The sequence below is a fragment of the Oxyura jamaicensis genome, chromosome 1, assembly GCF_011077185.1.
Source record: "Oxyura jamaicensis isolate SHBP4307 breed ruddy duck chromosome 1, BPBGC_Ojam_1.0, whole genome shotgun sequence".
Lineage (NCBI taxonomy): Eukaryota > Metazoa > Chordata > Aves > Anseriformes > Anatidae > Oxyura > Oxyura jamaicensis.
This window is the reverse complement of record NC_048893.1, coordinates 30,836,981-30,909,069: the sequence shown is the minus strand read 5'-3', so window position 1 is coordinate 30,909,069 and position 72,089 is coordinate 30,836,981. Positions and strand designations below refer to the sequence as shown.

Genomic DNA, 72,089 nt, shown 5'->3' with positions numbered 1-72,089 from the left:
TTTTTTCTTAGAAACATGTTTCCTTATGCTTTGACTGAAGATGCTTCATGGGGAACCCCTGACTTTGCTTTCAGAGTTCCTACTACCCTCATCAGAACCGTGACAGGTTTTCTAGGCTTAATCCATAGTGCAGAACCATACCCGTGTTTATAATGCAGATTTTGGAACAAACTCCAAGATTTTCCCAAGAAAATTTAAGAAAGCTGTGTGTGTGTAGTGTTTGTAAATGCCAAAGCATTTTTCTGTACTGATCCTGTTCTGTTACCAATCAGCTTCACAAGAGTTTGACCGAAGATGACCTGTCAAAGTGGATTAGTTACTGCTTGTAAGGCCTTTTGGCAATAGTCATTTTGATAATTAATTCTTAAAAACCCTGGAGAGTGAAATTCAGGGCACTGATTGACTAGATTACTGGTTTCCAAACCACTTCTGCCATGCCTTGCTGGTGGGAGAGAACAGATTGCAGACCTGTGAAAGAAAATGATCAAAAACATGCCGGGCTTGTTACTTGAGTCCTGTGCAGCAAGGGCCTTAAGGGTGGCCTGTGAACAAGGAGTAGATGATTTGGAAATTGTCTTTAACTTGGGAGCCTTTATCCAGTCCTCTTGAATCACCTGAAAGGAAATATTTTGAAGAATAATGTGGATTTTTAATTTTTGAGGACAGGATTCTCTGACCAAGGGCAAAGCAAAATCAGTAAGGATTCTGTTCCAGATATTTCTAACCTCTCTTTCTTGAGGGATGAATCTGCTGTCTTGAACAAAAGGTCAGTGTCTCCCTGCAGGGAAGAGAAGTTTAGATAAATGGTGCTGCTTAGGGACTGGGGGTACCTTTAAATAAAACCTCTTTAAGTCTTTGAAATCTCTTTTTTTTTCTTCTTTTTAAGAAAGAAAGCTCTTTTACAGCAGAGGAAATAAAAAAATTCATGCACAAAGTTAAAATTATGGAAAGTGTGGAATACCATATAAAGATTCCACATTAAAAACAGATGAGAGTGTTGAAGAAATTACACAGGCTTTGTTTTGCTCAGGAGCAAAACATGTTTTAGGAATAAATGTGTGTTTGGAGATAAGGTATAACCCTGACAACTCAAACCGATGAATAAATGATTCCTGCTGTATAGTAGTTAACTGTTCTGTTTGACAGTATGAATATACCTCCTGTCCACGAACCAAATACAGTTTGATACTGCAGTATTGGTGGTTGGTAGGGCAATTACAACATAACACCCTTCTTTAGGAACAGCGCTTCACAGGCAACTTCTTCCTGCTACCTAGGATGGGGCAAGATGTCTATCACTTTATAGAAAACCGGGGAGTAAGAAGAATTTGAAAACAAAATCGTTTCAGCTCATTGACAGGGCAGGTAAATAAAACTGTTGCAGAATACTGCTGTAGTTATTGGAGAAAAATGTGGCAAGTAAACTGGCCAGGGCTCAATAGCAGGCTTAAAAGTCCGGCTTAACATGTGGTATTCTAAAAGCCTTTAGGTATGTTGCACACATGGAGCTTGCTTTACAAAACAGGTAATTTTCCATGTGGGGCAGGATGAGGCTCCAGCAAGGGCTTTTTGTCTGAATTGAAGCCAGGAGGTAGATGGATTTGAAAAGAGGAAAGGGAAGGAACGGGTCATATTAGAATGGATTGAGGTCATCTGTTGAACACCATCTTTCTGCTTGATTGAGAGCTGAGGTTGGCAGCATTTCCTCGGTTTGGAGCCATTTTGTTAAGACTGGAGAGTAGTAATACCTTTGTAGTGGTAAAAGATACAAAGCACAGGACATTTAGCTTCAGGAAAGAGCGTGCCTTTGAATACTATGTCCTATATGATAGATTCTTCAGAATATATGGACTGTGTAAACTGAGTATTATATATGACAGTACGTTTTTCCCACAGCAAGTTTAAAAGGTATCTGTGTTCAGCACTGAGAATTAATTATACCATCTAGCTTCTCCAGGTGGGAGAGCCTAAGTTCTGAGATCTGTGATATTGGGAGGATAGAGTACTGGTTCTGCATGGGCCAGTTCAAGTCCAATGTGGCTCTGAATCAAAGCGAAGGTGTTGGCTGCTCTAAGGTAGGGCTGTTGATGTCTCCACACTCTGCTGCTTGGCCATTTGATTTGGTGGGCTTGGTTAGTTCAGGATATCAGGCACCAAATGGGTGAGTCCTCACTGAACCCTGCACACAGGGGAGCATCATGCTGACGTGAGTCTCCAATGAGTCCCACACAGCCCTAGGTAGATTTGGGACTGGTTCCTGGAAAACCTGTCACGGTCTGTCCACATCGTGCTCTTTGTTTCCAGACTGTAGTAAATTGGCCTTAGAGCTATTGTGCCATTAACGTAGCTCAGGGCTGTCAGAATTTGAGTTCATATGCATAGTAGTGCAGAAGTGCTTTATGGACTCACCATGGCTGTTGAACAGCACCGTGCAGATGTAGCTGTGGCCCATCTCAAATAAATTCAGCCAGGCCCCAAGAAGCTTCAGCATTAAGCCAGTGTTGTTGTCCCACTGCATGCATGGTGCACAGCCCAGGTGACTGAGAGTTTGCTGTACTTGTGCTGCCTATGCTGGTTATTCTATTGTACTTTGCTATTTTTCAGCTTGCTTTCAAATCTGACTTGCTTTCTTGTAATGAGACCAAGTTACCTGCTATTTCAAACGGGTCAAAATTTTATTTATGTAGATTATTGATGACTGCCAGGTGTGGGATGTTATGAAGTTGTCCCAAATGACTTATGAGCCGCAGGGTATTGTGTTGAGCTCTGGGAAAGGGAAATGGCTTGGGGCATAAGTTCCAGATTTCATTTGTGTCTAGTGCACTGCTTATATTCTTGAATTGGAAAATATGTTTATTTATTTTAAGAATACCATCAACAAGAACTAGCCCATCCTTCCCAGTATTAAATATCTGCTGCCTTTGGGAGCATCAGTGTTAAATGCATTTCTGAATACAAATTGTAAATAGACAGTCCTCTGCAGCCTCTGCAAATACATTTTCTAAAACAGCAGCAAGATCAAATCCTGTAAAATTAAATGTAGTCACATCCTGCAACAAGAATAGAGTTAAAATAATGACATCCTTGTCAGTTGGAATTAAGGGGATTGTTGGGAAGAAAAAAGAAAGAAGTGTATTTGAAAGTTTGCATTTTATCTACTGGGGTTTTAAAAATCAATATATATATATTATTTTTTTTAAGGAGATTATAAAGTGTGTGAGTATTTATATGCAACACCTTCAAAGTAACATTGGAATGAGATAATAAAACCATGATAGCTGGGATTAGAGCATCTTCAAAAGTATGGTAACTTGTGATGGTAATTTAGAAAGGTGACACTGGCTGAAAAGGAAAACTTAGGGTTGGAGTAAGAGATGCAGAGTATTTGAAGCTGTGATGTTTAGCAGCTTCTTGGAAGCTCAGTAAATCAGTTTTTGTTCCAGTGTTCAGCACATAAACCTTAAAGTTCTTTCCCTGTTGGAAAGAACTGATTGCATTTTGTATGCTTCTTTTGTATGGTGCTCCTGTTAAAACCACTGAAGTGAAATCGTTAAATAAAAATGCAAAGTTTTGAGCGGCCGACCATGTATGTGAACAGGTGATGCATATTGTATTTATAACATTTCTGCCTGGAGCTCTGGCTCGTTCTGTTGTAAAGCCACTCCTAGTGGGAGGCACAACCATTGTAATCATAATGCAGAAGTTTACAGAGCTGCTTTACCTGTTAGCTCAGGTGCTCTTGCATATGCTCAAAAAGCAAACTACCAGAAGTATATTGATAGTTTAATAGGCAACGTTAATGTTATCTGTATCTATTTACTCTGTAGCAGCCTGTTACAAGGACTCTTAACAGTTTTTGAAATCCAGCAATTTAAATAGGCATATTTTGGCAAATTATCAAAACCAATTTCCTGTTACAGGAATAGTTTTTCTTATATTTATCTTTCTGTGAGAAACCCTTTCTCTGTATAAGTTCCGTCTTGTTTGAATGACATGATCCAGCTACTGCTAAATCACAAACAATTCCATTGGTTTCAAACTTTGTGAGTGGTGAAGTTATCTTCTCAAGCCCGTGTGCCTTGCCAGCTGTTGGCTTGCAGTTCAGTAGCCCCTTTTCGAGTCCCTAAGGGGAAAAAAAGGAACATGTGAATGACTAAATCAGTGCTGAGAGATGTGAATTTGATTTTTTTAGTTTTTATTTTTTTAAACAAAAATGTTGAACACCTTATTTAAGAAATCTGGAAGTGACAAAGTAGTTAACAAATTATAGAACATAGACTTAACGGGTACACAGCTTCAGAGATAACTGACACCAAATTAAATGAACGTTTGACAGATGAGGAACTTTAACATTCTTAGGGCAAAGTAATACCCTCAATATGGATGTGCTTCTGCGAGAGAGAGATGCAAAGAGTTGGGCCAAAACAATGTCTCAAGTAAACAGAGTGAAGATGGATGTTTAATCAGGATGAGTATAATAACTCAGTGGAATTCGTTGTCACAGCATAACTGCATAGAACCCTTTGATTTATTTTTAGTGCATCTTTACAAACATTATTCTCCAGACTTTTTTTTTTTTTTTTTTTTTGTGGTCTTTGTCTTAACCAACTTCTGTTCCTTGTGGTGAAGATCCTTTTTATTTTTTTTCCTTTTTTTTTTTTCTCCTTTCATTTTATGGTATTAGACACTAGATAAACAATGTTCTAAACCTAGGACTTAGTTCTAAGCCTAATTTCCCAGCTGTGTTCTAACAAAAAATATTCTAATTTGCCCTCTGGAACTGAAATTGTTGCAAAGTGAGAATTTGTAAATAAAAATTTGTAATTTTAAGTTTTTTTTCCACCTCTTTACTAAATTTCCGTGATTGTGGTGTTGTCCACAGCCCAGGGCAATAATTAATTCTGTGTGCGGAAATTCACTACTGTCTTACTTCACAAGCAATACATCAGATAATTCTCTCAGGTCACTGTGTAGCAATGGTGGGATTGTCACCTGGCTGTCACTAGAAATATTAACTCACATAGCCTTCTCTCCTGGAGCAGTCCTCCATTCGAGATAGGTGATGAGTTTTGTTTATATATCACAACTGTTTTCCACCCAAAATGATAAGTTCGTGCAGCAATTACACCTTGGTTTCTTCCTGTCTTGTTATGAACTGCGATGACAAGCACTTGAAACAATTCTGGGGCAAGTTTTCTAAACAACGTTCTGTGTACTCTGTTCATGTAAACAATTTTTATTGAATCATCTCAGTGATATTGGACTCAATATTTTGTGCGTTTTCCGAGGTACTACTTGCCGTGCTCACCCGAAAAGCATTTGCTAGCTGATACAAACTGGGTAGTTTTCACTAATCCATTACTGATCTGTGAGATAGCGAGGGCTCAGTTCATGAGTGGGTATTTGGTAGCTTAGTCCTTACCCCAAAGTTCTTTTGTGTTTATATTTTTCTTAGGTTTTATTTTAGCTTTGGTTCATTAAGAACTTGCTGTGAAGACTCATGAAATCATGAAATCTCAGCTGTCTTGTATCGACTGCCTTTCCTGCACTTTGTGGACTCTTGTAGCTTGGTTTTCTCTAACTGAAACTACTGCAGTCATTACTGAAAATATAACTTGCTATTGGCAGATCCCTTGATTTTTTTGCTTTTGCTATTTCACTCAGTACTTCACCAAAGCAAGAAGTGCCAGTAAGGTGATCTTGTGGGTTGGGGTCAATAGATGTGCGTAACAGCTAATAGCTTCCGGAGATGTAGTAACTGCTTTGTATTTTTAGAATATGACAGTGCATATATTTTGTGCTTTTTCTATTAAAAATAAACAAAGCCACAACACAACTAACAAAACCCAAGAGCTTTGCAGAGTAAATATTTGTTTTGGAGTAGAAATTTGCATCTTTAAAATCTTTATAGAATTACAGAACCTTTGTTTTTGTGTGTCATGACTGGAAATTTCTTAATTACAAAACCTCAAAATAAAGAAATACGTTAGTATTGGAAAAAGTGTTTCATTTCATGTTAGAGTTCTCATATTCTATTAGAAAATACAGTAAAAATGAGGGAATTTCAGAATTACTTGCAGCATTATGATGCTTCCAGGAGCATCATACTGCTGCTCCTTTTCTCCCTTAGTTTTTGGTTTACATCAAAATTTGGAAAAGAATCCTGTGCTGTGCATTGTGATGGAATGTGGTTGGAAGTTTCTGTTGCCAGCTTTTATTTATGTTCTGACAGCTACATCTTACTGCTGTTAACTGACGTATATATACTTTTTTTTTTTTTTTTTGGTGAAGAACTTGATAAAAACAATATACAACTTAACAAGATTTGTCATTGACTTCCGTGAATTTGTTTGAGCTGAAACACTCAAGTTTTACTCTGTAATACCAACAGTGGCTTTAGCTCTCATACCTGAAAGGTCATCTTGTTCACAGTATGCTCGAAACAGACCCCTTCATCACTCAAGGGGACTGGGAGAGGATGATAAAATATTCCCTCTGAAAGCTTCACGCTTCGGAATCTCTGTCTGGATATAACAGTAAGGAGAAGAGGGCATGCTGCAAAGTCTTGTCTCTTAAATACATTAAAATAATCATCTCCTTTACCAACAACACAAATAAGTGAATCAAAAGGCTATAATGGGTTTAATTTTGATGTGCTATGTCAAAGAAGTTTAGCAGCTACGTACGTTTTAGCAGTATTTCTTTTTATAGTGAATATGACTGTTAATAACTGCAGCGTAGAAGGTTTGAGACAGTTGTTGTAAATTCCAAGCATTATGTTTATATACATTTATATATATGTGCACACAGGAAACCTCGGCCTGTCTCTCAGCTGGTTGCACAACAGGTTCCTCAGCAATTCATGCCCCCTGCGCAATCAAAGAAAGAGAAGAAAGACAAAGTAGAAAAGGAAAAAAGTGAAAAGGAAACAACTAGCAAAAAGAACAGTCATAAGAAAACCAGGTAAATAAGAAACTTTTTGCAGTATTGGTAAAACATAAATAAAAAAGAAAATACAAAGATGTTCTGTGATTTTACTGCTTTGTATGTGCTGTGGCAACCTCTTTGGAACAATAAGACTAAATATTTACATTGAGGTTTCATTGTTTTAGGATGCCTATTAAACGCAAAGAAAACTTGCAGTTTGTAATTTTAACCAGAAGATGGAGATCAGTTGAATATAGAGAGAAAGAGTTGGGTATTAAGTGTTTCAGGTGTCTTTTTCACGCGATACAAAACTAGGTATGCAAAACATGATCCTAGGATCTGGAGAAAAAGAGGGGACTAGAGTGACTAGATTTCATGCATAAAAATTGGGGGGAAGGGGGAGAGGGATAGAAAGAACCAGTACAGATTGCAGAAAAGTGGGAATGGAACATAGTTATGGCTTCCTTGCAGAATTGGAAGAAGTTTTGAAATACTCAACTGGGGTATAAATTAATGTGACAGAGTCAGGTGCTTATGCTACTTAGTGATAAAAATCCCTGTGCTACATCTGGGATGCTGAAGATGGACTCTTGGAACGGAGAACATGAAACATTACAGTACAGACGAGCAGTTGTAAAAATCATTGCTTTTCCTGTAAGAGCAGGAGAAAGGTGCAAAGTGGAAAACAAAAGCAGTAAATTTAGCTCCAAAATCATCACAGCCTAAGCATAATGTTACTGCAGCAAGAATGTGGTGCCAGAAAGCTTGGCAGTATACAAGACATGTAGTCTAATCAAAAGTGGGAGGAACTATTGATTTTTTTATTTTTTTTTGGAAGCATTCCAAAGTAGTCCAGCCAAGGAAGATCCTTTGGGTTTAGTTATGCGGAGAAGTGGCAGATGCTTCTCTTGTGCCTGAAATAGGATCATCAGGATGAGAAGCAGGGAGAGATTGTGAGTCGAGAGAGAATAGTCTATAGGATAGTTATGGTTAGGATTAAGGAGACTTAAGACGTTCTAATGGGAAGAATGCATTTCTTTTTCTTTTCCCAATACTTAAATTTCCTAGCTTACCACACACAGCTGAAGTACTTTGGTTATGAAGTATCTGAAGTTAAAATAGTAAGTTTTAATGAGGCTAATTAAAGATTATAAATTGAAATATAGATGTTGAATTGCAGTAGTACATTAGAAACGCAAAAGGAAGGTAAGGAAAGAGAGAGAACATTTAAAAACAAAGCATTTAAAAATAAATAAAATAAGTCTTGGAATGAAACACAGTATTGAGATTTGCATTAAGAATGGCTACTGGAAATAATATTTAAACACTTCACACAGTTCTGTTTTTCACAATTAATTCACTAGATAGGATTACAAATTAAGAATGCTTGATTAGTTTAAGCATATTTCTTCTATATCCTTTTGGGAAGGTGATATCCCTTTCTCTTTGCTTGAAAACTTGTTGGAAACAATCATAAAATCTGAATACGCACTAAATGTGATTAATAAGCATCAGGCATGTCACATATGCAGGTTGGTAATGCTGAATTTTTTCGCACTGTTCCCATGTTAGAGAGCAGCAGATTTTTCAGTTCTTGTAGATTCTTCCGTCACGCTACTTCAGCCTCGGGGGAACAAGATGTCAAATCCTCTGTCTAGTGGAGGAAAGGCACGAGGTGTTTCAGTTGAAATGACTGGGAACCAATTCTACTTCAAACAAAGTTAGACGATAGGGTAAAGGTTAGGAGTTTGCTGTTAGCACACCTGCTAACGTGATGTCATATTAATTTATTTTATTGCAGCTTGAGCTGGTGAAAGCTGTGGAGTCAGTTAAATGCATAAAGCTATGCTGTTCATAACTGCTTGTATAAATTCAGCTGCCTCGTGACAGTTTCCCAGGGCTGTCAGAGGAAAATAGTAAATTGAAAGTACTTCATGCTCATCACTAGCAAAAATATGATGGCAGAACATAAGTCAAACTGTTCTTTTATGGTTCTTTATGTTGTGAAAAATCAAACAATTGAAAGAATAGATGAAGAGACTTAACTTATCAATGCTGTGTGATTACTGAGCTCTGTGCGTATTTTAAATCACAGCATGTGCTAGGGATATCAGAATTATTCTGTGAACACAAAGGCCAGTTCAAATAATATACTGGCAGTCTTGGTGAGATTTTTAAATGAAATATACCTGCTGCACATTAACACTTCTGGAATGCAGAATTTTGTAGCTAAAACTGTTGTTGAATTCAAAAGGCACAGATAAGGGTTTTGTACACTGACGTCTTCATTAGTGAACACCATTTTCTACCTAGAATTGTTGCTTAAGGCTGCTGCAGAGATGCATCCTTCTCTAGATAAGATTTATAACTTTTTATAGCCAAAATAGTGAAAGATGTAATTTAAAAAAAAAAACAAAACACACACAACAGAACACAAAACTTCACATGTAACACATTCCTGTTATTGTGCAGTTATAAACAATGACTTTATGAATATTTTATAATCTTAGCAGAAGACGGCAAAGGTAATGTGTTATTTTCACCTGTTTTAAAGTAAAACCAGTAAATGCTCTAGCATAAACACTTGGGGTACTTCATCATTTTGTGTATTACCTGTTCCACAACGCAGTATTACGCTGATGTTACATGCATATTCTCTGGAGCTCGGAAAAGTAGGAGAGAGACAAGATGATGAGATGGTATGCGTATTTTTAATGTCATTATTTGCTTTATTTAGGCCACGATTGAAAAATGTGGATCGGAGTAGTGCTCAGCATTTGGAAGTTACCGTTGGAGATCTGACAGTCATAATTACAGACTTTAAGGAGAAAACTAAGTCACCACCTGCTTCTAGTGCTGCTTCTGCAGATCAACACAGTCAGAGTGGTTCTAGCTCTGACAACACAGAGAGGGGAATGTCCAGGTCATCTTCACCCAGAGGAGAAGCTTCATCGCTGAATGGAGAATCTCATTAAAGTTTATTTCCTCCAGTTTCTTTAGTCTCTTCTCTTTAAAACATGCAAATACATAACTTCTGCCACCTGTTACCACATTTTCATGACAGATTATCCATGCACAATTGGTATGTTTACTGGAACATAATTTATGCAGTTTAAAAAAAGAGAAAAAAAGTGCAGTGGTAGAAATAATTTAAATGCAATCTAAAAATGCTTACAAAGCATTTTCAGACCAACTTTTTAATCTTCGTGTGTAAAGGTGCCATGAAAATGTGGTTTGAATGTTCATATGCAGTGTTACTGGTAAGTCCATTTTCACTTTTAGTTTAGTGAATTCTAACAACTCTTGGAGTATCTACTATTGGCATGTACTGAATTTAAATTTTTATAACATAGTTCAAGCTGCCTAAATATGTATTATTTGAGAATTGTGAAACATAGTTATATGTATGCAAGTCAAAGATCAACTTAATCAACTATTGCTGCAACAGAATTTTCATAATAATTATCTTCTTAAAAAACACCTGCTGGTACTTGGTGTGGTTAAATAGGAAAAATGTTATTAAATAAAACATTTGTATGAATTTTTGCCAATGTTTGACACATTTTACTAGATTACTGTTAATGAATTATGTTGATGGTTTTACCAATATTTTTTCACACTTAAAACACTTATTGTAATGTTTACAAGCAAAATAGAAAACACATTCTAAACATCGATTGGTTAACTTTACAATTCAGGTGAAGTACTACATTGTCATTGTACACTGGTTTTCTATGTTGTGTAACAAATATTGAACCTCAGATGACTAAGCATTTGGCAAAAACTAACATTGGAAGTATGAAAGTTTGGAAAAGCTTTAAAAATAACTGAAGTGCAGTTCTCATTTCTGCTTAGTGCTGTTTCCTTGCCCCAGATTTACCTAGTGTCATAGAGTCAGTTACCATTTCATTACAGAAATATCAGATGTTGCACAAGAATAAGGAAATAATACTTTATTTTTTTTAAATTTTGAATCAACTTCTTTTGATTTGGCCTATTAGAGAATATTATGTCATAAATTATACAAAAAAGCCTCAGTATCCTACTTTATGGCATAAACTGTCAACATTTACACACTTAGCAATATACTGATGCAGAGCAGAACTATCTACAATCCCATCTGGTATTATGTAAAATTACCAATAAAATATTTTTGTGAATACAGATTTTTGCATTTTTGTTTACAGCCAATAAGTGTTTTGATACACACGCATCCAATCCATGTATAGATTTAAATTATAGATTCAGGTTCAGTACAGAAGTCCATTTAGCTCCTTCTAGTGAGGTAGTCCACTTACACTCCTGTGATTCTTTTCTTTTTCTTTCAAAATATATATTTTTAAGCCCATGTAAAAATTGGATGGACTTTCTTGAATTCAGCCCTAAATTATTACCAACATGTGGTACATCTTTGTAACAGCTAAAGCAATGGATTTTTGTAGCCCCTGACAATTGTGGTGTTTGGTGGTTTCTTGTAGTAATGTATTTTTCTGTTTTTAATGCAGTACTTCTACAGGCACAACAGTACTGTTCTATTTTGTAAGATGCTAGTTGTGAAATACAGTTAGTTGCATAAAATGAAAGTCTGATGTGATATCTGAGAACATACATACCTCATTCCTTGGTGTTGCTGTTTAAACTTTTTAGACATCGAATGTTAATTATAGGCTATTTCAGATGGATAACTACTGACCTGTTTATTATGTATTCTGCTTTATCTTACTAAATAGGATGTCTGTTCATTACAATTACTTGGCCAAATCTAAGTATCTGTAAAAACAATGCATTTTAAGGTTCTTAAATGTTTTTGGGGGCTGGGCTGGTGTTCTGAATAACATACACTAGTTTTTAGAAGGAAAGTACATGCTTCTCAACTTTATTTTTTTATGTTTTATTTTTAGGTGGGACTATTTGCAGAATATACTGATGTAATGGATTACAAGAGAGCTGAAACTGTTTAAAGTAAGCAGTTTAATGATAGAATCTCATTGCAAGATGTTTCATGAAATGTGTTTCTAATTTAAAATGTAATGAATGCTAACACATTTCAGTATTCCTTGCAGACAAATAATAATCTATTACCAGTAGTTCACTAAATGGGAAACGTATTTTCATTTAACTTTATATGAATAAACCACCCAGCACTGCCAACAAGAGGTCTCTTTGTATCTTCAGAAATAAGTAGCCATTTGGTTTGGAAGGAAAGGAGGATGGAGGGGATTTTACTATGATTCAGCTGTCTCTAGAGAATTATCTCAAAAATATGGTACAAGTATAGTTATTGTCAAAAAGAATTAAAAAAAAAAAAAAAAGTCTTGTGGAAACCACTGTTCTTTATGGAATAAGATGTAGAAAAGCAATTCCTAACCACAGATATAATAGATGCAATGCAAGACAGCTAGGATCTAAAATTTGAGCTGTGGTGGTTCTAACTGAAATACTACATAGCTAGTGTTTACATTGCAGTGATGCCTATTTTGGCATTAAACATAGTGAAGATAATTTTTGTCTGTTTGTGATTAAAGGGATGTGACAATAGTGACAGCAGAGTGGACAAATTCTAAGCAGAATATGGCAATTTGACTCTGTTCATAATGTTCTGATTTAAATGAACTTCACTTTCATAATTTCTAAATAATTTCAACATGTAGTAGTAATCCTAAGTCCTTTTTCTAACTGTAAATATATTTAAAAACATCTTTACTCCATTTATAAAAAGTGAAAATTTAATGTTGTAATGTGTTTTGATTAGCTATTTTAATCTGTGACTGTTCTCTCCATAAGAATTGTTATTTGTCAAATTCTATATATGCACCAGTCTAGAATAGCCATACATTTTGGGTTGTTCATGAAATGGTGACCCAACAAAGGCAAGCGTGATAGTGTTCCATGTAAATTAGTTCCCTTATGTGCTGATCATCTAGCTTCAGAAAGGAAAAGGGGAAGGAAATGGGGAAAATGACCTATAATTAATTCACTGATAAAGTGTGTGACAATTCAGTCTTTTATCTTCCTTACTTTGCCACTAACTATAGGTGGCATATAGAAAAGATGCACGGTTGTAGACTGTGATCTTTGGATTTCTTCTGCAATTAAGTTTGCATATTGGAAATAAGCAAAAGTTGTTCTACTTAGTAGCAAGTTAAATATGCAGTATAAAATCTTGATTCTAACAGCAGTGATAGTAAAAACAAAGCAAAACAAACAAACAAAAAATCTCTAAAACTTAAATTTCTTGATCTTAGAAGTCTCAAAATTAGGGCTATGAATAAGGTTTTAAACTAATACATATTTCTCTAGATAGCTGATGTTTTGTGGAAGGTTGTAAGATCGCAGAAAATGTTTGGGCTTTGTAAATTGAGCACTTTAATTTTTTAATATTATGGATAGCACATTTTTAGGTAGCCATGTAGGACAGAATGCTTATAATTTATTTCCAGCAGTTCTTTAGAGTGGTCCTGCAAGTCTTGTAGTAGACTTGACACATGTATGGATCTGCATCTTTGGTTCTTTAGTTTTTCTCTCTCCTGTCTCCAAAGCCTGACAGTTTCCCACATTATGCTGATCGACGATTCTTTTGTTAAACAGGAGGAATTTCACATGGAACTATCTATTATGTACTTCTTTGTGTATCCAGGGTTCTTTAACTGTATCTGCATGTTTTTCTCTGTCACATGCCTTTAAGTTGACTCTGCTGCCTATTACACAGAGTCTGGTTATACTTCCCTTCAAATGTCAGAAACAATATGGAAGAGGAGGTGCAACTTAACTGAGTTTCTCCTCCAGCAGCAGCAAGTGCTATGCTTGTAAATTTGTCCTGTGCTAACTCAGGAATAAGATAGGTAGGATACAAAGTTAATGCTGTTTTTGGCTAGTGGACCAGCCAAATATATTTTGCAACAAGTTCTTCTATCTTAATGTTAAGAAATGGGTGTGCTGGAAATACTGTTTGAGCTTTTGAATATTTTTCTTACCTGAAATTCTTCCCCGACTTAGGTGAAAGCAGGCTCAGTTTGAAGGAGTGTATCCTCACAAATGAGCAAAATGTTGTACCATAAAATCAATCAAACTGAGGAGAGGTCAGTTGGTTTTCTTTTGTACTGTCAAAATTCTAACAAGAGGAGAAAGAGATTTAAGAGATTTGTCTGAGACAACAATTGGATATTGAGCTTAGTTTTGACATCTAAAGAAAAATCAGTGTTTTAATAAGAATTTACAGGATTAAACTATTAAAATGTACTTCACAAGTTAATCACATATCAATGTTTTTCAGAAGTTACTGCAATCTCCAGTCTAGATGGATATGAATGAAGTAAATAGAGCAACAGCAAAGCATGGCTGTACTCCTGCTAGTAAATGGTAACATCCAACAGAAAGTGACTTTCTGAAGACATTGTGCAGGAAGATTGTCGTAATGCCAATGTACAAAGCCTAGGAGTTCAGACATACTCCTCTCTACATAAAGTATGCCATTGGTTTCAAACAGTGAAAGAAAATGCACCAAACAGATTAGCTACAGATCCTAGAGTCTTATTAACGCAGGAGCTGTTTACAGTTTCTGTTTAACTGTGTAGGTGAAAAATAATTAAAATGAACCACCGTTGGATAATACTTAATCCCTCTGAAGATGTTTTCCATCTTAATCTTGCCCCTTTTATTATGAGATACTGATAAAAGCCATCTGAAATAACTTGCTCTGTTCATTGACACAGAACCGTAAGAGCAGACAGTTTACTGTGCACAAGAAGCTTTAGCTTTACTTTTAAGGTGTTAAGCATGGAAGATGAAGGGCAGAAGTGTATTTGATAGCTCAAGTGAGTATTACTAAGAATAGTCACAATGGATTGCTGTGTCATTTAGGGTTTGTAAAAGACAATAATCACTCATTTTTGCCTATGTTTAAGAAGAAAATGACCACCAGAAACATACTGTTCTGGTAATAATAATTTAAAGAATAGTTCCAAGACGCTATTTATTCTGTCGAGAGCGTATCTTGATGGAGGTAGGAATATCCGAGCAAGACATCCTTCAGGAATATCTTGTCAAGATCTAGACCACTTGGAAAAGTTGCCTGATACATCTTTAATTACACTGTTCTCCTTGTATAAGTATTGATCTTAGCCAATGTGTGTGCAAACTGAACTTGCTACCTTAAACTTAAAATCCTAAGAAATGTTGCTCTTGACCAATAGAACTCTAATTTACATTGGAGATACTGAGAAGATGACTGAGGAAAAGAGCATACTAATTTATTTTTTGCATAACCTGTTAATGATCTGCTCTTAATGTTTCTCTGGTGTGGAGGAGCAAAAGTATACTCATGAACAAAATACATGTAACCAGTGCTAATGGAGGCTGGCTCTCTACCCCCTTCCCAAGATCCCTAGATTCTACAGGTGGCAAATTCTTTTGGTTCAAAGGCAGTCACGGGCACTAGGAAAGGATGGAGTTGTTCAGCCACTTAGCATCAGTTAGTTAAGCAAGATTCTACTTTCTGAATACCCACTTTGGGAATACAAAGGTCTAATTTGGGCTTTATATGCATCTAATACATAACTACCATCCCTGAGCATGAAAGCTATTCAAGCTGATACTTCTTTTTAGAGAGTAAATTGAAATGCTTCAATGCCAAGTCCAGTTCTTGATGGCACAGATCTCTAAGCAGAAAAAAAAATCTGTCATCCGACTGATCATCTCTTACTGTAACAGCCTTCAGCTGTGAATTAATCTAAGCCAGGGAAATCTCTTAAGGCTACATATATTTGAGTCTCACTAGTCCCACCTCTAAAGGGAACACAGAATTTTGATTCCTCTGAAGTACATCTATAGTGCAAGTGGATGCAGTGAGTTTGCAATACTGTATTATGCCTGCTTTTGTAAGCAGGGAATGTGAGTGCTATTCCCAGTTCTTCAGCTTTATCTTCGTTTCTGTAAGACCAACGATGATATGTGGAGCGTGGAGGTCATCTATCGATTTTTTCAGTTGTCTATGTTTTTACATAATTGAATTACCGGAGGGATTCTTGCTGAACAAACTTACTTATATGAGTCCTGTGCCATTCAAGTATTCTGGCTGAGTTATCTGCATTCTGGGATGCCAATTACTGGTCTTCACTCCCGTAATCCTGCAAAGGGTCTGATTCTACTGTTGTAAGGCTTCTAAATGCAGAAGAATAAGCAAAATGCTTTCCAACTGATGGAGATGTAACGCTGCCAGGTGACTAGATCTGAAGGGTCTTTTTTTACAAGGTACAAGAAAATATGTTTGGTGCTGGCTGGAGAAAGAGATCCAAGGAAGAGCATGCACAGATGCTGAGGACTACATTTCCTGCAAAAATTCTGAGTAGGCAGCTTCTGTTTCTTATATGTAAACCAACTTCAAAAACCCTCAGTCCAACAAAAGAGGATAAGAGGAAAAAAGAACGAAGAAAATTTATTTTCAGAATAATGTCTAGAAGACCCACTGCACAATGGCTTTTTCTTGAGTACAGTGTTCCCTTCTCTGTGTGCTGTATTGGAAGTAGGCAGTATCTCACGCTTCTTATAGGTGCATTTTGCTGTATAGTTCTTGATACCCATTGGTTCAGTGACTTTTGACCAAAAGATAGATGTAGGGTTTTATTTTGTAAATTTCATACTAAATACCATGAACATTTCCCTCTTGGGTACACGTCATGTATTTAAAGGGCAGTAGTTCTGGTTAAAGAGCTGATCTGGAACAAACGAGCTTCCTCTTTTATGTTTAGATACGATCCAGTTTTAGAGGCTTTGATTCCTGGACAACTAGAAAAGGGTTAACTTTATGTTGGAAAGGGAGTAAGAACCCAGACTCTCAACTGTGGCTTCTGGAAAAAGTCTTGTGGTCTGTAGTTCATATGGCTATTTTCAGTGATTATTCCATACCTTAGCCAGTTAATGTTGAAGCATTATAGGGCACCCTCACAGACAAATCAAAATTACCAACAGCACTGTCAGATGCTCTTAAAATTTACTAAGTGCCTTATACAGAGCATCAATGAGGCAATGATTCAATTGAAAGGAAGTTTGGTAAGAGATTTACTCCTCTGGATGGAGTCACAGGTTATCAGTTGTAACTAAGGCAATGTTCCTGGTTATAACACTAGAAATTTATATTTTCTTGCTCATATAAGTACCTAGTAAGAAGCAGTCTGGAGATTTCTGAGGCTTTCAGTTTGTAAAACATAAATTCTTTGGAGATTTTATTTTTTATTTTTTATTTTTTTTTAAGCCAGCTGGGATAGCCTGCTGTAATATCACAGAAGTGAGTCAAACTTCTGAGTATTTTTGGATGCTTTCACACTTCTCAATATCCCAATCAAGGATAGCACTACCTTTCTTGGGAAGGGATACATAAGTTGGTTTTATTCATCAGGTTTATCTAACAATAATTTTAAGGGTTTTATTGTCAGAAAAAGGGCTTGTTATTTTGAAAATAAAAATTTTACCTGCCAGGTGTCTTCCCCAAAACGAGTAAGTGCCTTTTCTGTTCTGACTCTTAGAAGTATTTTACTTTGTCAGATTGAATCTGAATGTCCTGGATAAACCAACAAAGTACTGAGTGTTACCAATGGCTTGAAATCCTTTCACTGAAAGAACAAGACAGAATGTAAGCCACTTGAATTATTTTGAGACCTGATGTTATCAGAAGTTTTATAACTGCATATGAATAGTATACTTCTAAGAACAATGTAACTTTTCAGGAACTTGATATTGATTAGGAAATAAATATTTATTAAAATAAGTATATTAAATAAATATTTATTTACCAGTTTAAGTAAGATAAAATGTTACACCATGGGGGCATCAGTCTTGCTGTTAGCAGTCCTGACTACTTAATGGAAAGTAAAACTGAGGCCCTGAGCTCTGACTGGAACCGAATGCATTTGGTGAGAGATTGGGACTGTGAATCTTAGGTCCACATGCTAATAAAGTAATTCTTCCCACCTAAGTTTTTGCCAATTCTCAAACAGGAAAGAAGGCATGAGCAGATATCAGTAAGAGGACCTCTGGTTTTATTGGTGCTGCTTCCTATCTCTAGAGGACTTTTTTTTTTTTTCTTTTTTTTTTTCTTTTTTTTTTTAATTTAAACTTTGCTCAGGACTGGTACAGCTGAAAGTATATTTTCCCTTCATTCTTAAGCCTAGATTTTGAATGGAGTTTCTCTGAGACACTTTTGTAGTGAAATCGTATTCCCTACGAACACTGAAGACAAAAATAAACATCTCTGTGAACAAAAGGTTGTGTGTGCTTGTAATTTTTTAAATATATATAATTTTGTTAAAATAATTCTACAGGTACTCTAAGCCACATGTAACCATTGTATTGGTCTACACTGAAAAGGTCTCTATGTAGCAGTCAGAAAATAGAGCCTACATCTTGAGATGCTACAATTTCCTGTCTGGTAAACTATGTTCAATTCCAGTTAAACACTCATTTAAGTAAAGACGGCAATACAATGCATTCAGCCAAAGTGCACGTATAGTAGCCTATTGAGACACTGCCTCAAACTGACCTCTTCCTGACTTCAGTTCAAAGATGTTATTCAATGAGTTAAAATTCTGAAAGCTGAGGGGAAGGGCCTGGAAAGAAAGAAACAGTAGGATAGTTTTCTAGAATAAATGCTTCACAATCAGTGACAATGGAGTTGGTTAAAAATGATCTATTCTATACTTATTTCACAATTTTGATAAACATACAATTAGTTTCAGATGAGCATTAAGTAGATGTGGTTGAAGCCTAGAGTAGTGACACATATTTAAATGTTTTCCCCAGGAATAAAGTAATACTTCTTGCCTGTGAAGAACCTGGCAGGCAAGTATTTTCAGTGAAAATTTTTGCAGGTGCACTATATTCAGTCTTGACTAGCAGTAGTGATGCTTGGGGTGTGTCATGATAAATGGTAAGTAAAATAATTAAATTGCTCAGAACCCTTCTCTGAATGTGTTACTTGTACTAGCTAGGCAAAAGTGCAAGAAATGTAAGTGGACAACTTGGGGATAAATTGTAGTAGATTGTCAGACAGGGAACCTACTCTCAAAATGCCAGGTGTGCTCTGCTAGCTTACTGGCATGGGCTATTCGCTTCGCCTCTGAGCTGTGGTGGAAGTTGAGATACTCAAGTGCTGCTTCCAAGGCAGCAAGAAACTAAGAAAACATCTATGCTTGCAAATGAAGGTAACAACGGAGGTGAGAAGCTTGAGAAGGCTTAGTCTAAGCAGATTTCATCACATTGTGCATATAGCTAGTTTTTTATTGTTTTTTCCTAAAGCAGATTCTACAAGAAGTGGTCTGTATGTGTTGTCTCAAGTTATTTTCAAGCTTTGTACACTTCCAGTGTTCAATTCTGAATTGTTTGGTGTTTCTTTTGCTTTGCAGCATGAGGCTGAGATCCTCCAAGCCACTGTTGAGAGGAGCAGGTTCCCTCATAAAGCCAGTCAGTGTTTCCCATTTGTGTAGCAGGTGACTGACGTGTTGGCCATGAATACATGCGCTCATCCTCGCTCTGTGCAGGCAGTATGTGAGGCTGGTGCATCCTCGGGTGCAGAATGTAACATCATCTTGTGAGTAGTGGGTATCATCCTGAAGCACAGGCAGTGTGCGGTAGCAAACTCTTTACATAAACACCAAGCTCAGTATTAGCAGAAATACTGACTTCTACAAAGGACAGTGATCTTCAAATCATTTGAGATGAAACTGGCATCAGATACCAGAATGGGGCTATTGTCACTAATTAAGGGACTCTTAATTTATTCCACTTCCTTGTCTGTTTTACAAGAACAGAAGGAATTCAAAAGAGGAGACCAAGTTGTAAAGCCCTTCTGTCACCCTTCTATTCATTTTTTTCCCTCTGTTGACTGTTCAGTAAGTCCACTACACAATTATGGGTCTGAAGATCAAAACAAATTTCTTAAATTCCACACCCATGTTTTGGCAGCCATGGGAGATCACAGCATTCCGATTGTGCCTGGTGCCTGGAGAGAGCTTGGTACAGTGTCCAGTCACTTTTTACCCTTTCTTGACCTGAAAGAAAATAAAGGAATAAAATAAATCTTTCTAAAGTACAGGTAAAGGATGGGTGAAGGCTGAGTAATTTCTTAGTGCCATCATGAGTGAGCAATGTCCCCTCCGTTGGTTTCAGGGTTAAATCCTGCTTGCTGAGGAGCAGGGAGTTAAGTGAAACGAAAAGACAAAATAACAAGTTGGCTTGGCCAGAAATTGGCAAAGTAAATCAAATCTTCACCTGGTTGACTAACTGACTGCTTTCCAAAGCCTCTCCTCACTGAGTGAATGCCTGTCATCTCTCCCAGTCCAGGTTATGCTGACTTTTTTTCTTTCGGAAATAGGGGCAACTGGCTACCTGCCTCACTGCCTGTAGTGTATCTGGCTTGCACTGTTGAATGGCTTTCAGAGTCCCTGGCAACTCTCCTAAACCCACGCTTCCTCTTTTCAGAGCAGCTGGTGGTTGTCATCTAACATTTTTTTCATGTTAGCTGTTTGCTAGATGCAGTTTCACTCTCCTAGCCATGCAGGCTTTTGGCACTTTGTGAATAAACAAGTAAAACATATAAAATGTTTTCATCAAATGTAACAAAAATAATAGATAAAAAAGCAGTGGTTTCCAGTCTGTGGTCTGAGGATCTCATGAGTTAATGTGTTGCTTCTAAAAAAGGGTCTTCAAAAAAGAGTAGGATGAACTACTTAGTACAATTAGCACTGATTTGCTGGGTGGAGTCTGCACTGTTGCTGTAAAGTGGAAAGTACCGTGCAGGATTAATTTCAGATTAGTTGATATGCTTCATTGTAAAAATTAAGCCATAAAGCCAAGTTGTTATTGTGTGTGTTTAGTTAGTAAATATTTATTCTATTACAAGAAAAACATGACAGTAGGTTGTAGAAGCCTAAAGACCCTGCTTGGGGTGTCAGGGCACTCAAAGCACTTCATGCTATAGCAAACCATAGCAGGACAAGTTAAGGTCTTTTAACTGGAGTATATATATACAAAAACAAACAAACAAAAAACCCAAACCAAATAAAAACAGCCATAAAGTCTAGCCTGCTTGCCTTATTTCTGTTTTCATACATGGTACATATTAGCATAAGTAGGTAAGCTTGCTTTGACTCCTTCCAGGATTATTTTAAACACAAACAGCCGTGCCAGACACTCCCTGGAGAATTTTAGATGAAGCCAGAGCCTGACACTGAGAATCCCCCTTGGACTGATGTTTTGGAGCTCCCTTTTAAGAAAACTTTACAGGAAAAGAAAATCTTTGACACACAAATACAGGAAAATATGTAAAAATGAAATTACCGTTACACTCTTAGAAAGTATTTCTGCTTTTTTTTTTTTTATATATATATATATTGGAGGAAGGCATTAGAAATTGTACTAGGCTACGTATAAATGTGTACTTATTTATTGAAGAACTTTCTTAAGATGACCAATACAAGTATTTTAACTCTTACTATTTAATAGCTTATGGTTGTTCACTGAGGATTTTAAAGTAAATTGTACTACTGATAAAATAATGTATTCAAACTGAAAGAAACCAGGGAACATTGTAAAGTATCACATCAGTTCCCAAACTCTTTGCAATGCAGTTTGTTTAAATTTGTGTCCTACTGTCCTCAGCTACATACATTCCTGATATCAAGAGTAAATGCAAAATATCGTAAGCTGCTGCTTGTAGGCTAAGTAGGTTAAAAGGACACTACAACGCAAACCAATGAGAACTAAAAAGGGAAGGAATAAGCACAATGAGTACTTTGGTAATCAATGAAAACTGATTTTGAGAATTTTGATTAACTTTTTTCTAATGTTGGGGCTGATGCAGAAGAGATAGATTTGAAGAGTAGATACGGTAGGAGTGAAAGGCAGCTGTACCAAATTAAATCCTCGTCTTAAGAATAAATTTGAAGGAAATAAAAATGATGTCTGGCAGCAACAGAAAAGGGACATTACACCAAGAAGTCTGATGATACCATATGCACAGCACATGGCAGCAAAGCAGTTCCCCCTCCCTTACCCAACCTTACAATCTATCATAGCAAAGTGTTGACACTGCAGGTTGTACGAAAGGGCATGTGAACATCAAAGAAAGTGTCTTTGCCTTTGAAAAACTCTTAACTGGTCTGCACGCTTGGCAGCCTTGACACAAATCTGTCAGCGCAGAATCTTATTGCTTTGCCAACTTAACTAATGGTTTAACTTCCCCAGAAGAAATGATGGAAATGCATCTGATTAGGACTGGGCTTTTTCATTAGCAGAAAGTTTGAGTGGAATTTGATTTCTCTCTTTGTTCTCTCAGTTGCATCAGATAATCTGCTTCCATAATTGGGTGTATATATATATTTTAATTTTAGTTGATCTAATTTATCTCTCGATCTAATGAGTAGCTAGAATTTCGGTTTAATTTTCTGGCATGCACTAACTGCTTTTATGGCCTTTGAACACATTTACGGAATGTATTGGGTATTTATAGGGTATTTATTCTTTTATAAAATGAGTTGTCCCAAATATTTAACACCTATAGTTTTCCTAAGCTTACTGTTTTCTGGATTTCAGGTATTTTCTTGACATAACAAATAGAACTAAATCCCTTTAAGGGTTACAAAAAGCTACCATGGCTAAGTAACTTTTAATTCCAGTCAGGAAAAGGATTTAAAGATTTAAAATTAGAAATAAAAGGAGAGAACCTTGTATGTGATTGCGCTTCCTCATGTTTTAACAGTTTTTTTAAGACTAGCAAATGTTACAGCATAAAATGTTATATATTTCTCATTAATTATGCTGAGTAATAAAGGTATATAATTATTTCTCTTTAAAGAATTTTAAAAGCTGTATTAGCTAATTGGTATTTATCAATAAGTATTGATATCGCTTTTTTCTCAGAGAAAAAACTTAGGCATGACATTTCAGTCATTTTTCTTTATCTTTGCTATTCACACAGCAGAGTTTGTATTAGGAACCTTTTTGCCTCTTACCAGACCAACTGACAGTTGGATTAAATGCACAGATTTTGCAGTGTAAAAAAAAAAGGCTTGTGTGTGTGTAAATTCATCTGTTTTTTTCTTGGATTTTTTCTTTCTCCCCAATTGCATCGCATACCTTAAGAAAAGATGCTAACTTTCTCTCTGACCTTGCTTTGGTTATATTTTTAGACCACTGCAGATACATTCTCACTCATTCATTATTCAGGCATTCCTGGACAGCACGGAACGGAGAGAATCCTATAAATTTCTACCAGGAAAATGGTATGATTGATAATCTGAAAGGACTTTCTCCCCCTTATCTCATCTCCCCTTAGCACTCTTTATTTCTTCTTTTCTTGTCTAAAAATATACTTCCTTCTTCTGACAGATGAAAGCATTGCTGCTGCCCAGCTGCCACGCTCGTTCTTGGTCCCTGTGTAACACCCTATACACCTCGTTTTCCCTGACTTGAACACTCCTCGGCTCGGAAGGCAAGTGTCATGCTGCAGTGGGGACTAACCGGACTTCTCTTTTGAGGTCACTGTCAGTAAATACTCCTTTGTCTCTCTCCACTGCTATGAGTTTGTCTTTAAAATTGTCCACCTCTCACCACCTGTCTCAGACTTCGATTATTTTCTCAACTATTTTTATGCATCAGTCTGTACAATATAGTATCAGCCTCTTGGCTTTTTGTTTCTTATCCATACTGAGATCTCCTGGATTAAACAGAAAGCTCTCCTGAGCAGTAAGGGCAAGAAGTCAGGGCTTCATTTATCTATGAAAAGAGTTATTTATTACCTGACACAGGGACTTGGTAGTATATGTTTGGGGTTGTAAAAAGGGACAGTGAGTGACACAGGTCAGCGTGCAGATATGCAAGGAGAACAAGACGCCAGGTTTTGATTGTGAACATCAACACAGGAAAGCTGGCAGAGTGGCAGAGTTCATCCACTGATAAGGGGGATCAAAGCATGGAGGAACAGAAAGCAGGAGAAGAAAGCCCAGCTGCAACACTAAGTGGCACTCTCAGAGCTGTTTTTTTCTGTCATGCCTGGTAGCACATGGCCTCAGTAACATAAATTTCCCTTAATTCATTAAGCAAATTCTTTTTAGAGTCTTTTTTTTTTTTTCATTTTTTTTTCCTTATTTCATCAATGACTCTCCCAGTGAGTCCATCCCTCGTGAGGTCCCTCCATCACCCTGCCATCTTTGGCCATGAATTTTGCCCTCGTGCCCTTGTTGCTAAGAAGGCCGATGGTATTCGTGGCTGTGTTAGGCAAAGTGTCACCAGCAGGCCAAGAGGGAGGATCCTTTCCCTCTGCTCAGCACTGGTAAGGCTGCACCCGGAGAGCTGGGTCCAGTTCTGCCCCTGCAGCACAAGAGACATGGACATAGCAGGGAGAGTCCAATGTGGGGCCAGGAAGATCTTTGAGGGAGTGGAGCACCTCTTCTGTGAGGAGAGGCTGGGAGAGCTGGGGCTGTTCTGCCGGGAGGAGACGAGGCCCCTGGGGGATCTCATCAACGTCCATAAATACCTAAAGGGCCGTTGCAAAGAACATGGAGCCAGGCTTCTTTCAGTGGTGCCCAGTGGCAGGACAAGAGGCAATGGACATAAACTGGGTACCAGGCAGCACTTCTGTGCTGGGCAGGTGCCTGAGCATGGCACAAGCTGCCCAGAGAGGCTGTGGGGTCTCCTCCTTGAGGATCTTCCCAAGCCACCTGGACGTGGTCCTGGGCAGCCTGCTCTGGCTGTCCCTGCTTGGGCAGGGGCTGGGGCAGGTGAGGTCCTGAGGGCCTGCCAGCCTCAGCCAGTCTGGGATAGTGCAATTCTCATCATTGCTCCTCATCTTCTTTGGTTTCTTTCTTTTCTTAGATTGTACTTCTTTTCTCAGTTTCTATTTCTCTACTTGTATTTCTTAGTGTTCATGCCAATATCTATACTCCAAACGTAGCTGAGTATCCAATATTTCTTGAGGGACACCTTTTTTCCTCACTTCTTTGTTCGTGGGGGTGAGGATAGGCAGCACATTTTGGGATTGCACCTCTTCCAGCTACTAGCATTGCCATTTGGCATTCTGCTTTCCCACCTTTTAAACACAGCCAAAAAAAAAAAAAAAAAAAAAAAAGGAAAAAAAAATGGCAGTAAGCTATAGCTGAGGTTTCACAGACACTTACTACAACATATACCCTCAGGCCCCACAATCTGTGATCTGCAGTATAACCGATTTTTTAAGCTTTGGTGTAAATCAGATTGCCATTTTTTTCTTGAAATTCACTGCATGCTCAGATTGCATCTTCAGGAGGAGAAAGGGCGTATTGGAGTTGGACTCGGTGATCTTTGAGGGTCCCTTCCCATTCGGATATTCTGTGACTGGTTTGTAACTGAGCTGCCCGGCGAGCACGAGGCAGTGTCGTGGCAGCATCCATGAGGCAGCATCATTGCAAAAGGCGGCTGTGTGCAAGTCGAGGGTAACACTGCAGAAACCCTGACAGACTGATGGCTGTGGGGAAAAGCATCGCCTTCACTGCCCCTTAGCCTCTTTTGCTCTTAGGCAAGTGGTGGTGTCACCGTCCCTGGGGGTGTTCTGGATGTGGTGCTTAGGGACATGGTTCACTGGGTGACATTGGTGGTAGGGGGATGATTGGACCAGATGATCTTGGAGGGATTTTCCAACCCTAACGATTCTATGACTCTAATGCAGGTTAGATGTGAATGTGCTTGCAGCTCGACAAGCCAGGCACCTGCCTGGGCCATTTCTTGTTTCGGCCTCTCATCAGGGACACGTTTCCCGGAGGCCTGGGCAGGCAGGGAGAGAGGGAGGAAGGCTGGAGAGGAGAGGAGGCCGGGCAGGAGGCCGGCCAGGAGGCAGGCCGCCAGGCCCCGCTCCTCCCCCCGGCCCGCCCCTCGCACGCCGGGGCTGGCGCCGCCGCGCCCGTTGGGCCTCGCGCTGCCGGGAGGGCCCCGGCTGCCGCCGGGCGCCGCTGCCGGGGCCGTGGCGGCGGGAGGAGGAGGAGGATGCGGCGGCTGGGGCGGGTGGCGCTGCTGTGCCTGGGCTGCGGCGTCTGCTCGCTGCTCTACGGCTTCAGCCAGCTGGCCCTCTCCCTCGAGCAGGAGCCGGGCGGCCGGCGGCGGGACCCGGGACCGGCGGGGAGGAGCAGCGGGGCCGGCAGGTACTGCACGGGGATGGGGGCTGGGGGCGGCTCCCCCCGCGTCCCAGCGGGGCTCCGTGCCGCAGGCGCCCCTGGCTGCTCGGCGCCTCCCGGGCCGGTTACCGGGGCTGGAGGGGCCGAGCCCCGCAGCGGGCAGACAAAGGGAAGGGGCCCCGGGGGCGAGGCCTGGCGGGGGGAGGGCGCTTGGCTTTGGTTCCCCCCCCAGCCAAAATGCTCGGGGGGGTTACTAAGCTCCGAGGCTGGGGTTGGTGACTTTGAGCTCTCACCTTCAACTTTAATCGGTAATGTTTATGATGAGATAATTAATGAGGGAACTTATTAAGCGCGCACGGTTGGAGGGGTGTAAGTCTGGGCTGCTCCGGCCCTGCGCTGCTGCTGCCGGCCTCCCGTCAGCAGAAATTGCATGTGCTCAAGTGGGGAGTGAGCCTGAGCTAGTTTTCAGGTTGGTTTCGTGGTCCTGTGCACCCGGGGCTGCCGGAGCGGTGGTGCCAGCGAAAACTCTGCGATGGGATCTGCTGCTAAAGCTGCAGAGAGATTAGGGCCGGGCCTTCGTGGGCCAGCCCAAGTCCAGCAGTGTAAATCTCCGGCGTTTCCAGACCACACAAGTTTGGTGACTGCCCTCCCTTCCATCTCCGACACCAGTTGTGCTCCTGGGATCGCACAGGTGAGCTCCCCTGGCGTGCTGGCCTGCCTGAAACCACCTGGTTTTGGGGCAGCTCAGCTCTCTGAACTGGCTCACTGTGCAATTATGAAAGTGACAGCGCTGGTGCCAAGGAGTTATGGAGGATGGCAGGATGACAAACTCTGACTTAATCGTCTTAAAATATCCTGAAACAGCATTCTGAGTTGCTAGGGGTGGAGTTGGCTGAAATGTGAAACCCAACTGTTGACTGGTGTAACTACTTGAGAGGATGTTGGCTTTTTTTTTTTTTTTCTCCATGCCTTCGCTTTAGAACAGATGAATGCAGATTGACTTGGAAAAGCGTGGGGATGTTTGTTCCTCGCTTCTAGTTCAGGACTACAATCTGTGAGAAGTCAAAATGCACAAGTGCTAAAGAACATGGTAACTAGAAAAAAAGTTTTTTGTAGCATTTCATTGGAATAACAAATCAGTTTTAAACAGAAATAAGACAAAAATCCTATGTATGACGTTTGTTTTGATAAAGAAAATATTTAATCTACATGAAGGAAGCTTTTGGTGGGCAAAAGATGCTAATCTAAATAATTTTGCAATTGACGTTACTTTCAGGTGCATCATGGTCCTTAGCAAAAGAACCAAATCTATTAAAAAAAAGTTACATTTACTAATTTTCCTTTAATATTTGTACTAATGTGTAACACTTAAGTTACTTTAACTTGAATATCAGTTACTTTAACTTGACAATAATACAAGTTACTTTAACTTGAATACCAGCTTGAACCAGCAAGGTTCAAGCAGCTTCTTGCTTGCTGCATTGCAGTGGAATGAGATATAAATCTGCACTGTGTTGCAATGTGGAAAAGCCTTACAGACTGAGAAAGTTATCTTCCAAAAGTCTTAAGTGCCATAAATGATTCATACGCATATAGTTTTGTGAAGATGTACCTTTTTGCAGTCAGTGTCTGCTTGACATCTCTGTGGGAGTTCTTTACCTATAAACTGCTGTCAAAGTAAAGGCTCAGGGTGAGCATCTTCCCACCATAAATTGTTGAAGTTTCCATGCTGCTTGTACTAACAGCATTTGCAAAACCTGGGTGCAAAAAAGCTGGGTCCCTTAGAACTTAGTCCATTAAAGGCTTTTAAGGAAAGCATTTAAGGGACTATTCATAGGAAAAAATGTATCATGTGGCAGTTAAGAAATGCCACACCAAATATACCTTAAGATTCTTATTTTGGTTATTCTCAGGCATGTGATTGATATACACATCTTGATGAATGAATGGGTGTACTTCACATTTCATACTTCAGCTCTTTCTTCAGTGGAGCTGGAGCCCGATAGCTACAAAGCTGGTTTATGCCTGCTTCTTGTGTACTGTAGCAAAGGATTGGTAACCCTGTAGAGTAAATTCTGTTCACATAACCTTTTCATCCTTGCGAAAGTTCAGTGTTTCATATGTGTTAATAGTAGCTCTCAGCAGTGGGCTCCTTCAGCTCTTTTCACTGTTAGCTTTAAAATAAAGTTTAGCAAAGCAAATTCAGGTGCCGTTGAAGGCACGTATGCACTCAGCAGTGCTTTTTTCTTCTCTCAGCTGAAAAGGAAACTTTTCCCAAATAAGCTCATTTAGTATACGACATAAGAGCAGACGGAGCTTGGCCGTATTGTGTGATGGGGAAGAGAAGTCAGGATTTCTGGTATTTTTCAGAAGCATGTGAACTGAAAACTGCAAGCTTTGAATAAAGCTTCAGAATACCACACCTGGAAGGATTTTGCAAGATGACGCTTTTAAGTAGAAAATCTTTAATTAAAAGGGAAGTACCATGTTGAAACTAGAATTACAGGTTGAGGCAAGATCCTCCAATAACCATAACAATTCAGAGGAGCTTGTTGGGTAATCACTTTGGTAATGAGTTGTTTGTTTCAAAGGCTATAGTAGCCTGAGGAACAAGATGACTAGAAACTAAAAGCTTGTGTCTTGAAACTTGGTATAAATAGCTGTAGAGCATTTCAAGAATTTTAGTTAAATCCTGAGATTGTCCTTATGATTATTCCAGTGAGAAAAGCAGTAATGAATAGTAAGTAGTCATATATAACAGCTAAATGAACAACAGATCTGAACTTGAAAATAGAGAATGCTTAAGTGTCTGCCTCCAGAAGACACAAAGTCAGTCAAAATTCTCTATGCATAGTCAGCTGTTTTTTTCTTTGCTAGTATGATTTATGGATGAGGAAGGTGGTTGCGGAAAAAATGTAGCAAATGTGCATTTATCCACCTTATTTTTTACATGTGCATCATTTAATAGTATTGTAATCTGCTGTCTGTGGAGTATCCTTTCAAGGCAGTACTCCTCCACATACTTTCAGATCAACTAATTTTCAGGCTGTAACTGTGCTTAGAAGTGGGTCGTCACTTAATTTTATCAATATTGCCACTTCAATTAAGCAGATCATCTTCACCTTTCTATTTGGATCCAAAAGGAGTGCTAATCTAATGGCAAGTTTGTGCAACAGAGCAGGGATCAGTCTGTAGTCAGCTCCACGAATTCAGTGAGGTCAACAAATTTGACCCTATTAAAATTACACATTTTTTTGGTTATACTCTAGTTTAGCATTTTCATGCAGCCAGGCACACTGTTTTGTGACATGTAACTCCTGTCTGGCAAAGGGAGAGTTAAGTGGATTATAGTGCCTGGAAAAGTGCAAGAAGCGTATAACTGAGCAGCTTAGGCAGCGGAGTGGGATGGCTGTAACAGATCTTTCTTCCCTTGCGCTGTAGGCAGCTGTTTTCCTCTGTGTCAGAACGTAACCAGCAGTTTCTCCAGAGTGTTTCTCAGCTATGTTTCTCAGTACGTTAATGAATTGGTCTAGGAACTGTCTAAACACTTCAAAATGTGAGTAAAAATTTTATAAGGATGAAACATGGAATAAAAAACATGGAATAATTTGAAGTTTAAACTTCATTAAAAAAATCATCTGAGTATGTCAAGTAGCTAAGTTGACTAACAAATGCTGTTTTAAATAGACCTGTTATTAGTTAATGAAACAATATCAAGACTTTTCTAGTAAAAAAGTTTGTTCTGTGTTAGGTGTTTTAACATCAAATTTGGGATCTGCTGCCTCCTGTCTTATAAAGCTATTAGTTTTCAGATTAAAATAAATTGAAACAAATTTGGAATATTGTTTAGGAAAAGCTATTCAGAAGAATCAGGGCTTCTCAGTGTGTTTGGGAGTGGAACTGAATGACTTTTTTTTTCCTAACATTTTACTCCCGCATGTATGAGCAGGAAGGAAATAAAACTGCAGCCTTCCTGTTTTGCTGCGCCAGTCTTTCTCGGTTACTCGATGCTTGCAGTTTGGTGTTAGGCTGTTAGTGCAGCACTGGCAGGGATGCAGCAGCCATGACTCAAGTTAGTTGGCTGCAACCCTGGCTATTTGGACATGCTGCTAAATCGTTAGGAAGTTACAGTGGTGTAAGAGATGCCATCTGGACTGAGAAGTATGCTTGAAAGCTATGATCTCCATTAATAGGAAGCCCACCAGCAGGCTTAACAAAAGGATTTTTTTTACCACTGGTTGCTGGGAGATCCTTATGGTGAGAACTTGCCTTGCTTGAGCAGAGGGCCTCAGTCCGTGTGAGTCATGCATTGCTATGTATTTTGCACATCCATTTAAAATTGGTCCAAATTCTTCTTTTCATCAAAATATGTATACTTTTGCTATGTCTATAAAACATTTTTTTTTACTGTCCCTTTGTGTTGAAGTTAAATTACCTGATAGAGGAATTAAATGGATAGCTGTCTAGGAGAGAGATACCTTGAATTGACAAACAGAATCTTGAGAATGCTTGTCTGTGCTACCAATGTTCTTAAAGCTTAGTATTTCTTTTTATTTATTATTTTTGGCAGTGGTTGGTATTAGTTGTCCAGCCCAGTAGTCCGGCGGTGAGGCTGCTGCAGCTCCACGGCCCTGTGTCTAGCCCACAGCAAAGCTGAGCATTAATTCCCGACAGGCGCCCATGCCCACGCTCCATGCATACGCATACGGCTGGCCACAGACATCAACACGGAGAAAACAGCTCTTGCACAACCACAGACAGCACAGGTGGCCTGATCCTGTTCCCTCCTCTGGCTAATCAGGGTGGAAGCCTCTCAGTGAAAAGTATGTAAATGTACACAGCTACGCAGCGTGGATCCTTGCAGTAACTGGCCTTAGGCGCTCAGAGGGGCAGGAGCCAGCTGCTGGACAGGCTGGTCTCCCCTGTCACTGCCCTGGGCATGCAAACCAGCAGGCTTGCAGCCCCGCTGTGGTTGCTGGTACTCAGACTCCCTTAAATATGCATACCCAGGTACTGGTGCGGATCTGTGAATCCTTCCACTAACCGCCCTTAGACATTCAGTCTGTCTGGCAGCCAGATTGCCTGGTCAACCCCTTGCTTCATGCAAATGTTTCTTTTGCAGAGCTGGTCCAGTTGGACCTGTGGCCTTAATGCCAGACAGCCCACAACTCACCAAGCCACTCTGCTGGCTGACTGGGACCCTCTGGTCCCTCCAGTGGCTACCCCTCAGACTTTTGGGGCTGGCTTGAACTCCTGATTGTTTAAGTAGCTGTCTCAGGCTTTGATCTCTGCAGTCTGGCCCAGACTTAGGGCCTCTGTGTTACCCTGACTCCCAAGCTGTTTATCCCACTTGTGGGCTAGTCTGGCTTGCTGCTTGCTAGTGTATGTGTGCAGCACTGTGCTCACTGGGTGCACGCAGGCCTCTGCTTTCTGGTGCCACAGGCTCATGGGTCCCTGCAATGAGGCTGCCTTTTCAGCTGCTGGCCTCCGTGCATGCACACACACAGCACAGAGCACCCCTTCACCCAGGAGTGTAGAAATGGAGTGTGTTCAGGAGGCTGCCATCTGGCACACGTGCACGCCTGGCAGCCTGTATACATTGCACTGGGCCTTCTTCTCTCTGTTTTCCCTTTCTCCCTTCTCCACAGTTCCCCTCAGTCCTTTGCTTTCCCTGCCTTTGATCATTCCCCTAAACCTAAAGGTCATTCCTTTAGGTGTAAGGTAATACCTAAAAGGTCGTTCCCCCAAATCCCCCAGCAGGCTCCCTGCCCCTACCGGCATGTCTTCTCCTCAGCCATGGGGTGAGGAGGAGAGCCAGGCCCAGTGGCTCCTGCTGCACGGCTGGGAGGAGCTGGGGCAGGGCTGCTTGTGTTGCTGCGTTTCCCCCAGCCTTTCTTTTCTCCTCTGTGTTTATGGAGATTAGCCTTCAACCACACAGCCTGTATCAGGCGGAGCAAAACATCCTAATGCTGAAGGTGACTGTTCCTGCCCGACCAGTGTTCTCTCAGGTCACCTGTTTGATGATCAGACAAAATGCACCTCCTTGGCTTTGTGAATCACTTGTGAAGCTTTGTCTTCCAGGCTTTTCTCAAATACTATTCTAGCTTTCCAGTAAAAAAATAAAACCTTCACGAATGTCTTTTTGAATTAACTTATTGTGAATAGCAATAAGAAAATGCCACCCGTCAGTTTCCGTCTCTTAATGGGTCCTGTATGAAAGCCGTATGGAATGTGGTAGCGTGCGGTCAGTTGAGAGACGGGCCTGTTTGCAGGAAAAAGTCTAACGTTAGGCAAAGTGCATACACCTGCATCTAGGTAACACCTCTGTTTCAGATGAAGCTTATGAATCAAATCCATGGCTGACAAACTTGTCATCGTGCTAAATGGGATACTGAAAAGGCCTAATGTGGCAGAGAAAGCACTTTGGCATTAATTCAAGCTTGCCTCTTGCCATAGTAGTCTGGGTAAGACAGTAGCTTAAGGCAGCTGAGAAAAACACTGCTCTCCTGACAGCTGGAAGAAGAATCCCCTGTAATAACATGATAATCTTCCAAACCGGAGACTGTTTTTTTGAGAGTCTTTTAATTTTTTGAGAATCTATTAATTTGACTTCAAAATAATGAGAGACAGTTCAAAAATGTACTGGAGAATGTTCTTCAGATAAGCAAAAGGTCTTAATGTGCCTTGAAGTTTTTTTTTTCATTTCCTTTTTTTTTTTTTTTTGAAACTTGAAAAGTAACAAATATTAAGGTAAGAGAGAATCTGACACAGACAACTTGCAGTTTTACACCATTAACTTTCCCCAGAGAAATGCAAATACGCACTTACCAAATCCGTTACCCTTTTTTGTACCTAGATATTTATTTGTGTATTAGATTTCTCTAATTCTTGCAAACACATGCATCTACAGGATATGAGGATTTCCTGTGATCTCCACCAAAGAGCTCAGCCCCACCAACAATTAATGAGGCATAGTGTAATACTTTGTGTGTTTATCAGGTTGGTGTTTTCAAGTGTCAGGAAAAGAAATTCTACAGTTTGCCATTTTTTTATATTACAGTAATTATTAAATGTGATTTTTCACAAAGAATTGGCCTTTGCAGGTGTCAGGTTATGCTGCTGAGATGGTGCTGATTGATTTAAATCTTGCAAAACAAACTTCCAGTACAGTTTTGAGCTGTAGTCCTTTAATCTTTCCATCATAATTTTTTGTGTGGTTTTCTGTCTTGCACGTTTTTGATTCACAGATACTACTTCTCAAACAAGGATAAGCACCGTTAGCATCATGTCACCAGGGCATAAAGATGAAGCATAGGAAGCCACTGAACAGTGCATACCTCTTGCTTTGCAGTATTCCCCATGCTCATTTAAGATTTTAAATCTTGATGTCGATTCCCTTGACAGAAACTTTGAATCATGTGCTTCTAATGCTCTTTAAAAATGTTTCCTATATTACTGTTTCATAAAATTTAGTGATGGTCCAGCAAATCTTATTTTTAGTTGTTAGTGTAGCACAAGGGAGCAAATTATTAGTCTTGTTATTAGCATGGAGAAGGAAAATTTGTTGGATGTGGTGATTATTTCTGTTTTGTAGTAACCTTTTGTTATGAAGTAATGGAATTCATTGGTGCTGAAAGTCCAGTTTTCAATTAGTTAAATGAGTTTTTGCATGTGTGCTTTTGAATAATCATGGATGAATAGGGATTGTGTTTAAATGGACAGGGTAAGTTTGAAATTGAAAGGTTCTACTCCTCTGCTTAGGTACCGCAAAGGTGAGGGAGTTCTTTGCAGCTTTGCTTTGCCTTGGGCTTGCACTAAGCAGAGAACGTAGAACAACCTTAACCAATTCCAGCCCCTTTGTTTCTCTCACTCTAAAAATTATTGGAGAGGAAAGGTGAAAGGATTGGGACTGCTTTTCCTTAAAAGAACCCCTCCTGCTTGACACCTCCTTTGTGTTATCCATGCTCCATTACATAGTGAGTCTTTTGCCACGTAATTAACTATTCAAGTTATGTTAGAGCTACAAAATAATCCATTTAACTTTGCCATAAATTCAGTAACATTCATATAGGTTATTTTTGTCTTATCCTGTTAGGTGTAAGAATTTGTCTGTATCTTTCTGGAATTCCTATTGGATGCTGCCCTCTGATGTTTGTGGAATGAACTGCTTTTGGGAAGCTGCTTTTAGGTAGGATCTATTATTAAACAGTACTTTATTATTTGGTTACAGACAGGTGCAGCTAATATAACAGCATTTTTGGCTATTTAACAAGGTGACAAAGCAAAATCTTTTGATTGCTTCACATATATTTCACATGCTCATATTATGGTTGCCTTTAGATGGGCTTTCTCTTTTTGTTCTGTTATGTTTTGAGACATTGTAGATTCAAGAAGTGTTACTACAAAGAATATTTTTTTTCAGTTATGTTGCTTCCTTAAATAAATTTTTGTTAACATTGGTAAAAAATCAATCTGAATATAGTTTGAAAAGTTACTGATGATTTTTGATAAATAAAACTTATAGCACAGTAATACCTATGTGTGACTTGTAATCATGACAGGTAAGCTTAGTAGTTAAGTCTTGGGGTTTTTATTAAAATTCCGTATTACATAGAATACGAGGAGGGTACTGCAACCCAAACCACTGAAATGACTACTGCAGAATGCATTTTCAGATACCATACGTTAAGGCATATACTGTGTCCTTAAAGTTTTATCTTTAACAAGAAGTTTAAATGCTTTGATGTGGTTGTTCACATGCTTTAGGCTGTCAGATTATGAAAGTATCTTGTAAAGAAATAGAAGAAGCCTTAATCTTGTTGAGGTATCTTCTCTAACCTGTATAGTTCTCCTCAGTATATAAATAAGGTTTAAAGTTATTTTTTCTTATATCTAAAATTCAAATGATCATCCATTTTGTGAAGTTTTAGCTACGCAAAACTTAAAATGTTATTGAAAATGATAGTCCCTGGAAAGATTTTAGATCTGTCCCCTATTCCTCTTTGCTTGTGTACTTTCAGTGCTTTTTAAACTTACCAGTTGCCAAGAAGTTACTTGAAGGTGTGGCTTAGATTGATTTTTAGGCTGTTAGTGAAGTACCCAGTTAAACTGGGACTGCTGAGTCTTTATCCCTGCCCTTAGTAGCCAGTGTGTCCCCCTCCTTTGGCAGAGGGATTCATCTGAGTTTCTCTTTGGTTTATTTAGCTGTCTGAATGGACTCGATTCACACCCTTTTCCCTTAAGGTTAGCTTTTGGGAGTTTAGCATCGCGAAGTTTAGTGCTTGTGGGGGGTAAACCGTGTGCCAGTGCTGTTGAGGTGGGGGTGTTAGGGGCTTAGTCTGTGCTTTTTGGAGAGACAGGATGAGATCGTAAGCTTTGTTCATTCATGGACATCTGAGCCAGTGTAGCAGTTGTGCAGTGCTTAAAGAGAAGAGGGTGGTAGTGTCTTTTGACCCCCATTGCCTGTACTGATGTCCCCAGACTCTCACAAAACAATAAAATGTAACGCGTTAAACCAGCAGAAAACTTCCCTTCCAGATTTCATGCCAGGCTCAAGGTGAGTAGTGGGATCTTGGAACCAGAATTGGAGAAACACCATGCAGTTCCTTTGCACATATATTAAACTATAACACATTCTGTTCTATCGAGAATGCTGCAGCTGCCTAGAGAGGTTGAGGAGTCTCCGTCCTTGGAGATCTTCCAAAGCCACCTGGACTTGGTCCTGAGCAGCCTGCTCTGGGTGTCCCTGCTTGGGCAGGGGCTGGGGCAGCCTCAGCCATTCTGTGGTTCTGTGAATGTTGTGCTGGCTCTAGTGCTTGTTTACTTCCTTAGTGACCCGTCCTAACTTCAGAGGGGTCCACCTCCCTCCCTCAGACTTTAATTCTTGTTATGTTTAATGAGTTCAGTTAATTTCAGAGAGGTGCAGTGAGCGCCAGAACTTGTGTTTGTGCAAGAAGAGTGGGGAAGATGGCAGAAAGGAGGAGAAAGTGCTCCCTCTTTGGGTGGCAGCAAGCAATTTCAATGTTTCAGCATTCCGCCTGTTGCAGCAGCCTCATTTCCTTGCATGTGCTGGAATAACAGAAGAGAGTGGCCATTTGGTTTCAGCTTCGGATAGGAGTTGTAATTTTGCTTTTCTCTCAAAGAAAATAGGTGCATTGTACTAGGTGCACTGAAGAATTCAGGCTGTGTGTACTATTTTATGCTTCTCACGTAATATTGAGTCATTCTCAAGTTTGCGGGTAGATTTTGGAGGAAGAGGAATGAACTTAATTCCATGTAAGTTTATTAATCGCAGAAAATGAAATCTAGAATTCTTGTTTCCTGACATCATATGTGTAAAGCCACTTCAAGACAGACTCTTCAAGAAGATAAATCTTAAACTCTTTCTGTAAAGAGGCAACACTGTGACTGAGTTGGGTATCTTTTGCAATAAAGGACTGAAACTTCTACCTTATAACTTTTACCTATTATAATTTATCCTGTAGTGATGTGCAAAATAAAGCATCATTTTGAAGAAACTGGGATATGAGAACAACCTAACAGTTATGTATCTTATTGAAATCTTAGGACAGCTAACTCCACTGCCTGTAGACATGGCAACAAAGTAATGGGAATTCGAATTAGTATGTTTTTAATAGAAATGGTATAGTCTGGTCATTGAACCACATCGACACTTATCTTGAGTATTCTATTTGGTCTGATTTAATCCATAGAAAGAGAACAGTATTTATCCAAATCATAAATCGGTTTGTGAATAGAGCTTCTGGTGTTCTATTCATGCTGTTTCAATAAACGGACCCAAATGAGTTTGTCCAGAGGAGCAGACCTTATAGCCAGAGTTTCTTTGCTAATAATATATCCATAAATTTTATCTCAATGAGGTGGAATATCTCTTCGCCCTTTATCAGTCAAGTTATTCAAACATTGAAGGTTGTCCCTTATCGTCTAGATTTTTAAATCTTTCTTTTGAAAATCTTCATTTTTTTTCCTATGTTTATAACTGGAAACTGTTGTCAGCTTTTTTTCTTCTGGACGTTGGAACTGCAGGTGATGCATTTATCCACGAGAGAGAACTTGGCATAAACATCTTTGAAATGCAGATTGATACATCATTTTTTTCTGAGTAACTGTATATGTTTAATGCATGAAGTGGCAACAAATGTTGTGTGGATTTGTAAGATTCAAGTTTGCACACAGAAGTGTTGAAGACCCATAGAGATCTGGAAGTTCGTAGGAGATGTGTTCTTAGACACTTCAGTCTGACTCATGCTATAGCTAATTCAACCTCACTTGCAATCAGTGAGCTCTGAGCAGTTGATGATTCTAATAGTTTGTATGGATCTTGTCCCTTTAAGTTAGTCCACGATCTATTGCCCATGCTGTATGTGGGATGGATTTTTGAGCCATTCTGCACCCATGTTTTATATCAACATTGTGATTAATAATGCTATTCAGACAACATCGTATATAAAGAATATTTCTTGTTAGCTTTTACTTTGATAGAAGAAGGATGAAATCAGTTTTTGTTTTTTAAACACAGAATGGTTAGATTTTATTCCAAATTTAAACAATGCCGATAAAGATGAAATGAGGCTCAGGTTTTGCATGACCTAGATGATTCATACCCTTTTTGGTGCACCTCTCATGGTGCCCAGTGTGACCTGGCAGGTATGGCTGCTCATCTGTGCAGTAGACTGAGTAAGAAGAAAATCTGAGAGGTCATTACTCTGGTTATCTGGTCTGTCTGCTTTCAGTTCTTGGATGTTGCTTCTAAGTGGGTTTTAACTTGCATTGCCTAATTAAAAGGCATTTCACATTTCTTGAGTGCATTGAGGTCCTGGTGATGTGGATAAATTAAAATGAAGTGTGAAAGTCCTGAAAATATCTAGCTCGTTGGAGGATGGGACTTTCAACTTCTGTAGTAGATTTTTAAATGGCTAATTGTAACTTCATACCTAATCTACTAATTGAGTTTGTAATTGAGTAGATGACATTTAGACATCATATGCAGTGGTATCATTAGCATACTTACACAAAATAAGCTTTGATTAGAGCTTATTTTTAATTCAGTGCCGTGGTAGAAAGTTAAGCTCAGTAAAAACTAGAGTTTTCATCACTTTCAAATCCAGATAATTTCTGTGGTTTCCTTGATCATACTTTCTGTAAATGTGGGAATGATTTCACAGTTGCATTTTGATCAGTGCAGGCTTTGCTGCCTTCTCACCCTGCCTATTTGCTTTTCTTTTTCTGGTGAGTAAAGGCTGCTGGGTCATGCTCTTTAATGCTCAATTGATTTAGATCAAGCACAAAGCATTACAAGAAAAGAGGATGTGATAAGTAAGCCATCCACATTGTATTTACATATCTACTATTTGTTCTTTTGAGACATGCTCTGGTGCCAGATTTGAAATAATACAGGTTGGTTATATGAAAATTCCTCCTGCATGTTCTATCCAATGTGATTTGTATTTTACATGCTGATTACCAGAAGATTTGTATGGGGAAAATATTTGCAGTGATAATGTGGCTAGCTTTTTGTACCAAAAAAGAAAACACATTTGCAATAGGATTTTTTTTTTTTTTGGTAAGAGTAAGCAACTGTCAACACAGCTGAACCTGGCAATCTAATCCCTGATTGAACAACCAAATGAAAAGTTAGGTTAGTGATGCTGAGGAAGGACTGAGATTTAATTAAGCCACCTTGTTTAGGGAGCCGAACATTGCAGGAATGATGTGTGTGTTACAGAGCATATGGGAAAACGATCAAAGAAACACTCTCCCAGGAAAAAAACATAGGCAAAACTTGTTTTGAGGTAGAATAACTTTTGTTATTTTGCATTCTACACATTGTACGAGAATATTCTACAAGAATGTTCACTTGTAACCTACAAAACAATCCTTATAGTCTAAAATGAGCATCGTGTAATGCAGTGGTGCTTGTACATGAAAACTAGTTGTGCAAGTTGACTGCAATTTTCTCAGAAAATGACAAATTTTTAATTGTTTTCCTTGATGAGCCAAAATAAAATTTGAATACCAAAATTTGGCAACAGCTACTGAAATGATTTATTGCTTCAGCTATTCATGAATACCTATAAATGGCACCTGTATTCTCAGTACCTGGATGCTAACCTTTCCTTCTTTGGCTTCCCCAGCCATGTTAAAGGAGTCAGGAGACAGCCTGACGGCCAGCGAAGTTGTTCTGGGAGCTTCCTGATAATCCCTAGGCATGTTCTTAATTAAGGTTCCTTAATGGCTTTTTGTAATCCAGTGCCACTATATTTGTATGTGCTAAAAAAAAAAAGAGTGGTGGAGAAAAATAAGATTGATTAAAAAAAAAAAAAATACACTTTTTTCCCAAGAAGTTCAGCTGAGATGCACTGAGGGTTTGAGAAGAGTACTACCAGTCAACACATACCTCTGTAGCTTACCAGCAAACTATTACTTTGTAATTTTAATTGACCTAGAAATGCTCATTTAATATACAGTCTGTCATGTTATACCTCTTTAAATAAAAGGCAGCATCTTGACAGACGGGCTCTTGAAAACCTTGTTGTAGCAGATTCATTGAGCATAACCAGCTACATTCCTCCTAGGTTGCTAATGCTGCAGCAGAATTCATCAGTACAGAATGGAGGTCTGCACTTCAACACGGAGGTACTTCAGGGCATGCCTTGTACCCGTGCTTTTGCTGCTGCTGAGCAGTGTGTGTTTCAAAGTATGTAGTTTTGCTCTCATAATGTTTAAGTGGGTTGGTTTTTCTTCATATTTTCTAAATTTATTCAAGTGTTTGTGGTGCTCTCAGGTAATCCTTTCCTTTTATTTTTACTGACACTGACATGTAATCAGAAATTTTTGTCTGAGAATACTCTTATTTGTCCCTAAACACCCAAATCCTGTCATCGCTTTCTGCTCAGTATCCTCCATTGGACTACAGATGCATTCTTTGCTCTTCTATCTCAATTACCAGAGCTCCAAACACACGAGCTAGGACTCCCACATCAATTTTGGGATTGTTTTCTTTAGAAACTAGAATTCTCAAATTTGTCTTGTGAGTCTATCAGAAAGCCTTACTGAAATGCACTGTTTGTATGTCACTCAATTGTTGCTTTCTCCAGCTTTCCCACTAAGTTTTCCCACACCAAGACATCTGGGTACTGGTAATTAGCAATATGCATATGAAAATCTTCATTTGTATTCTTGTTTCACGTGGTGCTTCTGAACATTTTTTTAAAAGTAAAAAAAAAAAGGTCTCAAATTCTGAAACCATTTTTTTGGAAGTGTCACTTTCAGAACTTTTTTTTTTTTGAAGTTCAGTAAGAAGTTCTGCCCTGAGCCTTCCCATCTCTGAAAACTTGCTCAGGTTCAGACAACTTACAGTTCTTCTAAAGTAAATTTACTTTGCTCATGGGCGGCTCAGCTACTGCACTGCTGCAAAATCTGTACTGCCTGAAGAAGCTGGTGTCATTAGACACCATACGCAACCCATGGTGATGAGAAGTTGCTGTCCAAATGAACAAGGTTTAGCATTTGCTGTCTTCTGGTGAAGTAACTACGTCGCTGGCTGCAGCGGAGAGCGATGGAGTGAAGAAGGGGAAGAGGGTTACAGAGGCTGGAAAAGTCAGGAAGGAGAAGTAGAGAAGGGAGCAAGTGAAGGCAGAAGATTTTGAAAGGGATTAGGGGAAGGATTAAAGTCGTGTAGGCATAATATTGAAGAAGGGAAGGAGATGAGTCATGGCACTGATAGCTGGCTCTGCTGGTGGGTTATGCTAATGAAGGTGAGACTGAAGGGCTTGGGCTGATAAATGCTGCTGGATAGCATGAAGTTTATGCCACTGCTAATGGCAGGAGGAGGGGGGAAAAGTGACTAAAGGTGCAGGCAGTGGAGGATTAGAAACAAGGTATAAGGAGATAGTGTCCCAGGGTGAAGAATAAAAAAAAAAAAAAAAAAAAGAGGCTGTGACTGCCAGTGGTGCATGTGCAGGGAAGTCAAATGCAGCTTCTAATCATTAGAGCTTGTCTCTTCACAGAGTATGGAGTGAGAACCACAGTTCTGGAGTTTTACAACTCCTGCTGTGCTGTCTGACACCTACTATGTCTCATCCCCTTCTTAGTTGGTGATCTCCCCGGAGCATGATGGCCAGCTCTTTGAAATGGCTTCTTGCTCCATCTGCTTCAGAGATAAAGCTTTGCATTGGGCCCTTACAGATCTCAGTCCAGCTGTTCCCCATGTTATGCACATTGAATTTTTTTTTAACTTTTTCTAGTTTTTCGCTTTTTCAGAAACTATTTTTAAGCAGATATTTAAGAAAATTGAACTCACGAAGCCGTATACACAAAGCAGATTAGATATGGGCAAAGTGAGTGTGAAAGCATTATAACAAGTTTTTTCTTGTGTGGCTTGAAATGTTCTTTTATTTGCAGATGCCACTAGCTGTAGAAATAGTAGTCTTTGAATCTCAGTGTGTTTTAGAGCTGCTTTGGAATAATATTCATCACACCTTGTTGATAGAAAGCCATGTGTTACAAGTGGTTCGGGAACTTGGCTTTCAGCTATGCAGTGTGTGTAGTTTGTGCCATTATTTATCACACGACCTTGCAATATCAGTGCAGGCTCTCATGACTGCAGGGCTTAATTATTGTAATTCCCTTTTCGGTGGATTAGTGATGAGGCTAATCTGGTGCTTGCAGCTTGTTCAGGCTGCAGCAGTGCATTTATTTGTGGATTTCAGCTACTCTCATCACATTTAGCTTGCTTTGCATCAGCTGCTTACTACATGGTGTAAAGTTTAGATTAGCTCTAGGTTTGAATGGGCATGCCTCTGTGACATTTAAAAATTATATTTTATACATTTTTTTTCTGTTAAATTGAACTATTTTTTGAGGTTTTGCTGCAGGACTTCTTCAGTCTGTGGAATAGCTCTTCTGAATATAGGTGTCTGCCTCTATGTATCTGGGTCAAGTAGGTTTTAAACTGTTGTTAAAACTGAAGGAGTGTGGCCCAGGTGACTAGCCAGTAAGTGGCTAAGAAGTAAATGTCTGGTGTGAATAGCAAAGTGCTAGGCTATCCCAGATAGCTGCATAGGACTAATAGAACATGATCTTTGTGATGCCTTGTCCTTTTGGGCTGGTACCTGGAGGTCAGGTGGGATATTCTGGAGCATATTAAATGGCACTATACCTATGTTAAACAATTGAATCGAGCCCTAGCTGTTTATTTTGAAGTAAAACAAATTGTTGTCTAGGGTTGATTGCCTGCTCACCAGATCTCCATTAGCTTTAATAAGAGATTGGACACAATTTTATAAGCCAGCATCTTCATTTTAGATGCCCAGTTTTGGATCTGAATCCAACCAATGAGGTCTTTCATCCATGTGATTTTTAGTAACACCTCAGACCTTAAGACTGACTTCATGCTCTAATTGAGGTTTTGTCACTCTTAAGTCCTTGAGTTGTTGGATTTCTTTTAGGACATTTGAACTATTTGAAATAAATAACTCAACTGTTATTTATGGTACCAAACTTCAGCAGTTTTACAATGATACCGTTGCTAGTATTTTGCTTCAAAGAACTCAAAATAATGTGTTTATCTTCCATGCCTGGAAAAAAAAAGCATATTGGCATTGTATCTCTTGTTAATTTAAAGGAAAAATATATGGATTTAGATACGTTTTAGTTGTGTAAATAAGGTAGAGATTGTGCTAAAAATCAGATCTCTTAATGTGTATTTTGGAGTGTATCTATAGCAAGTTTCTATGAATGGGTGGTATGTTTGCATTTCTCTGCTGTTACTAGTTTGGGAATGTCTTTTCTAACATCAAAGAATCGTGTGTTTTCATAACTTGAAAGCTGTAATTTAAATCTCCAGATGCTTGTAGTTCTCTTAGGCCATCTCCTACCTTAGTTGCATGCGAATAGCTCAAGTGTAGAATATTGTTGTATAGGTTGGTTCTGAGCTGATGTGTAAAAAAAAATTTGAAAGCTTTTCTTAATAGTTAACATACATGAAAACAACAACAATAAAACAGTTTCATCTTTAATATGCCCACAGTGTTTGATACCAAGCAAACACTAGTATTTATCTGATGATAATTTTAGCCTGTTGTGTTAAAATAATAGCTTTAAAACATACATTGTATAATATGTAGCAGGCGCTTTTCACTGTAACTGTTGGCCAAGGGAGAAATGACTCCCCAGCTCTTGCACCTTGCAGTGGTTTGGCCCCAAAGATGTGGGCAATGCAGATGATCAGGGTACCTGAGGAATTTGTTGGCACTGCTGGGAGCACCAGGACATCCCACACAGCCATTTGAGTTGTTAGCTTCACCGCTTTCCAAACCAAGTCATATACCTGCAGGATGAAAGGAGAAGAGAAATCTTTTTTGCATTTTGCCAGTGCTTTGGAGAAACTTTGAAACATGGTTATGACGTAAGGATTTACTGGAGCAGAAGATGGACAAGATATAGATAGATTGTGAAAAACATTCTTGAACACAACTTTTTAAAAGCAGTGATATTTCACTTTTTTAGAATTTAACTCTGTTAATATATATGTAAACATGAGATGTGTTATTTTTATATATCTGTGCTAAGTCCAGGGAAAAGGGAGAAAATGAGCTAGTAACTCATGTATAGACTTAAAGTGCTGTCAGCCTTTCACATTTTGATGTAACTTCACACAGCCTTTCTTTTAATGTAGCAAATTTGATGGAATTCTTTGCTGGTAATGAATAGTAAGAATGCCAAGAAAATAAATGTTGTTTTTTGTTTTCATTTGTTTTTGTGTGTGTCTAGTTTCTGTATAGGTCTTCCATCTCTTGTTTCTTCCTCATGGAGTGGGATGGTGGGAGTGGATATAAGAGTAGTTCAGGTTAAACTTAAATCTACGTATGAGGTATAATGCAATTGTATAGTATTTGTTTAGTACGTTCTGTTTAAGTTATCCATTGCTCACTTAATAACATATGAACTATTTTGTTAAATTACATTCTGCAGAAAACGGTAGAGCTTTTTCTTAAGCCTGTACTAGGAATAACGTCAAATGAAAAAATTATTTTTTATCAGATATGATTATATGAAAGCACAACCTTCTGAGAAAATGCATCTAGCAGTGGTTGCCTGTGGTGAAAGACTGGAGGAGACTGTTACTATGTTGAGATCAGCAATTATCTTCAGCATCAAACCGCTCCAGTTTCATATTTTTGCTGAGGACCAATTGCATGAGAGTTTCAAAGATATAGTAAGTACCCACAACATTTATTTAATTATTTTTTAGTACAACTGGAGTAATACCTAACAGTTTCTCTACTACTTGGGCAGTAGTTGTTGAATATAATGCTAGAATTCTAAGTGCCAGGGTTCTAAGAAAATATTCAAGTCCTTCATAATGTTCAGTGGGGATTTCTTTTTCCTTCTGAATCAGCCTTACATCGTTTGAACAGAAGGAAACCTTGGTTTGTGAAGATGTTAGATGTGGTTGTCTAATCTTAGAGACATCCAGTTAATTAATATAATGTTGACTGGAGTGACAGTATTAGAAGCTGACTGGTATATAGCTGTGGAGGATTTTCTTATTTTTGTGCTTAAAATGTCATACTTTGAGTAATTATGACAAAATTGGGTAAGGCTATTTTGAATTGAGAAAGACTTCATTGATGTTTCTCCTGTGGAAACTAATGGGGAAAAAATGTTTGATGTATTTACTTCCTGTAAATAATAATTATTTTACTTGCACTTGTGTATGTGCTCTGATATGATGTGTTTTATTCATAGTGTCCTGCAGATGCCACTTTTTATTCAAGTAGGTTGAGTAGTTGACAGATTTTTGTAGTTCAGGGCACATTTCTGCTTTGGAAGAGAGGTGTTGCAGTGGTATTCAATTATTAATTTAAATGGGAAGTGATTTCTTTTTCATAATAAAATTGAATGCTAGTAATTTTTCTGTGATCTTTTCATCTAGCTTGATGACTTACCGTATGAAGGAAAAATTAATTACACATTATATCCAATAACATTTCCTACTGAGAGTGCGACAGAATGGAAGAAATTGTTTAAACCATGTGCTTCACAAAGACTGTTCTTGCCAGTAAGTTTCTTCTGTTGTTGGACAGCACAGAAGTCTGTGTATCAAGCTATCTTTGGTAATCTAATTTCTGCTTAGTTTTAAATAAAGAACTACTACTACTCATAAAAGTCACCTTTGTGACCTTCTTAAAAACAAAAACAAAAAACTCTGAAATTACCATTTTTTCTGAGGCACTTTGGAATAAAATTCCTTTTCTTACTTCCTGCGTTATGGCACTATATCCTTAGTGCTATAGGTTATGTCATCCTTTCAGAGGTATGAAGGATTTATCACACATCTCTTCATTCATTTAGAAAGTTTCTTGCTTTCCCAAGTCTGAGAAGTGTCAGGAGAATGAATCAAGAAATAGCCTACTGTTACCAGAGTGTTTTGTATAGCCTTTTCTTTGCTAATCTAAGATTCTTCAGAAATCATGCTTCAGGCTAAATGAATTGTAGCAGTGGCAGCTATCTCCCAAATACTGTCACTTCTTGGGGACCTTTACATTTCCCCCATTGTTTGAATAGATGTGTAGCAAAGCAAGGGAAGGGTGCAGGAAGTTAGGAGCTTCTGTTAGTCCAATGTTTCACCTGGCCCACAACCTACTCCTGAGGAACCCCACTATATAAAATAAAGACTTTGTGTTAGTGTCCTATGTAAAACCTGTTTCACTCTACAAAAATTCTTCAAAATGGGACAAGGGGAAATAACAAATTTCTGACTGAGACACATCAGTCTAACATGAACGTATTTGCATGTGACCAAAATGCACTAAAATGTGTAAACTGCAGTAGCTTGTTTGATGAAGTTCAGTAAAATTGTCTTCTTTTAAACTTTTCTCTCACACAGTTAATCCTCAAAAACGTGGATTCACTATTGTATGTTGATACTGACATCCTGTTTTTGAGACCTGTCGATGATATTTGGTCTTTCCTGAGAAAGTTCAACTCCACCCAGATTGCTGCAATGGCACCAGAACATGAAGAACCTCGTATCGGGTGGTACAATCGCTTTGCTCGGCATCCCTATTATGGAGTAACTGGAATAAATTCTGGAGTCATGTTAATGAATATGACACGTATCAGAAGAAAATATTTCAAGGTATGTATGTTGTCTTTATTGCAATTTCTATTTTCTACAACTTTTAATTCCAATTCTGTTTGAAATCCACCTGGGACAGTATTTTTCAAAACATTTTTCTTGTAACTGGAATTGTGATCTAAAAATAAGCTGTGTCTAAAATGGTATTTAACTTCTAATTTTTAAAAATGTCATTCACTGCAAGGCTTGAAATTCTTGAATTGTAAGTCCGTTTGTTTTATTTTTCCTTAGTTCTGGAGTATCATGTGGCTGGATACAGTCTGTTGCTATAAATTACGTTTCTCAGTAGATAGCCTACTTTTCTTTCTTCACTGCAGAGATCATCAGAAACAGTTTATGTATACTGTAAACTAACTTGAAAAATGTGTGTATAAAGTAATATGACCAGGAGGTGGTGCTAAAGCATTTAGTAACTTATTTTAACTGTACTATTTGTAAATTTTGATCTTTGAAATTGTAACCAGGTGATGATCAGCTTAAGTGTCTTTTGATTTACTTTGCAGTCATAATTTCTGTAGAGAAATAACTTCATTTAAGTACTATAGCAGCATGTGCAGCAACAGAAGTGGTCATTGCTTCACAGATTTTTCTGATATGCTTCAAACACAAATAGAGAAGCAGTATTGTGTGATTATGCTAGGGGAAAAAGTACTTCTCTCTGTTCTTCTTTTTTTTAAAAAAAAATCTGCATTGAAATAGCAAGACGTTTGATTGGGAAAAATAATCATAGTCAAAAACTACGGGAAGGTACAGCCTTAGGAGTGGCAATATAAATTTGCAGTAGATGTTACTTTTTTCACATATTTCCATTTTAATAAATGTTTGGCTTCTGTCTTAACATGCTTGCACTGCCTTGTTGTTATGGAAATGCAGGGAATTTAAGAAAAATAAGAAATAGACTTCCTCAGCTGTAGTTAAAGTATAATGTTACAGTAGCTGTAATTTTCCCTGGTATAACTGTAGCTGCAGCTACCTGTACCTCTTGCTTGATACAGAAGTAAGAAAAAGTGTTCTGTATACCTTTTTTTTTTTTTCTAGTATGCAGCTTTTAACATGGTTGCTGAGAACCTGTTTCTTGCACTAACTTAATCTTTTTTGTTCACTTTCTAAGCCTATTTCCCCTTGCTTTTGTCCTCCTGTACATTTCTTTGAAGTGTGATTGTCTTGAGCAAGAAACTGATCTAATGGTTGGATGCATGGTGTTGCATATATGGGTTTTATAGGCCAGCTGAAATAGTTTGAAATGCCTTCTTTGGATATAGTTCTTAATTTTAAAATGCTGTTTCAGTATCTTTCAGGTACTTGTATAACAAATGACAAGCGTCTATCTGTGGACGTTCATTCCAGGTGTTTTACCTGTGTGTTGTATGAATATAGTGTGATCATTGCACAGTGTATAGCTGGAGAAAAGACTAAAACTGGATAAAGAAGCTTCAGATGTGTCATGCCTGCCTGGTGTCATCTTTGCAAAGCAGCAGTTAGGTGATAGAATGTGGAATATGCAAGAATATTTAGGAGATGGAAGCGGTAATATCACGTGACTTTATATTTGTATACATATAGCGGATTTATATACATCTGGTGGATGTAATCTTTCTGGATTTCAGTCAGGGCTTTGATATTGTCACTCACAGCATCCTTCTGGACAAATTGTCCAACTGTGAGCTGAACAGGTTTATGCTACACTGGGTGACGAACAGGCTCAACAACAGAGTTTAAAGGGTTGTAGTGAATGATGCTACTTATGGCTGGTGGCCTGTCATTAGCTGTGTTCCCCAGGGAACACAGCTAATGTTCTGGGGTTAGTTCTGTTGAATGTTTTTCTCAATGATCTGGATGCTGAAGTGGAATGCATCCTTAGCAAATTTGCTGATGATTCAAAATGGGAGCTGCTGTTGACTCGCTGGAGGCGAGGGCCCTTGCAGAGGGGTCTAGATAGATTGGAGTATTGGGCAATCATCAGTGACATGAAATTTAACAAGGGTAAGTGCAGGGTGCTGCATCTGGGATGGAGCAATGCTAGACACAGGCACAGACTGGGAGATGAGCAGCTGGAGAACTCTGCAGAAGGGAACCTGGTGGTGCTGGTTGGTGGTAGGCTCAATGTGAGCCAGCAGTGTGTCCTGGCAGCCAAAAGGGCAAACTGCATTTTGGGGTGCATTAAGTACAGTATATCCAGCTGGTCAAAAGAGGTGATTCTCCCACTGTGTTTAGTGTTGGTGCAGCCTCACTATGAGTATTGTGTACAGTTCTGGTCTCCACAGTATAAAAAGGATGTTTAGGTCCTTGAAAGTGTCCAGAGGAAGGCAACAAAGCTGGTAAAAGGTCTGGAAGGCATGTGTTGTGAAGAGATGCTGAAGACTATTGGGTTGTCAAGTCTGGAGAAAAGGAAGCTGAGAGGCAACCTCTTTGCTCTCTGCATCTTCCTGAGGAGGCAAAGCACAGAGGGAGGTGTCGGTCTCTGCTCCCTGGTGATGGATGCACGGGAGCTGCACAAGGCTGCGCCAGGGGAGGTTCATCAGACAAGATACTAAGACAAATTTCCTTACTCTGAGGGTGGTTGAACACTGGAACAGACTTTCTAGAGAGGTGGTCGATGCCCCAAACCTGTCAATGTTCAAGAGACGTTTGAGCAATGCCCTCAGTAATATGCTTGAAGTTTTGGTTAGCCCTGAAGTGGTCAGGCAGTTGGACTTGATAATCTTTGAAGGTCCCTTCCAACTGAACTGTTCTATAGATATAGAGACTTTTAAACTGGAAGGGATATAGCAAACGCTGCAGAGATGGTATGGTGCTTTAACAAAAAGCCCTAAAGGCTGTGTGAAAAGAGAGTTGTGACCTTTATCAAATTCATATGGAAACATGAGTGTTGCTATACTTAGTGTTATAGTAGGCACTCAAGGAAAGCAATGAGGTCTTACAAGATCAGACAAACACCAGACAATAACTCCAGGTAGTGTGTACAAAGGAGAGGTATGTGTGTATGTTTAGACAAAAGCAGAGAGTCAATAATACCTAAGCCATTATATACAATTTTTGTGACCACTCAGTATTGCTTAAGGCTGTAGTTCTGAGAAATGTGGTAAGCCAGTGCAGAAGCTAATTCGTTCTAGAAGGAAAGTTACCATCTCTTTTCAGCAGCTTTTCACTGCTTTTCTTGCTTGCTTTGTCCTTGCCTCTGTTGTTTGTTGGACTCTTCCATGATCCAGCTAAATTTGGTAACAGGTGAGAAAAGAAATCCTTCTGCTGGTTTAGTAAAGTAAATCAGTGCACGCACTCTCTCTCTCTCTCTCTCTCTCTCTCTCTCTCTCTCTCTCACTCTCACTCTCACTCTCTCTCTCAAGTTCTAGGCACTACAATAGTAACACAAGAACAAGATGGAGTCATGTAACCAGAAGGAAGAGAACTCGCTCTCATATGGCATTAATGAAATTATAAATTGGTTAATGGTTTGTGGAACTGCACTTACAGTTTTCTTTAGATATTACTTTATGATCTGAGTATGTTTCGTCAACTTTACATCCTCCTACAAGCATTAAGAGGAAGATAACCATACGTTGTTCCAGACAAAATGTGACAGCCCTTCTGACTTCAGGCTTAGCCAGGCACAAGTCTTTTGGGATATAATTCAGTAATGATCAAACTAATTAAAGCAAAGCATATTATCCAAAAACACTGAAGATACCATCTTAACATTGTTATGGATATTTTGTTTGTACTTCTGCTCTTACAAGTTTTGTTTCACTCAAAAAGCTGACATTTGGAGGGTTCATAGAGCTTGCCTATATCAGATTGATGGTATCTAGCACAGAATTTTATTTTTTTGGTAAACCTCTCTAACCTTTTTTCTAATTTGTTGGATATTGGAGATACGGTTTATATTCTCAGATCCTTTAAGGATAATCCTAGTTATTTATTTCATATTTACTTGAGTAACTTTCAAAACGTAGTTCTATTATCAGTTCTGATCGAGCTCGAGCATTCTGCTTCTCACTCTGACCTCACTACCAAGTGAAGTAGAATTATACAGAAGGAGGTTATATAACTGTTCAAGGAATTTCTCCTGCTCAGTGATTCCTACACTGGCTTCATTACACGTCAGGGTTAATAAATTAATATTTAATTATTTTCTATTTATGCAAAGGTTATTGAAACATTAGAATTTCCGATTCTGATATCTAATAACACTATTTGTCAAGTAGTACTGCTTCTAGATGCCTGGCGATGTGATATATGCTCTTACCCGCTTTTTATCTCCTTGGGATACATTCTGCTATATAAACTATACAAGCTAAATGAAAATCATATGAATTAATGGTTTTAACAATATTAAATAATATCATTATGGGTTGCTCTAAAACTTTTTTTTTTGCTTCTTTATACTCTTATCATAGGTATCCTGGTAATGGAATTAAATTAGCTCACGGTTCTTGATCCTTAGCATTGAGTACAAGTTCAAACCTTAGGTCAATATTCCGTGGACGGCAAAGTCCATGTGAGGGACCAATCACTGTGCTTCAGTCTAATTGACTTGCTTTTGAAGGGTTTTAGCCTGGTATTTGGTCTGAGTTTTCTTTTGTTTAATCACATTGCACTGAGCCTAATGAGAATTCTTGCTAGAGACAAATTATCTTGTGCATTTCTTACGTGGTGTCAAATACTTGCAAGCAATCATAGTCATTATTTTTTAAGGGCAGAAGGGACCATAATATCATTCTGTTTGGCTTCTTACATCATACAACCTATAGATCTTTTTTTTTCTGTATTAATTCCTGTCTGAAATCTGATAGCGTTTCTTTTTCAGTCTTCATTTCTAAAAACCCTTCATATTTAATGGCTGAAATGATTTGAGGAAAAGCTAAAAGCTGAACTGCTAGTGTTTCTCCTTTCTAGTTTGCCAGTGGAAATGTTGTATCCTGGGGTCCTGGGTAGTCTTTTTGGTTTTGTAATGGGATGGTTTTGTATTCAAATTCCAAACAATACTGGAGTTCTGGTTTTATTTATTTTTTTATTATTATTAATGACTTTGATTAAAAAGAATCATGACTATAATCCTGTACTCATTCAGGAATCTTCTCCCTTTGAGACCTATTGTTATTCCATCCTCAATCTCCAAACTCAAGTAGAAAGTAAAGAGCGAGCAGCCTTGTTCCTTTTTTTTGTTGTAGTTGAGCTTAAAGGTGGTGTAAAGATATGAAATTAGTTTTAGAATATGTAACTTGTTATACCGCAAATAATATTTTTTTGTGGTAATGTGGAGTTAGCATAGGCCAGCTCACTCCAAGTAGCACCTCCTCAGCCAAGCCTTAGAAGAACTTTTTCCTTTGAGCTGTGATTTTGCTGAATCAACAATTTGGGAAATAAGCAACAGCTGTTGATTTAGAGCCATGCTGCCTTTTGCAAGAGAAAAGTTGTGTCTTTGCTCTGGAAGTTCAAGTTCAGTAACTAAAAAAAACCTCAGTGAAAATTCTTTCAAAACCTTTGAAGGATATATGTGGTTTTATACCTTGCTTTACAGCTAGTCTTTTTAGCTGCATTTTGAATTATTAAATAACTTTATATTGATCATTTTGAAACTTTTAAAGGCAGCTTTAAAACCTGTGTATGCTATCAGTTTGTGATAAAGATGCAGAAAGCGTGAAATCTGAAGTGTGGAGATTTTAAACGGTGCCCATCTACTTGGCACACATCTATTAAAGTCTGGTTTTGTGTTAGATTCTACTGCTGTATAAAACAACAACAACAACAAAACAAGAAAAAAAGCTTGCTATTTCTTAGATGTTTTAAGATTTTTAGATATTTCTTACATGTATTAAGATGTATTAAGATTTTAGATATTTCTTAGATGTATTAAGATGTTTTAGAGGGAAATCTTAAGACAATTTAATATGGAATAGTAGGAAATGTGTATAGTTTTGCTTATCATAAGATAATTAAACGAGAAATAAAGTATATTGGAAATGTCCATAACTGTGTTTTCCCTAAACGTGGTCATTTAAAAAATAAATATATAAACATGTATAAAACATTTGAGACTTGTAGCTCTGGAAAGCAAGTTACAAATTCTATTGGGCATTTCCTTCTTCATAGGTATAGTTATCTTGAATGCGTAAATGTTTTTCTTTGTTTAATAGAACGACATGACAACAGTCCGGTTACAGTGGGGAGAAATTCTTATGCCTCTGCTGAAGAAGTACAAGTTAAACATAACATGGGGTGATCAGGATCTATTGAATATTATGTTTTTTCACAATCCAGGTAAATCCACATTATTTTTAAGTCCAGCATAATAAAGTTGATCTTTTGTTTGACATTTAAAAAATGAGAAAAATAGTTTTAGCAGACTTTTCAGTGGAAATGTGCAAGAGACTTTTCTTTTTTTCCTTTTCTAAAAAACTTTTTTTTAGGTTGAGAAACAAAACGGAAGCTTGCTAGAGTTTGACTTGTTGTTTTGAAACAACTGTACAGAAGTTCATGAAGTACTATTAACAACAACAACAACAAAATCACAGAAAAACGAATGCATCTCCTGAAAAAAATGTCAATACTTAATCCAGAGCTTTCTCTCTTTTTTTTTTCTGTACAGAAAGTCTGTATGTCTTTCCTTGCCAATGGAATTATCGGCCTGACCACTGCATTTATGGAAGCAATTGTAAGGAAGCTGAAGAAGAAGGTATATTTATTCTTCATGGAAACAGAGGTGTTTACCATGATGATAAACAACCAACTTTTAGGGCTGTCTATGAAGCAATAAAAAATGTAAGTGTGTCCAGAATTTTACTTTGTACAAAGTTATTTTGCATGTATTTTATCTACAGTGCTGCATGTACTTTGTTGGTTTGGTTGATACCTTCCTTGCAAAGTAATGCTTTTCCTCTTTGGAGTAATTTTTAAGTATTTCACCAGTTTGTGGTTTACTGTTTGGATGGAATTCCAGTTTATTCATCTTGTGATTAACATCATCTGAAATTTTGTGTGGCTAATGTCTAGGTTAGGATTCTAAAATGTTGCCTGCAACTGTGATGTTTGAAAAACTTGTTTCCCATTTACTAAATATGTTTTATAAACTGTTTGTACAGCCATGTGGAGATTGGACTAAGCTTTATTTTTCTGGAGATTTTAAAAACCAGAAAGAACCCTTTTTCCTCCCAAAGTTTTCATATGCTTGCTGCATTTTAACATTTAATTGTACCAAGATTTGCATGGTAGAAAATACTTTGATTTTGTTTCACCTTTTCTGGAGATTCAGTGTATTAATATGTTGCTGTTCCTTTAAATAGTAAATGCAACAACTTCTTTTCATTCTGCAAATAAGTCATCTAATAAACTATTTATCACTACATTGGTATACTCGCTGAAGAGCTGTAAAATTTAGCACTGATGCACATTTTAATGTAGCAGGCTATTGTGTGCATATAACCTTCAAAAATCAATAGTATATTTTAATGGTGCTTTATCACGTGTCGTCATATGGATATAAAAATGAGGAAAAGTACTTATGGGGGTCTGAGAATACATTGCAGGGAAAGTGAATGTGTTTCCATAAAAATAAGATTTCTTTGTTTCCTTTGAGCATTGTCAAAAACAGAAGAAAAAAATATTTGTTTTTATTTATAATCCCATTTGCTTTATGTATGTGTCAGAGAAAGTGTATAGAACAGTGCTGATCCAGTGGTAATAAGATGAACAAAATTGTTACTTTGAAATGCTGTTTAGCTTTTCATTTTTTTTATTTAAAAAATATAGCACTATAATATTAATGACTTCTTTATTTCATGTCCATGTTAAACATAGTATGTGTTTGACCATCATTCAGTTTAATGAAACTTTCTGCTTTCAGTAGTACTACTTGCTTGTCATACTGTTGTTTCATTATAATTGGATAAGACTTGTACTCCTTAAATTTTAAGATGTTCAGGAAAGTTGCTGGTCAACAAAGAAATAACCAGAAATCATTTTAGATTTGAAAATTTTTAATTTAAAAAGGTAATTTTAAATGTCCTCCATGCTTATGGAATTCATTTGCTTATTTTTAAACAAACAAAAGTTCGCTTGTTAGGCATGTTATTTAAATCATTTGAGAATATTTATATACCTTAGAGATCATTTTTCAAATAGTTTCCAGAAGCTGAGAGTTCTTTGAAACGTTTACTAACCAATAAAAAAGATCTTCAAAGGCCTTTTAATAAAATTATTTACTAGCTCTGGACAATGACAGTGTTCTATTATTAACTTTAATGTTTTCTTATCATTACAGTATACGTTTGGAGATGATCTAGTTCATTCCCTGTTGCAGCCCCTAGAACTGGAGTTACAGAAAACAATGCATACCTACTGTGGAAGAGTATACAAAGTGTTCATAAAGCAGCTAAAGAAAAGCATAAGGGACTTGTCTGTCAGAAGATCAAAGGGAAGGTGATTCTAACTGCAAGCTCTTAAATCAAGAGACTGAATTAACATACTGGTCAAAAGGTGCAACAGTTCTAATGTGGCTTGAATCGGCTCTTAACGTGCCCAGATAGGAGTTTACTAGCCCACGTAAAAATGAAGAAAATATTCATGTAATGAAGAACAGTGACTTTTTCTGCAAAGGTGACTTTTGGCTCTTTTGAAGTTTAATCACTGCTAGTGTTTATCTTGGATCTGATGATTTGGGTGTTACTGACTTCTAAGGTCAGTAGTTTTAGTCTGCTTAATTCAGTTATCTCTAATGATCAGAAAAACAAGGGAGAGGTGAAGATGGCTCAGTTTGGAAGTGTACCTCATTGTCTAAAATTCTGTTAAACTGTGAATGTAGCAATAACCAAGTCAGCCGCACTAACTTCACTTTAAAGGTGTGAGCACAAAGTTGTTTACAAGTGCAGAAAATACTCTGTTTTCAAAGAAATGTGATATTAATCATTGACAATCTGTGTGCCTTTATGGTCATCTCTTACATGTTGGAATCCTGTTTTGACAATCTTGTTTTGCTTATTGTAGATGTAAACTGCACACTATAAATAGGATTTTCTGAGACATGAATAGTATGTGATACTAGTTTTCTCTGTCTGTAGATACTGAGACTTTTAAAAATATAACAGCATTTGTTTTAGTATTGTTGAACCATCTATCCCAAATGATATATCCGAGTTGAGGGGGTTTTATATTTTAGCAACAATTCAATATGAAGTTATTTTTCTTACAATACTTTTTAAAACTTAAATGCTTTTGCAGCTTTATAGGATGTTTTGGAAGTAGAAAAAATGGTGGAAAGCTGCCCCTGTTGTATTTTTGTACTAAGAATCATTACTTGATGATTGTTACAGAGTATTTAGTACCTAAAATTGAAGAACTGTAGTAAAAGTTCTGATGTTTCATCAGATTGTATTAGGTTTTTTTTTTTTTTTTTTTTTTTTTTTTTTTTTGAGATATATCCTGCATATTTTTTAATAACATGGCTTTAAAATAGTTTTGGGCCAGACCCTCGACTGTATGCATTAATGTCAATAAGGTGATACTGATTTACAACAGATAAGGATTAGGCTTTCTTTAGATATCTTAGTGAAAAAAACATGTTCTGTTTATGTAATCGAATTTCTTTTTAGAGAGAAGCATGAAGAAAGAGGCTGACTGTAATGTTACAGTAAAATATTTAAACATGCATGGTATGAAATGTATTTGTAAAATATACTTGAACTGAACTTGGATAAACTGAGATGAAGTCTTCATAAAGTAAGTTTTCAGATTCCAGAAGATTCAGATACCTGTGTGGTGAACCTTGGAGGATCCACTCACTGACTTGCACCTTCATCCCAACTACGTTTGAGAAGTTTAATTTTTGTGGCTGTTTCTTTGCCAAAGGCAGACTGGCTCTGAATCTCAGATCTGTGTGAGCTGACCTGGATGAATGCTTTAGCAGTACAGAAGCACACTCCATTGTAAGCAGAGTTTGTATTCTGCTCCTTATCTCCCTGCTGGATCAGGGTGTAAATTTATATGATGGTAAACACAAAGTCTGCTGCGCATGTAGTTACTGTTTCTTTTCCTTCTTATACATAATCTTTTGAAGTCTGAAACTCTAGAAATCCATGTGAAGGTGAATACTGTTATTATCTGATTTTCCAGCATGCAATACATTATTTTTTTACATAAATACTGATTTTATATCAATCTGTCTTCAGTTTCTTTTTTCACTTGTACTATGTTTGTGTTTACAAATTCTTTCATTTGGCCTGTTTTTTTCTGCATTTTTTCAGAAACTTTCAGTTTGGACTCGATTTTTAGTATGGTGTTTGCATGTGAAGACGCTACTTAAAACCCTGTGAACTATTTAGAAAAAAAAAAGTATAATGTGAACATCAGCAGCAACCTTTCCAGTTAAATTTCAGTTTATGGGATTAGAGTAAAAAGGTTAATATTGGAACTTATAATAGAATAAAAAATCTTACTTGGTTTGTATTTCAAGACACATTTACTTAGCATTTTATAAATAGCAAGAAAATATTGCCATATGCCATTGACTTTGTGTACGTATACAATATAAATTTAAGCTTCTCACCCTCAACTCTCCATTGCCAAGTAACTCACACAAACATTTTAGAAAACTTAAAAAACAAACAAACAAAAAGAAACACTGAAGTGCTGAGTAGCTTCCACAAGTACCTCTCCAGAATATTTGTTGTTTTTGAATATATCTCTGTAATTCTATAATCACTATTAAGTTTAGAAAAATTATCTACCTTGAAAAACAAATCTGATTTACAGAGAAAACCATTAGAGACAGTAATAATGAAGACAGAAAAAATGATGTACTATGGTAGGAAACTAGTTATACTCTGAAGCATTTCAATGCTTGGTTTCTAAAGTTATATACATATAAATTTATAAACTTAAATTTGGTCTGCAAATCTTTATTGCTGCCTAGTTTTAGAAACTTTTTTGCAGACATTAACTGAATAGGGCCATATGAATTATAGAACTTTAGAAATCCCATTATTATTCTATTATAATATTTAATGCTGATAGGTTTTATTGAAAAATGTAAACATGCACATTCAGGTTAAATTAAGATAAATCTTCATAGTGTTTGATTTCTCTTTTCGACTTGTTACCATTAATAAATCTATATTTAAAAGGGGTCACAGTCTCACGGTAGAAGAGTTCTATTTGAAGATGTTCTCATTTATATGAAATCCTACCTATCTTTGTAGATGGCATGAAATGCAGGCTATCCATTAATGATACTGAAACATCCTTATATACGGAACGTGTACCTATGCCTTTTAACAAGGCTTTATAAGCCTTATGAAAATCTTTCCAGTTATTTGTAATTTTGCCAAAATTCAGACAAAGTGACATTGGTGCCCAGCCTTTTAAAACTGTAAGCTTTTGAATTAAATTTAGAAAGGTTAAGAAAAGAGGTTTAGAAGGATTTTTTTTAAACAATACTTTCCTAAAAAGGAATTGCCTTTTGATGTTTTTGACCTAAATTTTGTCGATCTATAAACCTCTAGCAAATTGCTGTTTGGAATACAGAAGTGTCAGTCTTTTCCAATTTGTACCAGGTTTCTGTCTATACTGAACACATTTCCAGCCATACCAGATTTCCACACTTCTCTTTGGGAAATTTCCATAACAGATGACTGAGAAGTCAGTCACCTTTCTTCTACTCCTCCAAATTAAACCACCCATCTAGACAGTATGGAAGAAGAAATAACTGCAACGCAATGGTAGAAGGAGAGAAGGGTCTACATGGATTGTTGAGAAACAGAATATGTGAGGCAGAGATGGCGTAATGAAATGTGTATATGATTGGGCTCCTTTATTTGGAGTGAAAATTGGAAAGAAGCAAGGCTGGTTATTCACTGCCATTTACAGATGTGATGTGATTTGTCAAGGGGAGGAACTAAGGGATAAAATCAGTCTTCTACTTTTTATTTGTAGGAAAACAGATTTGTTTTTTCCTGCCTGGTTTAAAAAGGGGTCTCCAAACACATGGGTGTGTCTAGAACCTCCATTACTTAGTAGTCTTAAGTTGTTTTACATTGTCTACTTTCTGTTTCAAATTAAAATATCTACCTCTATTAAGCAGTTTTAACTGTCTGTTTTATTAACTAAATAAAACTATTTTTGACCCACTTAAGTGGTGTATTCCTATATAATGTAAACTAATGTATAAGCTACTCGTCTCCAATTATTTTTAAATAAATTTTAAATTTTGAGTAACTAGTATTTTCACTTTCTCTGCTGTCATATCTGGTGTCATTATCATAACTCTACCTTTCCTGCCCACCTTTCTGCTTTCTAAAAGGATGAAACTTAGAATAGCTCCAGTCATTTTGTGTATTAAAATAAGTTGCAGAGAACTGTAATGTGAGCTTTTTCTTTATTCGTAGGAAGCGGATTCTTCATACTTGTACTATGCTACAGAAGAAAGGGCAAGATACTTCTTTTCACCACGGATCTTGGAACAGATCTTAGATGTCTAATGCTCTGTCACTATCAGCTTTAGCACTTCTTCCTGTGCACAGAAATGCTCAGAAGTAATGTCATAACTCATATTTTTCAAAAGGAACCTTATGTATGTTTCTAATCTCTTTGGATCTTCTAAAGAGATATGTTCTCTTTTTTTTTTTTTTTTAACTTCTGTCAAATTGAATTTATACAAGTTGGAGAAGAAATTTTGCACAAATAACAGCTAGGTTATTTGCTCAAACTGCCCAGGTGAACAAAACATGAACCCAGTAAGTTTTTTTTTTTTTTTTTTATTTTTTATAAATATACAAATTGCTTAATTTTTATGGAGGCAAAGGAGCAGGTCTTCCCTGTGTCCTTAAAGACAAGTCAGCAGGGGAGAAGACCAGCCTGGCTGAACAGAGAGCTGTGGCTAGAGCTGAGGAAAGAAGAGAGGGTTTATGACCTTTGGAAGAAGGAGCAGGCCACTCGGGCGGACCACAAAGATGTCATGAGGCTGTGCGGGGAGAAAGCTAGAAGGGCCAAAGCCCAGCTGGAGCTCAATCTGACTAATGTCATTAAGGACAAAAACAAATGTTTTTATAAATACATAAGAAAAGGAGGATTAAGCAAAATCTACACCCTTTATTGGACGTGGGGGGAAACAGTGACAGGAGATGAGGAAAGGGCTGAGGTACTTAATGCCTTCTTTGCCTCAGTCTTCAGTAGTAGGACCAGTTGTTCTCTGGGTACCCAGCCCCCTGAGCTAGAAGATAGGAACAGAAACCAGAGTGAAGCACTTGTAATCTGTGAGGTGGTAGTCAGTGATGTGCTACTCCACTTAGATGTATGCAAGTCTGGGGGGCCAGATGGGATCAACCCAAGGGTAATGAAGGAGTAGGTGGAAGTGCCCATCAAGCCACTTTCCATCGTGTATAAGCAGTCCTGGCTATCACGGGAGGCTGCAGCTGACTGTCAGCTAGCAAATGTGATGCTCATCTACAAGAAGGCCTGGAAGGAAGATCCAGGGGACTACAGGCCTGTCAGTTGCACCTGCTGACTGCTTATGGCTTGGACAGGTGTACACTTTGCTGGGTAAAAACTGGCTGGGTGGCCAGACCCAAAGAGCTGTGGTGAATGAAGTTACATCCAGTTGCAGGCTGATCCCCAGTGGTGTCCTCCAGAGCTCAGTACTGGGGCCAGTTCTCTTCAATTAATTTTCATTGATGGTCTGGATCAGGGAATTGAGTGCACCTTCAGTAAGTTCACTGATGACACCAAGTTGGGTGGGAGTGTTGATCTGCTTGAGGGTAGGAAGGCTCTGCAGAGGGATCTGGATAGTCTGGAGGCCAAGGCCAACTGTATGAGGTTCAACGAGCCTAAGTGCCAGGTCTTGCACTTGGGGCACAACAACCCCATGCAGCGCTACACTCTAGGAGAATGGGTGGAAAGCTGCATGGCAGAAAGGGACCTGGGGGTGTTGGTCTATAGTTGGTGAATATGAGCCAGCAGTGTGCCCAGGTGGCCAAGAAGGCCAACAGCGTCCTGGCTTGTGTCAGAAACAGTGCGCTCAGCAGGACCAGGGAGGTGATTGTCCCCCTGTACTCGGCTCTGGTGAGGCTGCACCTCAAATACTGCGTTCAGTTTTGGGCCCCTCAGTACAAGAAGGACATCAAGGTGCTCAAGCGAGTCCAGAGAAGGGCAATGAAGCTGGTGAGGGGTCTGGAGAACAAGTCTTATGAGGGGCAGCTGAGAGAACTGGGGTTGTTTACCCTAGAGAAAACAAGGCTTAGGGAAGACCTTAACGCTCTCTACAGCTGCCTCAAAGGAGGTTTATGGCGGGGTGAGGGTTGGTCTCTTTTCCCAAGCACCAAGTGATAACACAAGAGGAAATGGCTTCATGTTGCACCAGCAGAGGTTTGGGCTGGATATTAGGAAAAAAATTCTTCAGTTAAGGGGTTGTGAAGCATTGGAACATCCTGCCCAGGGAAGTGGTTGAGTTACCATCACTGGAGGTATTCAAAAGATATGTAGATGTGTTGCTTAGGGACATGGTTTAGTGTTAGATTTGGCAGTGCTAGGTTAATGGTTGAACTTCATGATCTTGGAGGTCTTTTCCAATGTAAATGGTTCTATAATTCTATAATTCTGAATTTCAATTAATTTCCAAATCTTTAATAATGACGGATAATTTTCAGTAGAACTGCAGGTTACCTCACAGTTGCCTGGTAATCCTAGTAGATTACTAGAAATTATTACTCAGCTTTAAAACCAGAAGATATTTGCAGAGGTAATACTGAAATTTTCACTTCAGGAGTTGAGGAGAAATTTTCATTTTGAAGTAGTTCTCAAAATATCCACTTAGCTACCCACTTAGTGGATTTATACTAGAACAGCTAGTGCTCCAAGATATTCAGGAAATTACAGACTTGTGGTTCTTCAATGCTTTTTTAAGCCTTTGTGGGCCTATTAAAATTTTAAGTTTCTGGAAGAAATATCAAGTAACCAGAAATTACTGAATTGAAGAAGTTATGTTTTGTTTCTTCAGTTTTACTGTTACTTTATGCACAGCAGCAGTCAATTCTTTAGAGAATCCTCATTTAAACTCATGAATGTGCATCTTCCTGAATATTTGCTAGCAAATTTCCATGATTTTTCTTTCCTTTCTCCCTCCCCCCTGCACTTCTTTTAAAAGGTAATCACTATGCTCTTCTTTCATTTGAATGCTTTCAATTTTTTTCTTTTATGTCCATATCTTATGAATCTTAATGTTCTGCCAGTCACATGCAGACATATTTCACTACAGCAGTTCACATTAAATCAATTTGTAATGTTCATATGAATTGCTTTAAAATACAAAAGTAGATGTAGAAGTTATCGTGTACTGCAAATACTTGTCATTGAGTTAATGAGTATTTAGGGCATATTTTTTTTCAGGTTTCCAAGAAAATGAAAGCAATATAATCAGTTTTAACTCCTAATTTACAATTAGAAAATTAATTTTTAGTCAAAGCTGATATTTTAGTATTAAAAATCTGTAATTTTTAGTGTAGCTGATAATAATGCTAACCTACTGTTTCTCACTGAGCAGGTGATGCATAGGGGGCACTGCTTGCCTCTTAGATACTGTGAATTTCAGAAGTAGTGCAGTTTCTGACCAGCCATTGGTACTCATATTTTGTCATCTAAAAGTATTCCCTTATGTTTTATTTTATGGTTTTGTTTTACATTGTTATGCCATGGTTAATGGTACCCAAGAGGAGTCAGGATTGCAAATCTAAAACCAAGAAATAAAACCCACTTTGCTATTCAGGGTATGAGTGTTATGCACTGTATTTGTCTCTTGATTAGTTGTTTTGTTTTTGTTTGTTACTTACTTTGTTTAAGTAAGTAACTTAGATATTCTGTGAGTTTACTGCCTGTCATGAGTCAAACTTTCCTGTTTGCTGCCTCCTTTCTCTACTACCCCTCTACTACCATTGCTGCCCATCTCTTTGTTGAATTGGTGTCACTCCATGTGTTCTTCTCACAGTGATCTTTCTGGATCTTGGTAGCTGGTATGCCATTAGCTAACATTGCTTTTGCTGCCAGGTATATGTTTTCAGAAATGGGCCCTTCAGGTTAACAAGCAAACTATTTCAAGCCATACGGGTACCTGAGGTGGGCGCACCACTTTCTCTACAGTGCGAATCAATGAGCACGCATCTGGGCACAGAAGTATGCTATTGATTCGAAGTAGCTCCTAAGCAGTGTCGTGTATTTCTTGTCTGTAGCTCGGGGAGTAAACTTACTTCTCCCTTCAACTTTATGTAGACTACTACAAAATTTGATACTTGTTTTTCTCTATGGACAAAGGCTTTTAACTAGAGGCATGCTTCAGGAAGAAAGCTTGGCCCATGGAGCCAGTACAATTAAACACAGATGATCTGAACCTTTCTGCTTGCCTGAGGCTGAAAGGCTAAGCAGGGCTTTGGAGAACAGCAGGAACAAAAGACAAGTGCTGGGGCAAACAGTGTGCACTGGGGTGCTTGGTGTCTGTTCTGCTCCTGTAGGTGCTGGGCAGCCTCTGAGGGAAAAGTCTTCAGTAGACTCTTATTTCACTTTCCGTGCATGTACAAAGAAAGAAAAGTGGCTTATGACTTCAAAAAGCCCAAACGAAATTTTAGGATTACAGAATACAATTGAGAGTACACAGTAACAGCTGCAAATAGCCCATTGAAACGTGTAGGTTTTTGAGAAGTACCTTCTTCACTGGTCTAAATAAACAATGAGTATAACTGAGAAAATATATGTGATGGTGGGATATTGCTCAAAAACTAGATCAATAACTAATTTTTGTAGTAATCCTGTTGGCCTACCTTGATCTGCCCTTGGCCAGAAGAATGAGGTGCAATTAATAAAAACTGATTTAACTTGGAAAGATAAAGCTTTAACAGTCTGCAGCTATTTAAATATATATATATATATATATATGCTCTATTTTTGCTGTCTTAGACCTTGAGCAGAGCCTAAATTAATTAGAGGTTGCTTTGTTAACGTACATTTGTCTGAGAGTACATTGGGAAGAACTTCCATTAAAAATGCTTTTGTATTTTTATCATTTTCAGAGTCTAAGGTTGAGTTTTACCTTCTTGCGAAATAGATGTATCTTGAGGATATCGCATCCTAAAACATAAGTGTATAATAACTATTACATGTTATAAAAATCCAATTGCTTTGGAATTGTTTTTGTAGACTAGACACATTATCCACTTAGTCTCTGAAAATATGTATTTTTAAAGGTATAGATTATATGGTGCACTGGACCTACTACCACATTTCCTTTTTGTGCAAATTATGACTCTTTGAGGATCCAAACATTTATTTTTCTTAGTACCAGCAAATCAAGACTCCATTATCCAAAACAACATTGAAAAGAGGAGTTTTGAAATAGTTCTTTCATGGTATTCACTAGCACGTTTGTGAGCATTAAAGGACAGGAACATAACCGCGTCTCTTAAATGGAAGCATTTGGCAGAATTGTGCCTGGCTGAAATCACTAGGACACTGCATTAAAATACCACATGAGCACAAAGGACATGTAGTGATGTACAGCCTTTAAAAAGACGGATGAATGCAGGCCTTCCGACCTCATCTAGAAAATCTCAAAAATCCTTCCCTAATTAGTTTTACTCCTAAAAGCAAAAGTTCCAGAAGCTCCTTGAAGTCCGCTAGGGATTTCAGTATTGTTATTGATTTAATATGAAAGTGCTCAGATACTGTAGCAATGGATGGCAGCATAAAGCACTGATAAATCGATTAATAGAGCTTAGCCTTGGGGTGTATATTAGTTCATCTAGTCTGATCTCTCATATATCACAAGCCATTAAATTTCACCCTGTTGCCTCTATACTGAACCCAATAATTTGTTTGACTAAAGCATAAGTTGTGTTCAGCTAAATCATACCTTTCAGAAAAATGTCCAGTATTGGTTTGAAAGTATGAAGAGGCAAAATACTTTCCTTCACCAGTTTGTTGCAATGTTTCATCTTTGTCACAGTTATGAATGCGTCTCACTTCTCATTTGAATTTCTCTGGCATTAGCTTCCAGCCATTGATTCTTTTTATGTCTCTCCCCCCTGTGTTAAAGAGCTCCTTAATACCCTGCAGCTTCTCCTCATGGAGGTACTTAGACATCGTAATCAAATCACTTCCCAGTTTCCTTTTGGATAAGCCAAACAAATTGAGATCATGAACTCTGTCTCACTAAAACGTGTCATTCAATTTTTGTGGCTCTTATTTCTACCTTCCCCAATTTTCCAGAGTCCTCCTTAAAATAGAGGCAAAGGGATGGTATACACAATTTCAGTATAGAGGACTTGGTAATTTTAATACAGAGGTAAAACCTTCCTGAATTTATACATTAAGTGTTCATGTTAGCTTACTTTTTATTCCTGGGATAAGATCTACATTTCTAGATGTGGTGTCATTTGTCTTTGTTAATATAAACTGTGGTGCCATTTCACAACAGCAATGTAGACTCATCTGTATGACTGATGATTTTATCACCAGTTTATCATCTTGCAAGCTGTTGATATCTGCAAGCTTATCAGCAGAGATTTTATATTTAAATCCAAATCACCAATAAAAGCTTTTAATAGTGTTATGTCCCTTATAACATCAGTGGAAACAACTCTTTGATAATGCTTTCCTTCAAAGCTTATTGCTTCAGAGTGGTCAGTTAATCTTGCAAGATTTTGTTGTTTCTGTTTTTTCTCTGCCTGGCAAAATTTCAACTCCAGGGAATAAAGAAATATACTGAGGAATAAAAATCTGATTTATTTTCCCTGGAACCACATTAATTACTTCTGCTTGTAGTATTTCTAGTTTCCAGTTAAATTATAGTTAATTATTTTGCAAGTTTTGTAATAACTTTTATGTCAGAATAATCTCATGGTAGTCTGACTACAAGTAACACAGTCATTTTATCTCCCATTCTGAATAATATTAACGTTATTTAATCTATCTTTCAGAATTTTCTGGAAATGCTAAGATTTATTGGAACTATTAACAACAGCATTCTTCAGGGTATTCTTTTATGGTTTCTTACTGTAAATTGTCTGAATCTACTGATTTTGAAATATCTATGTATTTCAATGTTTGTTTAACTTTCTCGTGGTTTGTTAAGGGACTAAAAAGTAATTTCAACATCCTTATGTGACGCAAATATATTTTATCTCTGAATACAGAATACTTAACTGAATGCTTTTCCATCATCAACAACATTATCATTAGCAATGAAACCAATTTTATGTCTTTTGTTCTTTATATATTCCAAAAAAAAATCAGCATTGTATTCTTAGTCCTTGATACTGTTGATTATATCCTTTCTATATTTATTTATTTATTTATTTATTTTTCCCTGCTGATGTACTACTTACCAGTTTTGCAATATGAACATTATGGTAACTCTTACATCATTTAGTCATTTGTACTTTTTCGTTTTGTTACTTTTATCTTGCTGAAACTCCACTTGGAAGAATCTTCTTTGTTCCACTCTGTAAGATGCTTGTCTACTAGATGGAGTTACTGGGCAAAGCTGGATTATCTGCAGTTACTCTGTGCCTTTTCACTTCCAGGTCTGGTGAAACTTTCATTAACCCTTAGCTTTCAGTTTTTGAATCTGTGTGTTCACACAGAAAATAAGCAGCAGACCAACCAACTAGCAGATTTCCTGCAAGACAATCAGCAGTTTTCAAGTCTTCTATAGTCAGTGCACAGGAGGGAGGGAGATGTGATTGAGGAGAGAACTGTTTCCTGATAAATGGCTATTTCAAGTGAGTTCATGTTGGTAAGCACAGATGCCATAATATCATAGAGATGATGTCCTGCAGATGTGTTGGAGCGACATCTTGTTGTTGAAAAGAGGGGATACCCCAGTCCTTTATTCCCTTTGGGATCATGCTGTGGGGTTCAGAAAGACTGTGATATGGTATTAAATCAAACAAAAAATAAATGCTACCTTCCCCCATCCTCTTAATTTTGTGCAAAAAAAAGTTACATGTACACCCCAGTTTTTGTTGTAATATTGTGATTGAGCATAGGTGTAAGGCTTTTTCAGAGCCTTAGCAGCAGAGATCAAATGCAAGGTAGGAAGAGTATCAAAGTAGCTCCTAGAATTTCTAAAACATCACAGAATCCTGGAAGGGTTGAAGTTGGAACGGACCTCTGGAGGTCATCTGGTCCAGCCCCCTGCTCAAGCAGGGACACCCAGGACCACATCCAGGCAGCTCTTGAAGATCGCCAAGGAGGGAGACTCCACTACCTCAATGTTCCTTTGCTCTGTCACCTGCACAGTGAAGTGCTTTCTGATACTCAGAGGGAACATCCTGTGTTTTGGTCAATGTGCATTGCTTCGTGTTAAAAAGTGTTGATATTGCTGAAAACCAGACCTTGCAGAGAGTGTGCATGTGTACTGGGTTTATGTGGCAAGGTTTGGGGCTGAAGGGGTGGCCTCTGTGAGAAGAATCCAGAAGCTGCCCATGTTAGATAAAGGCCATTTTCAACTGGCTCCAAAGGGACCTGCCGCTGGCCAGAGCCAAGCCAATAAGTTATGTTATTTGTGCATCTGGGAGAACAGTTTCAAGAAATAGGAAAAAATTGCTGAACAACAGTAGCTGGGAGAGAGAGGAGTGAGAACCAGCCCTGCAGCCCCCAAGGGCAGTGCAGCAGGAGGTGCTCCAGGCATGCAGCAGCAGCAGTTCCCCTGCGGCCTGTGGAGAGGCCCCTGGTGCAGCAGGCTGTCCCCCTGCAGCCCATGGGTCCCACATGGAGCAGATCTCCACGCTGCAGCCCGTGGAGGAGCCCCCGCTGGAGCAGGTGGATGTGGCCTGGAGGAGGCTGCGGCCCATGGAGAGCCCCCGCAGGAGCAGGCCCCGGGCCGGAGCTGCAGCCCGTGGAGAGGAGCCCACGCAGGAGCAGGGGGTCTGGGGGGAGCTGCCGCCTGTGGGGGACCCGTGCTGGAGCAGTTTGCTCCTGGGGGATGGACCCCGTGGTACAGAGCCATGTGGGAGCAGTTCTTGAAGAGCTGCTGCCTGTGGGCAGCCCCCGCAGGCTCAGCTGGGGAAGGACGGCATCCCATGGGAGGGACCCCACGGGGAGCAGGGGCAGAGAGGGACCAAGAAGGAGCGAGGGAGATAAATGTTAGGGACAGACCGCAGCCCTGTTCCCCTGCGCGGCTGGGGGAAGGAGGTGGAAGAGGGTGAATGGGGTAAAGGTGTTTTTAGTGTTTGTTTGCTTGTTTCTCACTGCTCTAGCTTGTTAGTAATAGGTAATAAATTTCATCAATCTCCCTATGCTGATTCTGTTTTGCCCAGGACAATATTGTTGAGTGATCTGTCTGTCTTTATCTCAACCCTTGAGCCCTTTCCATCGTATTTTCTCCCCCTTTCCCTTTGAGGAGGGGGAGCGAGAGTGGTTGTGGTGGAGCTCAGCTGCCAAGCTGAGTAAAACCACCACAGCATAACGCCCATTGCCTTCAGACTGCAACAAAGGAAAATTTTGCTGACCAGTCTAGTACCTGCTTCAGAACAGAGTTTGTCTTGCAGTTTTTTTTTCATGCTTAAAGTTAACTGTGTAATTATATCTCAGCACATTAGTAGGAAATATACAGATGATTAACGTGGGAAGAAGAGACATCCTATTTCTTTGCAAATGATTCTCCTGCAGTGAAGAAACTATCCTTATAATGGTACAGTCAGAATTATTTCCATTGGAGTGCTCTAGCTTTTGCCTGCATTGCCCTTACTGGCCAGTAGAAGATTATTTCTCCAGTGGCAATCCTCTAAGTTTCAGCCTTGTATTAATACAGAAATATGCAATTATTCCGGATGGTCTATGTATACTTATATTGGATATTGTGTTCTGCAATTATGTAGAGTTATTTCTGTTCTTTCCATGTAAAATTAAGCTACCACTTAATTCTTTTTTCTCACTTCAATACTATTAAGCTGATACTCATCATTTTGTAGCGGAAGAGGATTTTTTGGCTTTTATTTCTACAATATGCCAGATACTGCTGTTCAAATATTCTTTGGTGACACATTATGAAGGAGAATGTGCATGTGTGAATGTTATAGTTCCTTTATTGAAGACATTAAGCTGGATTCATATCATGAAGCTTCTCTGGACTGACAGTGGTAGGGTAGTCCAAAATGTGGACTCCTCATGTGAGCTAAGGTGACTCCCAGACAAAACTGCATGCATTTGAGATCAATTCCTTGCCATTCCAGCTATTTCTGAATGTGTTCAGGAAAGAATATTAGCTTTTTAAAACACGTTTCTTTGATATTGTTGGAACAATTTAATTAGTAAGTGTTGGTCTGTGGTTAACAGAATCACTAGATAGTGTGATATGTTTCTGTTTCCTAACTGAGCAGGATTGCATCCTGTAATCAGGTGCAAATACAAATGCTTTTTTTTAAAAAAAATATTTTTTTTTTCCCAGCTAGTATATTTAAAAAATCCACTTTGTGTTCTTGTGTATATTCTTTGTGTATATTCTTGTTAGTGAACTCAACAGTGAACTAAGACCAATCAAACCAAATTAATTTCAGCCAACTGACTGTTATAGTATCCACACACTGCATGTAGGAAGATATAATCAGTTTGAAATTTGTTATTGATATGTGAATTGTGATTATCTCTATATCTATCCCTCAGAATTTCTAATTCTGGCTCACAGTTTCAGTTTCCTTATATAGTCTTGATCGAAAAGAAGGCCATTATGTAGCTATTGCATTAATAAAATTAGAAGTTTGAACTTCAGAGTCTTGTATGAGGCCCTTCTATCTTTAATTTCTGGGAAGGAATCCATCTAGCCCAACAAAATTGATTAATAAGTTTGTACTACACTGTTTCCAAAAGTTACTGTTTTATTTTATTTTATTATTATTATTTTTTTTCACTTCTGCTGTGAGTGTGCTCATAAATACCAGTGGACATCAGCTTGAAAAAGAAATGCCAAATTGTCATATTCGAGATCTGCATTCATTTTCAGCATTGTGGAAACTAACAGTATTCACTGCTTCCCACCTACTATCTTGTTATCCAGGCCTTAATAGAAGCTTGTATCAAAAAAGCTGTGGAAATAAATGTATCTCCTTTTCATCTTGTTAAAAGAGTAAATCTCAAGGACATAGAAGGGATTTATTAAGTAGTTGAAAGAACTTTAAAAGAAAAAAAAAAAAGACAACTATGCGGTCAATGACTTCAAGTCATCCTTATCCTGAAAAAATCTTGATATAAAAATCAGTAAAGATAGTGCCTATTTGACTTAAAAATCATGCACTTCTGGTCAACAGAGTTGCTTAAAATTAGAGATGGACTTACTGACAAGAGCATAAAAAGGCTTGTCAAATTCAGGTCAAAAGACCACAGTGAATTACACCTACCTCACAGAAAACCTTTGCATGTTCAACACGGAGCATGTTTGCCAGGGACATGGCAGCACCATCACCATCCTTTCTTCATTGGATGACCAGTCAGGAAAATATATATATATATTTTTTTTTTCATTCAAGTAGCTTTTGAAGTTCTTCCACATTTTTATCTTGTTCAATTTCCATCTTCAGAGTTCAGTTTTGCAAATCTGGATGTGTACTGGCCAGAGTCAATCTCCCCAAAGGCCATTTCAAGGCTCTTAAAAGCACTTAGGCTTCATGTAGTAACATTATATAACTTCGTACATGCAGCTTGCTATTTGTGCCAACCATAGCATCCAGATTTGTTTTTATTCTGTTTCCTTACACTTTAAGTAACATGTGATAAAGTCAGTGTCAGTGTGAATGTAGTCAGAGGTTCCTTCCAGGGGTTCTTCAACAGAGAGGATGGTCACAGGGAAGCTGGCCAGGTTACGCTTCCCACCATGAGAGGCATCTCCAGGTAGTCCCCTTCAGTTGCCTAGGCATTCAACACATTTAGTTGATCAAACATCAATATTTGCATGTAAATATCCTTAAAATACAAGGAGAGTGGAAGGCTCTTCCTTATGCTTATGGCAAAGTCAACTCAACACAGAGACTCTGTGGTATTTTTCATGAGGCAGCAAATCTCTGGAGTGTATGGAGCCAAGCCTCTAATCAGTCATGCACTACAGTGTAACCTTATGTTTTAGACCACCAAGTCATGAATGGGTAACAACATCTGATTCTCCATATGGGGATAGCCTCACATTGATTCCTCTGCAGCCTGGCAGGCCAAAATCTTTTTGCCTGAGCTGTCTCATTCTTGAGGCCTCTCAGACAACTTTCTGGACTGGCCTCTTCCAGTCCCTCTCAGCCAGAGAGTATTACAGTAGGTGAGTAATTAAGCATCCTAATTACCCTGTGTTCCCACAGAATTCTCTTTCCTCTGCCTCCTTCATTCTTCTACACAATTTCTACCTTTTAAAAGCAGTCTTTAAGGTTTTGTCCCTGAAACTTAAGCATCTTCATATTGTGGAAATCTGTTGCAGATAGTCCAGGTAATTAGAGTGATTTTGTTCATGCATAGTGAGAAGTTGCTGTGTCAACAGCCAAAAAGACACTATGTGGTGCACATATGCAAAAAGTGGTCTAAGTTTTGGGGTTAGCATGTGGACAGAGACCTGTTTTCCCCAGGGAAACAACCATATCAATTTAGGATATATGGAAAAAAATAAAAGAAATAGAGCTTTTCCATTAACAGGGTAAAAAATATTTTGGCAGTCATTTATGTCTTTATGTCTGCTCGTAGAAATGTTTTTGGTTTTCTTCCATGAGTCTGTAATACATTTGCTTCAAGGCATCTTCACCAGCTCACAAGGTGAAGCTAAAAATCCAGTACCATAAAATCTGAATTCAGGGTTAAAGTTAAACAGCTTAAGGGGACTCTTGTGGCTGATTTTTCTAGGAAATTGTTTCAGGAAAAGTCACTAAATATGAAAAGATTTTGGGTTAAGACTTCTCCCTCTTGTAAAACGAGTTGCTCCTAAAAGTCTTTGAGTTTAGCAGTTTGTGTCTAAGACCATCCTCCTGAGCCATGAATGGCATGAAGACTTAAAACGGCACAATAAAAGTGAAAACTACTTGTAGTTTATACCTATTATGTGGCATGGGTTCAGAAACGTAAAGCTGCTAGACAGAGCGCTTTTCAGCCACAGCCTTTCAGAGGAAATTTTTAGATGGGATTCATTTACCTGTTGGTCCAGTCGTGGTTTTCCCAGTTTTCTGAGAGAGAGTTCTGATCACCAGAGGGTGGGAAGAAGGTTTCTTAGAAGTAATTGTATAAACATCACAGTGCATTTCACATTTCTACCTTCTCAATCTACCCGATCCCCTCTCTGGCCTTGCTCTTTTGGAGCAATGCAGACAGGTTCTCCCCATAGTTTATACCCTGTGGGAGAGGATTCCACCATGTGCAGGGAGGATAAGATGTTGAAAGGTCTCTATGTTTAAGCATGGGTGTACTCTTATTACAATATGCATGTGAATATAAAAACCAAATGCATTGTGAAGAATATTCACTTAGGAATAAGCTGTCTTCCTTTTCCGTCATTTGAAGAACTCCGTCAAAAATGACTGAAATGTTTGTGAGGTTGCCATACTTAAATGAAAGGTGCTTTTTGACAGGAGATTGCCACTCTACCAGAGGCTTTTCTCTTTTCATCATTTTTCTTCTCATTGCAGATTCCTTTGACTGGCAGCTGAAATCAAGAACTTCTTTCTGACATCAGAATGTGTCTAACAAGCAAGGCTCATTAAAACCCAGCAAGCAGATCCCTTGCAGATCTTAAAGCCTAACACAAAGTCTAGTTACTGCAGTCCATCTTCACTATTTCCACTCCTAAATTTTATAAGATTGTCTCGTGGTCCTATTTATCTGGACCATCATACTCTTGAAGGCATCCTTGTGGGATCTCAGGTCATGACGGTTTT

At 38.3% G+C, this 72,089-nt stretch overlaps 2 protein-coding genes across 3 annotated transcripts in view; both read left to right on the top strand.

The window, feature by feature from the left end:
* YAF2 (YY1 associated factor 2) overlaps window positions 1-11,505 on the top strand; it is a 27,562-nt gene extending 16,057 nt beyond the window's left edge. The window contains exons 3-4 of the mRNA XM_035327747.1: window positions 6,811-6,963; window positions 9,665-11,505. Coding sequence (XP_035183638.1) covers window positions 6,811-6,963; window positions 9,665-9,902 — 391 coding nt within the window. The 3' untranslated portion in view covers window positions 9,903-11,505. The remainder of the gene's footprint in view (window positions 1-6,810; window positions 6,964-9,664) is intronic.
* A 14,391-nt stretch (window positions 11,506-25,896) lies between these two features.
* GXYLT1 (glucoside xylosyltransferase 1) lies at window positions 25,897-58,428 on the top strand. Of its 2 annotated transcripts, XM_035341707.1 has the most exons (9): window positions 25,897-26,087; window positions 34,156-34,248; window positions 44,124-44,298; window positions 45,019-45,144; window positions 45,973-46,224; window positions 52,359-52,482; window positions 52,811-52,983; window positions 54,482-58,006; window positions 58,155-58,428. In XM_035341707.1, exons 1-8 carry the CDS (start codon window positions 25,933-25,935, stop codon window positions 54,641-54,643), a joined length of 1,260 nt encoding a protein of 419 aa, XP_035197598.1. In that variant the 5' UTR covers window positions 25,897-25,932; the 3' UTR covers window positions 54,644-58,006; window positions 58,155-58,428. The 2 variants fall into 2 exon arrangements, with proteins under 2 accessions (XP_035197598.1, XP_035197605.1); XM_035341714.1 differs by lacking the exon at window positions 34,156-34,248 and having other exon boundaries at window positions 25,898-26,087.
* The last annotated feature ends 13,661 nt before the right edge of the window (window positions 58,429-72,089 follow it).

Bases quoted from the DNA above. Each gene is read 5' to 3' on its own strand.
- GXYLT1 (XM_035341707.1), top strand. From the start codon at position 25,933: ATGCGGCGGCTGGGGCGGGTGGCGCTGCTGTGCCTGGGCTGCGGCGTC. The intron at 26,088-34,155 runs GTACTGCACGGG...TTATCCTGTTAG, and splicing joins AGGAGCAGCGGGGCCGGCAG to GTGTAAGAATTTGTCTGTAT. The intron at 45,145-45,972 runs GTAAGTTTCTTC...TCTCTCACACAG, and splicing joins CACAAAGACTGTTCTTGCCA to TTAATCCTCAAAAACGTGGA.